This window comes from Mustela nigripes, chromosome 12 (assembly GCF_022355385.1).
Source record: "Mustela nigripes isolate SB6536 chromosome 12, MUSNIG.SB6536, whole genome shotgun sequence".
NCBI lineage: Eukaryota > Metazoa > Chordata > Mammalia > Carnivora > Mustelidae > Mustela > Mustela nigripes.
In genome coordinates this window covers 41,853,100-41,922,391 of record NC_081568.1, presented here as the reverse complement: position 1 = coordinate 41,922,391, position 69,292 = coordinate 41,853,100, and the positions used below count along the sequence as shown (strand labels likewise).

The following is a 69,292-nucleotide window of genomic DNA, read 5'->3' as shown; positions in this document are numbered from 1 at the left end:
TCTAGACCTTGTTTCCTGCAGACTTCCTGGACTCTGGTCTTAGTCCTGCCCAATCTTGCCACATAGCAAGACCCATCACTCCCCAGCTTAAAACCTGCCCCCATCTCCTTAGTAAAGAAACCCCAAAGCTGGCCCTCACTGACCCTCTAACACAGCCCCTCCTTTCTCCAGAACATAACCTCCTCCTCCTGGGCGCAATTCCACACTTTGCACATGCTAGTCCACTGGGCAGGAATGCCCTCCCCATGACCCCCTTTGCCCTCGGGGGCTCTCACTCCTCCTCTGGGGTCCTACTCAAAGTCTCTGAGAAGGTTCCAGGAATCCTATCCCATCCCCAGGGGGCACATCCCCCTGACCATGGCACTTTCTTCCTCTGTCGGCAGCGTGCTGTCAGGAAACGAACACGAACTACTGCTTACGAATCTGCCTTCCTGACTGCCCTCTCTCCTCTAGGTCAGGCCCAGGCATACTCACCACACACTCCCCTGGGCTGGCAGGGTGTCCAGCACACAGTAGGTACTTAGCAAATGTTTAGACATGCATCTCAATGCAAGGGAATCTTTCTGATTATCAGAGTTCTGCATAGGTTAACCAGCCACTAGCAAGCTGCCTGTCGGGGGAGTATAAGCTGGTGTCCATGGCAGGAAGGAAGGGAGGCGTGGATGTGAATTCACTGGTGGCTCGGATGCCGAAAGACACAGACCATGAACAAGTTTCACTGGAATCATCTGGGAGTGTGGTTACTAATAGAAACTCCCCAGCTCAGGAGATTTGAATGCTGCAAGTCTAGGGCAGGCCAGAAATCTGTACGCAAACCATCATCTCCAGGAAATTCTGAAACACACCCCATCTGGGGACTACTAAACTTTGTGGCCGCGGAGGCCATTTGTAATAAGGTTTTGTGTGTGAAGAGCCCCTTCATAAACTGGGAAGTGCCATCCAGAAGTCTTGACTCCAAGATGTTACCCAAACACCAAGACAGGGGAATTGAATTTTCGGGCTGGGGCTACAGCTCCTCGGACTCAGGGAGGCTGCGGACCCAGCCCTGGGCCACTCTGTTGAAGCTGGGTCTGAGGCGAAGGAGTTCCAAGCCACTGATGAGCTCCGGGGCAAAGGGGGTGCCTGCTCTGGGAATAGTCTCCCCCACCAGGGGTCCTCCAAAGGGCACCGGGGTCCTGGGGAGAGAAAAGCAGCAGGGGAAGTAGGCTGTGTGGGAGAGCACTGGAGAGCAGACTGCTGACATGCAGGTCACCATGTGGGGGCCCCTCCCTACCTCCCTCTAGGCCTCAGTTTCCCACCTATATACGGCAAGGCTTTGTATTATCTTTAACAGGTTTCTGCAGCTCTGCCCGTTCCTTAGCCTGTCTCTAGTGGGGATGGCTTGATGCTTGGGAATAGGCATGAAATTTTCAAAGATAGAATTGGCTAGTCCCAGGAAAAACTCTAGTTTCCCCTTAAGTAAGTTCTGGAAGGCAGTAGAGCTGGAATGGGGTTTTTCCTTCCTCCGCTCATCTCCCCTCAGGACAATATACACCCAGGCCAGAGAGGGAAGAGAGGGTTAGAAAGAGCACTAAGAATCCAGAGATGGACATGATAACAGACACACTATTCTTACCTGTAAGACTAGTGAGAAGAAATAATTTGATAATGTGGCAAATTTGGTGAGATGGTGGGCAAAGTTTCACTCAGATACCACTGGTTAGAGGGCAAATTAGTGCTCCTACCTTGGACAACTTGCAGGATCTTTTCAATCTAAAAAATGTGCGAACTCTGTTAACCAGCAATTGTACCTGTAGGCACAGGGCCTAGGGAAGCACGTGCACACACAGCAAAAAGAAACGGGCACGAGCAGCACGTGGCTGAAAACCAGAAACCGCCCGGATGTCCACAGGCAGAACACCAACAAGACAGATGAATGGCGGAATACCATACAGCCGCTTAAAGGGAATGAAAAGATCTGTGCGTGTTGAGTAGGATAGATTTTAAAAGATCAAAAAGGCAAGCAAGTTACAGAATGAGATACAAAGTATTAAAACGCACACATTCACATAAAACAATGCCATTCACTATAGGACTGGAACTGCTGGGAGAAAATGACCTGAAAACAGATGCACCAACCTGACCACAGTGTTACCTTTGGGAATTTGGGGAGGCAACTGGGACTGGAGGATGGTGAACAGAGGACCCTCTCTTTATTTATAGTTGCCTGTGTGTGCGCGTTCGTGTGTGCGCGCGCGCGTGTGTGTGTGTAAGAGAATATAAGGATGTTATTTTTAAACTATTTTGTCATCTTAAAAAAACGTAAAAAGCATTGCTCATGTAGTGTTTTCCTTGAAGCCTGGGAGCAGTGGGAATGGAGGAGTGCTTGCCCCTGGGGTAGAAAGGCAGGCCTCAGGCCAGGGCCTGGGCTCCAGCCAGGAGAGTGGGGCTGCCCAGACCACCCTGGCTGTGGCGGCAACAGCCAGGCCCTTCGAGAACAGGCTGGGCAGTTTCCAAGCTGCACAGGCCTCACGATCCAGCCCTTGTCTGGAAGCCCAGAGCCCTGGATCCTTAACGCAGCTTGGCCACTTACACTGTTGCTTACCCCCGTCTTGGCCTCAGTTGGCTCTTCTGTCTCAAAGGGGGCCTGAGCTGAGGACATTCTAAAGCCCTCTTCCTGCCGATGGGAATGTGTTTCCTCTTGTCCTAGTTGCAGCCTGAGAAGCATGGGGCCAGCCCGGAACCCAGCACCCAGGACTCAATGTCTTTTGAGGGTACATAGCCTCACAGGTAGGGGCTGAGGGCCCCAGGGGGAAAGAGAACACAGTTTGGCCTGGCAGAAACCCCAGAATGCATGCCAATGGCTCGTGGCTCTCATGGTGCCTGTTGGGCACAGTTCTTCCCATGGGGGCCCTCCCTGGCTATCAGCTGTTTGAGGGGATCCCCTCCCTTCTGAGCAGTCTCTTCTCAGGGCTGATCACCCCCGGTATCCGACAGTCTCACATGTGGTCTGAGCAGGTGCCAGAAAAGCTGGACCATGGCCGCCTCCTGTGGGCCCTCCTCTTTCTCATTTAATGCCACCCAGACCAGAGGAACATTTCTCAGAAATAGCATCAGCTCAAGAAAGACAACTGCAGGTGAAATGCATCCCCCAGCCCAAAGCCTTCCTCCAGTGCCAGGCTCCTGTCTTGACTCGTAGGATTTCTTTTTGGGCCTCTGGGGCAGAACACCAAATTTATCCCTTTCTAGTTCTCCCTATTAGCTTTTCTTTTATTTCTTTTTTTTTTTTTTAAGATTTTATTTATTTATTTGACAGAGATCACAAGTAGGCAGAGAGGCAGGCAGAGAGAGAGGGGGAAGCAGGCTCCCTGCTGAGCACAGAGCCTGATGCGGGGCTCGATCCCAGGACCCTGAGATCATCACCTGAGCCAAAGGCAGAGGCTTAACCCACTGAGCCACCCAGGCACCCACTCCCTATTAGCTTTTCCAACCATTATTTCAGCCTGTAACTAATACCAATACTAATACTAATAGCTACTGTTTATTGAGAGCTCATTACTTGGTAGAAACTTTGCCTATGGCTTCTCATGCCATCCTCATGACAGTCTTACAAAGTAGATACTGTAACGGTCTCCTGTTACAGATGGGGAAGTAGAGGCTCAGAGTGGTTAAGTCACTTGCTCAAGGTCACACAGTGAGGCGAGGAGTCCTCACCTGTAAGCATGTAAGCCCACATGAGATAAGCATGTAATGCATGTAAGCCCACATTGAGACCCCCTGCTCTAAATAGTACAGCCGCTCCTCTGCGGCTCTCACATCTGGCGGCCGAAGTTTCACCACTGCCCCCCACTTTGATACACTTCAAAGCCATCTCTAGACCTTTGAGGAAAGTGAGGAGAAGGCTGAGCTGATCGAGGACTGGTGAGATAGGGGCACCACGCAGAGGAACATGCACCAAAGAGAGGGCACACAACAGGGAGGAAATAAGAAACTGGGCTCTGGAGTCAGACAAACACAGACTTGGACCCCGCACCTGCCACCTCCTTGTTTCATGACTTTGGGCAGGTTGCTGTTGGTCCTGAGTGGGTCCCTTCACTGGCAGAATGGGAAAAAAAACTGCAGCATTTCCCTGCCCTGTTGTGTGGAGAAACCAACAAGATGTGTGGCACATTCACCCATTCATGGCCTGTACATTTCTTGAGCACCTACTATGTTCCGAGGTAAGCATTCGATTGAGTTCTAGCAAGTGCTCAATCCATGTGAAAGTGTTCCAATAGAGCTTGGCATGTGAAAGGGCTCAGGAAATGCAGCCCCTGCCATGCTGTGATGGGTACCTGCACAGCCTAGCCATTTATCCCCAAGATGCACCCCTCGCCTTACTTGTTGAAATTTCGATACTGGGCAAGGCTGGGGGTGTGACTTCTGCCATCGCTCTGGTAGTCCCGGTAGCTGATGAACTCCTGCCAAGGACAGCGGTAGCCCTTGGGGATGGCCGTGTGGTTGAACTTCTCTGGCGGGACACCCTTCAGTGGCTCAGCATAGCCTGGAAATGGAGCAGGGCTCATGGGGGAGGGGGCGGCGGGGGGAGGTGGCTGAGTTCTTTTTTCCCCTCATCCCCCACTCCTGTCCACCCCACGGATAGGGTTGGGGGAGGGAAGCCTGGAGCTGGGATGCGGGCAGGGGGAATAAAATACCAAAGTTGCTCCGGCAAAGTGCACCAATCCTTCCCCATCCCTAGAAGCAAGGAGGACTGGAGCAGGGGAATTTCAAGTTGGGGTGTAGACTCTGGCCTGTGTGTGACCTTAGACACATTGCTGCGCCTCTCCGGGCTTGTGTTAGGTCTGCGGAGGGGTGTGGGGGTCCATGCGGGAGGTACTAGATGCTCTTTGGGCACTGGTTCCTGCCCCATGGTGGAGCACTGCCGGGATCAGGATCTGGTCCCACAGCCCCGGTCCCAGGACTGGGGGAGGCCCTCACCTGGTGCCAGGGCGCTGGGACTGCAGGCGCGCTCCGTGGGGAAAGCTGCGGACTGGGTATCCTCGGGGCCCTGGGATGAGGCTGGAGGGATGTGGAGCTCAGAGCGGCAGTTCTGCCCCTCAGGGCCATTGGCAACCTGGGCACAGGGGCGGGTGCTCAGAAGCCAAGGTCTGCTGCATAGAGCTGCCTGGTCCCTTCCCCCAACTTCCCCTCTTATGGGGGCTCCCCTCCCTGTATACTCACCGTCCCCAGCTCCGCTGATCCTGTCACCTTCGACCCCATAATCTTCCCCTTGGCACTTCCGTCCACGATCTGTGGGGGCAAATAGACCGCAGGGAGGCTCAGTGAGGGAAAGGACCACCAAAAAAGGCGGGGGAGGTGCATCATCTCAGTGCCCACATCTCGGGGATGGTGAGGGGATGAATTAATAACATAGGGTGCTAATCCCAGTGCCTGGAACAGAGAAATGCTCTCTGTATGTTAGTTGCTATACTAATATTGACCTTGGGCACATAAACTTCTTGAGTGTCAGTTTCCTTATCTATAAAATGGGATTAGTGTTGATACTATCTAGCTTATAGGGTTGTATGAGCCTTAAATGCGATGATACACACGAATTGCTTGGCTTGCAAGTAGGTGTTTTATTGTCTTTACTGTTCTGCATTCTGCCCCATCGTCCCCTCTCAGGCACCCTCTGTTGAGTCCAAAAACTGAGTGGAGTGTGAATTCATTCCAAGTAACTGAAACTGCCCGCTGACTTTTTGAAGCCAGAGGATAAGCCATTCTTGTCGCTACTGGCAGACGGTTTTCTGGCCTTTTCCTTCTGCTAGGGTCACGAAGAGAAAGAGAGTTGTGTTTTTTCCCTAAGGGCAAGCTTAAGTCTCGTCTAAATCCTGCTCACTGCAAATTCAGCCCAGAGCTCTTTTGATAGGAGCCAGAATCCCTTCCTTCCCACAGCACGCCCTGCCCCTTCCACTTCATGTTTTGTATCTGGGGGGTGATACTGCTTTTCTAGAATCACACAGCAAGTCAGGGGCTCAATCTAATAGGAACATCACAGCCTTTCCAGCTGGAGCTGGAGCTGGAGGGACTCCCCAGGGGCCAGATGTCCTCATCTGGCTCCTTGATTGGCTTTAGGCGAACCACTGGCCCTCTTTGGGCCTCAGTTCCCTTAGAAGCCCAATGGGATGAACTCACCATCCTTGGGCTGGCTGCAAACTCAAAGGTGAATCTCTGTACCCGGCGCTGTCTCTTCTGGAAGAGGAGGGATCCTTTGTTGTTGCGTAGCGAGAGCTCTTCCATCATCAAGTCCTGGGGCACGCTCAGCTTCTTGCCCAGGTCCAGCAGAGGGGCTGCCAGAGAGGCCAGAGTGAGCTCTTACCGCCAATCCCTCAGGGCCCTCGGGGCTGCGCCTCTGAGGGCATCAGCCTCTGAGCGCTTGCTAGAGTGTACGAGAATGCCGGTTCCTCCCCACATTTGCTGACACTGGGAGTCACCGTTCTGGGGACTCTGCCTACCTGGTGGGCAGAAATGACACCTCAGAGCTTCATCTGCATGCGTTTGACACTCAGTGAAACTGAGCTCCATTTCAGATAGACGTTCTTTGGCCATTTGTATTTATTCCATGAATTTCCTCTGCAGTTCTTTGCCCACAGTGATTGGAGTTGTGGGAAATGGTCAGATTTTAGAGACTTTTCTAAAGGTAAGCCAGGGGAGCGAGCTCTGCTGGGGAAGGGGGAGGGGGGTTTCTGGCCTGATCCAGTCTGTCCTCATCCTGGGGGCAGCCACTCCCTGAGATGGGGAGGGCCGGAGGAGGATGAGATGGGGAAAGAGCAGGAGCTCAGGGTTACACATGTGTTCTTTCCATTTTAAAATAGCCTTTTATTATTATAAAAATAGTGTGTGTGTGTGTGTGTGTGTGTGTGTGTGTGTGTGTGTGTGTATATACTGAAGGAAGTTAGAAAATACAGATATAAGGGGAAAAGAGAAAAATACCATTTCTATCTCCCAGAGGTTGCTACTTTTAACACCTTAGTGTATATCCATTCATATCTTTTTCAAAGACTATATATTCATATGTGAGGGGCGCCTGGGTGTCTGGGTGTCTGATGCTTGATTTCAGTTCAGATCATGATCTCAGGGTCCTGGGATAGAGCCCCACCTGAGATCCAGGCCCAGCTGGGAGTCTGCTTAAGGATTCTCTCTCCTTCTATCCCTCCCCCCACACATGCTTTCTCTCTCTCTCGCTCTCAAATAAAATAAATAATTTTTAAATTAAATTAAATTAATTTATTTGAGAGAGAGAGCATGAGAGGGGAGAAGGCCAGAGAGAGAAGCAGACTCCCCACTGAGCAGGGAGCCCGACGCGGGACTCGATCCCAGGACTCCAGAATCATGACCCGAGCTGAAGGCAGTTGCCCAACCGACTGAGCCACCCAGGTGCTCCAAAATAAATAAGTTTTATCAGAAAAAGACTATATAGCCATGTATGAGTTTTCAGCCAAAATGAAGTCATAGTTATACATGCTTTATAACTTGTTTTTTATCAGTTAAAGATATCCACCTGGGCAAGTAGACCCATTTTTTTTTTTGTTTTGTTTTATACAATGCCTAATCCATATTCAAATCCCCTCATCGCCTGCAGAATTGGGCATAGAAGGTTTGAAGAGCCTCGCAGATGCGGAAGCAGAGAAGCAGAGACAGAGGGAGCCTGATATGGGAGCCTCGTGCTCACGGGAGAGACTGACCTGAGGTAAAAACTGGGGCATGGTGAGCTTACAAATGGTATTTGTTGTTGTTGTTTAATGAAGACCATTACATTTCTTTCTTTTCTCAGAGTGAGGACTCATTATGATAACCACATAGAGGGTTTCCAGGATTGATGGCTGTTCTTAGTAGTTTTGGAACCCATCCATATCCTTTGTGTCCGCCCCCCGCTGTCAATATACCCACTTTGACACACTTCCCAACAAGGGGAGGCTCTGGGAGGAAAGGGGTGACAGAGGGTGATGACACCGGTAGGAAAAGGATACGTGTGGACAGCATGGCCAGAGCTGTCCACCTCTAAAATCGGATACACTGAGGTTGGTGTTCCAGCTCTATAAATGGTGTTTAGAGTCGGGAGCCTGGATGAGATCACCGGGGATGTGAGGGAGAAAGAGATCTGAAGCCTGAGCTCCGGGGCTCCGGTGCCCAGACCCAGGAGGTGAGGAACCAGCCATGGAGCCTGGGAAGGGGCGCCCAGTGAGGCAGGAGTAAAGCCAGAGTGTGCTGCCCTGGAAACCAAGTGATAAAAGCATTTCGGGGAAGATGGGGGGCTCACAGAGTCAGAAAACTGACCGTCCTCCGTAGTGTCAGGACCTTATTATGGGTCATCTTCACAAAAGTAGTTTCTATGGAGTATTTGGGTGTGAAAATCTTCTTGGAAAGTGTTGAGAGAAAATGGACAGAAGGACATTCTAACCACACCTCGAGGAAGCAGTGAACCAAATCTAGAATGTGAAGCATTTTGTAGGGTAGCTGGCCTGGGTTCCTTAAAGGAATAAATGACCTGGGAAAAAAAAGAAAAAAAAAGTGGGGGGCGGGCGGGTTGGGGCATGTATGGGACTTACAGATTCAAGGAGATTGAAGAGACCCGGCCACCAGATCAACAGTGGTCCTTCTTGGAGTCTCATTAACACAAACTAGAAAATTGGAGAAAGTTGACTGTGGGACTGGTAATTAGCTGGTATTAAATCGAAATTGCTAATTTTGTTCAGTGTGCTAACATCTTCGAGGTATGTAAGGAAACGTCCTCTTCATTATTTTCGGTGCCTTCTGAAGTGTCGAGGGGATAAAACGACAAGCTCTTTGGGTTTTGCTTTGGGCTCCAGGAGCGAAAGGAGGACCATGGGGATTTGCACTCTCTATTTTTGTGTGTTTGGAAGTGAGCTTAATAAAATGTTAGGGAGAGAGAGGAGGCGAGAAAGCGTAGACAACAGTTTTGAGGAGTTGCGCTCCATGGGACCGAGGCAGCGGGAGAATCAAGAGGTGTTTGTTTTTAAGAGGGAGAAATAAAAGCATGTTTTTTAGTTGATGGGAAATTTTGACAATGCAATAGAGAGAGGGCAGACTCCAGGACTGGAAGACTGTCCTGGAGCGGGACAGAGGCGAAGAAAGGGAAGGGGAGGGTGTGGACCGGGAGAGGTCATCCTCCGCAGGGAAGGGGAAGGAGAACTGAGAAAGCCAGACGGGGAGGAGGGAGCTTGCACTGGACTCTTTTGGTCCCTTCACTCTTCTCAGTGCAATAGGAAACAAGGTCATCTGCTGAGAAGGAGGACGGGGGAGGAGGCATCGGGAGTTTGGGGACAGAGATCGCCACCATCCTCTAAGCAAGTCATATGGGACAAGGAGATGGACGGGGCTGCCAGGCAGCAGTGGAGGGGGTGGGGGTCATGCTAGTCCTGTGGTTCAGTCCAGTCAATGGAATCCAAACAGGCTTTTAAAAAAGGAGGTTGATGATTTTTTTTTTTTTCTTTAAGCAAATAGAGAGGACCTCCTGCATGGTAGGGACAGGAGGAGACCCATTGTAGGTTAAGAGGGGAAAAAAGTTAAGTTTCAGAAGAATCTGTGTTCTAAGATCCCACTCATTTATTTAGAAAAACAAGTACTATATGTTTCTGCATGCTTTGAAAAATCTGCACGGAGATATGCTGAATATCAGTAATGACTATTTATGGGACGTAGGAAGAGGAGGGCTGGAAATTGCACATTTTTTTTTTTAACAATGAAAGATACTGCCTACTAAAAGCATGAAAGACTATATTTAAATACATAATAAAAAGTCCCCTAGCATCATATTGTCAGATACTACCAGATGAATTGAGCTCAAAAAAAAAAAAAAAGTTGTAGATAAAATCTATCTGATAAAACAGTTCTATTTTTAGGCATTTATTCTTAGGGAGAAAAGTCGAAGAAACATGCCTGAAGATAGAGACGGTTATTGATAGCGCTGAGGGTTCAGCTTGTGAAAACCACACCACCGTGTCGTGGGGATGCTGCCCAGATGCCCTTCATCTGCAGCTCAGGGTCCCAAGTGCCCCCTTCTGTGAGCACTGCTCCACTGAGCGGAAGGGCTGAGGGCCCCGTTGCTCAGGATGGGATGAATTCTGCAGAACCACTCAGGCTCTGGAGCCCCTGCGGGATCAGGCCGAACCTGGGCCAACAGCTGAGCCCACATCCTTGCTGAGCCATTTCCCCTGCCCTATCCTGCTTCCATCATTTCCCTCTTCCTGAGGGCGTGACCTCGGTAAGTCACTCGTGTGACAATGCTCAGCTCTGTTCCTCTGGGTCCAACCCGAGACGAGCCTGCGTGACCGCCAGGAGGGGGGGTGTATCAGTATATTTAACAGGATGCATGCTGCGGGGGGCAGGGGTGGGGGAGAGACAGCATGCCAGCATGGGAGGGAGTCCCTACTAGGCTGCTAAGTGAAGGAAAAGGTGAGCTGCAGAGCACGCGTATAGTACTCAGCCCATGTGCACAGGCATTTGTATAAATGCGTTTATATATGATTGGAAGACAGAGTTACACAGATGTACTAACCGTGGTTATCTCCAGATGGTCCCATTATGAGGGACTTTCACTTTCAAAGTCATTCACATCTGTTTTGTCTGAATATCTTATGAAAGGGATGTATTATTTTGCACCACCGTGCAGTCAAGAAGCCACTCTGGAGACAGAGATCTAGAATCCAATCTCAGCTCTAGCAACTGTTAGATATGGGATGGCCTAGCTCCCCTGAACCTTGGCATTCTCGTCACCAAAATAGGGACAACAATAGCTAACGTACAGCGTTGTTGTGAGGGTTATATAACAGGAAGCAAGGAAGCTCTTAGCACAGGATCTGACCCAGAGGAAGTACATACTAAGATGTATGTACTTTCCCTTCACGGTGTCTGTGTTATTATTACCTTACAGAGGCTGTCTTGTCATGGTACTTTAGTTTCAAAATTGTCTTGAGTTAATACCCTAGCAACAGCCAACAATGGATGCATTTCCAGTCTGGCATAGATGATATGTGTCCACACTTGGGGGAATGTAATTAATTAGTTACTTAGCCAAGGGAAAAGAGAACGCATTGCCTGCTTCTTCTAGTTAGAGCATCAATACCTCACAAAATTGGCTTATGTTAGCACCCAAAATCATGAAATTTAAAAAAAGGAAACTTGATGCCCACAAAAGGAGGCAAGAACACGTGAAATAGGTTAGGACCACTCCCATATGGAGTCATACAAGAGGATGAAATACTTAGAAGCTGCATGGGGCAGGACAGCAGTGGTGTCTTTACAGCACAGTCTGTCGGAGCTCGGGGCATGGTCCATGTGCTCCAGAACCCCCCAGGGCACTTGTCTCAAAGGCACATGTCCCGCCCCCCTCCCCAGGTCCACTGAATCGGGATCCTGGGGGTAGATGCTGGGAATCTGCATTTTTAGCCAACAGCAGCGTTCACTATCATTTGCACTGTAGGGTGAGAGCTCTGACCTAGTTGAATTTATTTTTAAAATACTTGAAATCCCCATTTCAAGCCTGTGTGGCTCAGGCAGTAAAGCGTCTGCCTTCCACTCAGGTCAGGTCCCGGGATCGAGCCCCCAGTCAGTCTCCCTGTTCTGCTTTTCCCTCGCCCTCTGTGTGCACACTCACTCTATCACCCTCCCAAATAAATAATTAAAATCTTCTAAACAATTCTTTGAAAATAAGATACTTGCAATGCTCTGAAGTAGGCCAAATCAACGGACTCCAAAATTACGCTGGGGGTTGCAGAGGGGGTCTCATATGGTGATAAACATGTATTTTAACTGATTTCTTCATTGGGTGAGCCAACTTTCAAGTGAAATGGTCTGAGTCACACTGGGGAACCTGCTTTGGCCAGCCTGTCCCCATTCTCCCTCGACAATTATCTCCTGCCACAGGGGCTCCCGGAGACCCACAGTGACAGGAAGCAGGGGCACTTGTGGTGGCGGGGAGCGGGGGAGCTTGGGACCACAGTTAGGGCTGGAACTGGGACCAGAGCCCTCATGCTCAATTTGGGGCTGAGGTAAGGACTTTGTTAGGCCCAGGGCCCAGTGTAAGGCATTCAGTTTCAGCCTCTGGGTATGTGGGCATCAGGCAAGGCCCCTCCCAATACTTTGGGAAGCTTCCCAACCCAAGTGGCAGATTCCACAACACTCTCTCTCGGGGCTGACCTGGAACTCACACCTGTTTGCCCAGGCCTCAGGCCAACAGGCCTGAGTGGCTACACTTTGAGACCAGGAAAGGGTGGGGTCTGAAGAACGCACAAGGGCAGAGTCCGCCTTACCTGGTCCAGCGAGGTCCCCCATGGCAGCCATCACTGGGCCCTTCTGCTCCTTAGGGATCATCCTGTGGAAGAGAGATGCTTGCGAATGGGCGAGCCCTTCTCCACCCCTCCCCAGATGTCCTCCCAGTCCCTAGGACATGCAGCCTCAGCTCTGAACTGCCTTGCCCCCCCCTCCCAGTCTCGAGGAAGGCTGTCTGAGCTGGACAGGGCTTTGGGGGTCTCTGTGTACAGAGGAGGAGGAGACTGAAGTCCAGGGAAGGCAAGAGGAGGTGCCAGAGGCCACACAAATCTGCTTCCCATGTTGCCAGGGAGGCACTCTTTCTTCAGGGGGCAATCTCGGGGGAGATGAGAGGTAGGGGAGAAGGGGGGTCTCAGACAGCTGTCACCCGCTGAGGCAGATGAGCTCTAATCAGAGGCTGAGGTTGAAATCAGGGAGGGAAAGAAAGGATGGGTTGTTAGGCTGGGGCTGTGCTAGGGTCTACAAGACTGGTCCTGTCCTTCTGTCCCCATTACTTGGCTCTGAGGCGTGAGGGCATAGGTTGGTCCAAGAAAGCCAAGAGACCCATCACCCCTTTCCCTACGCCCCATCCCTCAGCTGACCTACAGGGTGCTCTCGCTCACCCCTACTCTGTCTCCTCCTCCATCTCCCCTCCCCCATTTGTACCTCATGACACTTTCTAGAGACCTTGGAGGAGATTTACAAACAGAATGAGGTCCAGAGCCCCAGAGAACTCCTGCAGGTCCCAAATCCAGATTCCCTAACTTGCCCCAAGGAGAGAAGCCAGAGCTCTTGAGTCTCCCGACAGACTATCCCTGTGCTTTGCTTCCAGGTTTTTCTACACTCCTTCCTTTAGAAAGAAACAGTCTGTCTCCATCTGTACCCACACCCACACACGGCCCCAAGGCAGCGGGCACTCAGTTGGGTAACCTGGAGTCTAATCCGTGTCCCCGACCTCCTCTGCGACTGTGAGCAAGCCGCTCCCCAGGTTTGTGCCTCGATTCCTCACGTGTCTCTGTAGCATAAGAAGTTTGGCCTAGATCATGGGATCCACAGATGGGCTTCAGGGCACCCACAATCCCCCACCCCGCAAACCATATCAGAGCTGAGCAGGTCTGCAGGCATCTGGGGTGAGGGCCATGAACTGAACTCCGACTGTGACCACTCAGGAGGCCACAGTGCACGGGTCTGTTTCTTGATAAACACTCCCCTTACAGACATGCGCAGACCCTGGGAAGGGCCCTCATCCCACTGTCAGGGGCCCCGCTTCCCTCTGCAGCCTTAAGACCTTGAAGTCCCACCCAGAGCAATTACCTCTGCCCATCTTGAATCCAAGCCATCTCTTCCCATTTAATCTAGAATGACCTAGAGCTTAAATCCCGCCCCTCCCAAACCAGGCACCGGGCTTCCTGGAGGCCCCAAGCTCCCAGACCCTTGGCAGGGCCCTTCCTCTGCTTGGGGGCTGGGGCTCTGACAGCTGGCTCATCACCTCTACCCACACCCCATAGCTCCTCGAGCTCCCCTAGGATCCTGGTACCTGAGTGGCGGGACCACAGTGTGCAGGAGGGAATGTCAGGCCCTCAAGATTAACACCTCTGTCGGGAAGCTGAGAGCTGAGTGGTCGTGTAGGTGCTGGTGGTCCTTGGTCCAGTCTGAGTGGGGCACGCCTTTGCAGCCAGCTCTGGCCTCAGCAGACGAGAATCAAGAATCAGTCCTGCCTTGTAGTGGCTCACAGCCTTATTTCGGGCTGCAACAGGATCCAGGGACAGATGCTAAAAGCACCAGGCCCTGGGGAAGACAGGTGCCCCGGCAGCAGGCCCTTGCAGACGGAAGGGCTTGCACACACGCACGCACACACACACACGCACACACCAGAGTCACCTGGGAATGGTGAGTCAGCTGCCAGTCACTTGAGCTTGCTAATTGTATCCTTAATACCTAGAATGGGGCCTGATAGGAATTCAACCGCTATTTGTTGAATGAATGAATGGATGGATGCATGAATCAATGAATTTTCCCCTGATAGCCTTGCTTGACTTGTTCATTTCTTCTTTCCTGTTTTCTTTCCTGCCTTTCTTTCTTCCTTCCGCTCCCTCCTTTTCTCTCTCCCTCCACCTTCTTGCACTGAGTCCCGATGGACGGAAGATAAATAAGGCAGGGCTCTGTCCTCAAGGAGCTCCGCCAGGCCCAAGTCAGACCCAAAAATAAGCCTTTGCGATGCATGATGGGAAATGCTCTAGGAGTACCCAGGGGAGGGTGCCACCAGCTCTGCCTTTGGGTGGGTGGGGGATGGGGAAGGTGCTTCCCAGAGGAGATATTTGATCTGGGCCTGGGAGGCTCCTTAGTGGGAGGGAGTTCAGTGGGCAGAGGGGCCCAGGCCTTGCGGGCAGAGGCCGTGTTGTGTGGAATAATGTCAGGGGTCCGCAAGCAGAGCCAGAACTTGCCCCAGAGCTGAGACATGGGTCAGAGCTGAGAGTTGAGGCCGGACAGGTGGGCCAGAATCACAGCAGGCTTTGCCAAAGGCAAGTGTGCTGTAGAAAGGACTGCTGACGAGTTTAAGCAGTGGAATGGAGCGGTCAGGCTGGCATTTTCTGAATATATCTCTGGGCTGCCAGGTGAAAAATGAGTTGGAGGGGGCCAGTCTGGAGGCAGGAAGATGTGACTGTGGTCAGGTGGGAGAAGGGGAGGCTGCAGGGGACAGGGACAGAGGCCATGGAGAAGAGGAGGAGGACCTGAGGGGTAGCTGGGGGATCACCAGGTCCTGCTCCGAGATGAGATGTGGGGAGTGAGGGAAAGGCCAGTCTGGCTTGAGTGACCGAGGAAGGTGAGGGGGCACAGCTTGGGGTGGTGGTGGCTTCTCAGTTCAGTTGGGGATGAACTTGATTTGAGGTGTCAGGGATGGGAATCGCCAGTAGGCAGGGCGGTGTTGTGCTCGGGGAGGGGATGGTTCTGGCTGAAGATAAAGACTGGGTCACTTGCAGGGAAGCGTGGGCTGGCAAGGGTGCGCTCAGTCCCGGACGGGCAGCACCTGTCCCCGTGTGCCAGGACTGACTGTCCAAGGCTGTATTTCTGACATGCCCTTAGGAAGAACCCGGGGCTCTGAGGACTCCAGGAGCTCCACGCTCTGCCCCTTCGGTTCCTGTGCCCCGCCTCTGCTGGGCCTGAGCTTTTAGAGAGGAAGGCGAGGGATGTTCCCAGGGCAGGCTTGGCCTCACAGTGGGGTCACAGTCCCCTTCTCGGGACAAAGGACACCCCCATCAGGTGAGGAGCATTCCAGATAGTCTGGGTTCCGGGCTTACTTTGGTTACCTGGATTCAGGTGGGACCTCTTGTAGGGACTTCTCCTCCTGCATGGAGCCCCAACCTGCCAGAAGGAACCTGCCGCACAGCATTGGGCCCTGACCCAGCTTGGCCCTGCCTGCTCCAGTGACAGTGGCTTGTAGGGAGGACCAGGGCAATACCACCTCACCCAGCTCACCCTGCACAGATAGGGAAGCTGAGGCTGGCTACGCAGCGGGCTTGCTCAGGGTCACCCAATTAGTAGAAGACAGGATCAGGATTTCAACCCTGGGAACCCATCTACAGCCTGGCGCCCATTCGCCCTGTGTCAAACATTCCCATCCCTGCAGAATCCTTCAGACAATCCCGTGGGGAGGAGGAGGGGCTTTAGACGCAGCTGAAAATGACACAAGAGGCGGAAAGATGCAGGAAGCATTTATTGAGGGCCAGAGATGAATTCTACAGGAGGCAAGAGACAGAACACAGGCAGTCTCTAGTGGGCTAGAGGGGAGGATGGGGGTGGGGGGTGGGGGAGGGGGAGGCCATGACAGGGAAACCAGCCAGGCAGAACTGCAGCTTTCCAGGGCTGCCTCCTGCTGGCTCTTTAGGGAAATGCAGGCAGAAGTGGATTTTCTATGCCCCTCTATTAACCAGTGGCCTGATAGGGTCTCTTCTGTTAAAGCGGCCCTTAGTCCCAGTCTCCCGTGCTACTAGGAACCCTGAAGCAGATGGGGACTTCAATATGGTCACTCATCATCAACCAAACGGGAACACTCTCTTATCTTCCCACTGTCAGGGCCTGTGTTCCCAAGCCTTAGGCCCTAGGCACCCTCTGGGATCACTCCTTAATTCTAAAGAACCCCCACCCAACTTTCTCCCACCCTGAAGCCAACTTTCCCTAGTCTTACATAGGAGCTCCAGGTCTAGCATCACCTGATAGGTGGGTAAGTCTACCCCTATACCCAAATCTCACTTGGTCCCTCACTGTTAGCAACATCCTGGTATCCTTTCTCCCACATCTCTTTGATCCTCAGCCAAGTCCAGTGGCCCACCCCCACCCTCCTCTGCACTTAGTACCCTGAAGCTGATATTCTGAACCTCTAGAGGGCACCACCAGCCAACTCTGGAAACTATAGAATTTAGCCGCATTCCTCCCATGTCCCTCCTGGGGACTGGAACGAGAACCACCCAGGTCTAACGGACAGACCAGTCTGCAGCCAGGCTCCTCAGGGTCGCTGGGCCCGAGGCACAAGCTAGGCCAGAGTGTAACAGGAAAGAGATGGGGCAGAACAGTGTCCAGCCATCTGGGCATGGTATGGATACTGGAGCCTAACTTGAGCATGGGGTATTTCCTAAGGAACAAAAAACACAGGTCTAACCCCTAGTCTAACCCCTCACTCACCCACCCATGCCCATCTGCCCCCAAATTCTGCCCAACAAATCCTCCACCACCATCTGCCTCCCTCCCTAACATCATGCAATACATTTCAGGACTGGAAGAACCCTCAGAGGTCATCTGAGCCAATCCATTTCCTACTAGAGTCTCCTCTATGCATCCTGGCTCCTGCTTGAATATCTCCCATAAGAAGGAACTCTTGCCTCCCCGTGAGCAACCTCAAACTCAGGGCCACCGGTTAAAGTCATAGGAGAGCAGATAGCTCCCTATCAACTCTTCTCTCCCCAGCTCAGCGTTGAGCCTGGAACCTGCCATGAAAGGGCCCAGGAGAGATAGGTAGGTTGGAGGCACCTATAGCATTCCTGGAGGCCCAAGTCCTGAGGCCGGGGATGTCAGCCATTACCTTCCTGCTCTCCCCCTCTGGCGGCACATAAGAGGCCCCAACAGTCTGAGCTGGGGGCTGAAAAAGCACGAGAAGGATCTGGGAAGAGGAATCTTTCCACCTCTTATCTCCCAAGGGGCCACCAGGGCACCTTGAGCTGGCCTGGAAGACCTCTCTAAAGGTCATCATGGTAAAAATAGCGCTTGTCTGGGAACGGGTGGAAAACAGCTGCTCCTGCCTGGGACTTGGTGCCAGGCAGGCGGATGGTCAAGCCAGGGCCTGGATAGGGAACTTAGGCTTAGGATCCTGTGAGCACCCCTCATTTGCCAGACTCCAGACAGCAGAGCCAGGAAGGGAGGGAGGAGTATGGAACCCTGAACTGCAGCGAGTCTAGGGGTCCATATATACCACACCCTGACTCTTTAGAGGCAGGTGTGTGTGCGTGTCTGTATGTGTATTGATGGGAGGGGAGGGGGAATTTAGACCTGTGCAGATGGTTTTGGCCAAAGTCCCATTAAACAGATAGGAAAGCTGAGGGTCGGACAGAGGAGAGGTCTTACTCAGGGTCACACAATGCCTGAATGACAGAATAAGGGCTACACCCAAGTTTGGATCACTACCCCAGCCCCAAGCTCGGAGCACTCCTTCCCTGACCCCTCGTCCAAAGCGGCCAGACCTTACCCCTCCATCCTCCCCCTACACCCCCCCCGCCCCGCCAACCCGCCCCTCGCAGGGGATGCTGGAATCTACCAAGGCCCACAACTCTTCTTTTGGCCCAGCCCTCCCGGGGTGCGGATGGAACCAGAGCGGAGGAGGCTTTAGGTGGTGCAGGAGGCCTCGGTGGGGAGGCTGCCACGCTTGAGCCTCAGGCTGCCGTTCCACCCGCGAGGACAGATGTTGTAGCCAAGGATGCCGGGCGACTTAGCCCCGGAGTCCTCGGAGTCGAGGGACAGGTCGGAGTCCGTGGGCGAGCGGCGGTAGGGGAAAGGCCGGGGCGTCGCGGGCAGCGGGCTCCGGGGGCTGGCGCAGGGCGAGGGCCCGGCGGGCAGCGGGCTCCGCGGGATTGGGGAGAACGTGGCCCCGGGGGCGGCGGCGACGGGGGGGCCGGGCCGGGTGGGCTGCGGCGAGCGCAGGCGCGGCGGTGGCGGCGGCGGCGGCCGCGGTGGCTGCGCCTGCGCCCCGGGCGGCGAGAAGGGCCGCAGGGTCTCGGCGCCCGCCGGCCGCGGGGAGGCGCTCTTGCGCCGGGCGGCGTTGATGATGTTTCGCGCCAGGAGGGCCTGCAGCTGGCGGCTGGGAGGCCGCGCCTCTGCCTCGGGTCGCAGCGGGGATACCGAGCGCTCGCTCCACGAGGGCGACATGGGCGGCGGCGGCGGGAGCGGCGGGGGGCTGCTCATGCTGCTCCCCCGGCCGGGTTCCCACGGCCCCGGGCTCACCCAGCCGTCCAGGCTGCTGGGGGGCCGGGAGGCGCCCGGCGTCCAGGGCGGGGAGGTGGGCAGGCTCTCCCGGCGGTCCTGGGGAGAGAGCAGAGGGCGGGGCAGGCGTTAGTGCTGGGCTCCTCCAGACCCGGGATTCGGGAGCGACTGCGTCTACTTTGTTACTGTAGAGTCGGGAGGGCAGCGACCCAAGCCAGGAAAGAAGTGCCTGCAGTAAAACGCGGGGTGCCGCAGCTGTCAGCACCTGCTCCTGCGCTTAACCCGGAGGCAGGGGACGCGTGGTTAAGAACGTTGACTTCCGAGACAGGCCCTTCTGCCTGAACGCGGGCAGGTTGTTACAGCCCCAGAAGCAATTGGAAGCCTCTGGGCTTCAGTTTTCTCCTCTGTGAAATGGGGGTATAATATCAGCACCTACACTTTGGGGGCTGTTGTGAGGATTAAATGGCATAATTCATGTAGAAGAATATGCTATGTCTTGAAAGATTCCATGGAGGAGAGTCAGTGCTCTCAGTAGATGTTAGTTACCGTAAAGACACACTGGACGGCTACACGTGAAACTAACCAGTGGGCCTCTGTTAGGACATGGGGCCAACAGGGCAAGGTATGCAGCCACAGGAGTGGGAATAAAGGTTTCATGTATTACTTTTTATATTAGTTTAGGTTCTTGAAAGCTATGGATGTATTATCTATTCTAAAAAAAAAATTTTTTTTAAAGATTCTATTTATTTATTTGACAGAGAGAGCTCACAGTAGACAGAGAGGCAGGCAGAGAGAGAGAGAGAGAGAATCAGGCTCCCTGCTGAGCAGAGATCCCGATGCGGGACTCGATCCCAGGATCCTGAGATCATGACCTGAGCCGAAGGCAGCGGCCCAACCCACTGAGCCACCCAGGCGCCCTATTCTAAAATTTTTAAACGAGGGGCACCTCGGTGGCTCCCTCCGTTAAGCATCTGTCTTCCGCTCAGGTCATGATCCCGGGGTCCTGGGATCCAGCCCCCATCCCCACCCCTCAGGTCTCCCTGCTCAGCAGGGAACCTACTTCTCCCTGTCCCTCTGCCACTCCCCCTGCTTGTGCTCTCTTTCTCTCAAATACATAAATGAAATCTTTAAAAATAAATAAGAATTTAAAGCGAAAATATTGACCATTATTACTAAGGACTTAGGGAAAGGCCCTCTTTGCCCCAACCCCCTTGCCATGTTGCCATGGTCACCTCCTAATTTTTCCTTGTAGGCCTTGAGCAGAGAGGAAGTTCCCACTGACAGATGGGAACAAAAAAGGAAGTTGGGTCCTCGAGCGCTAGGCTGCAGCACGCTCTCCTGACTGGACTTCTTGCCAGCATGGGGTAGAGAGTGAGGAGTCGGTGAAGCCGAGTTGGTGAACATCTTCGAGGAGATAAAGCACTACTCTGCTATACACGACTGCACCTGTTTCCTACCTCTTTAGGGACTTTCCAGTCTACAAGTTTCCATGTCATCCTTTCTCCCCCATTAGATCCTCCCAGCATGCTGATGTGGTGGCTGGCATTATTACACCCATTTTACAAGGATGAAAATGAAGTTCAGAGGTGTAAATAACTGTCTGGTGTGTTCTGCCCCATGAGGATGTGTGCATGTGTGTGTGTGACTGTGTGACTACCTTCTGCTCAAAGGCCACACCATGCTAAAGCAGTTTGAAGAACTGGTTTGAAAGTGCAGGGCTTGGGAATCATGTCCAGCTTGTTTCTGCTAAACCTTCCAACTCTTAATCCAATCAGATTACAGCAGTAAACCAGTCCACTCAGCCTTCGATCCAATCCAGATTCACCAGCAGTCATTTCTCCGAGTCCAGACCTAGACAGTCCCTTCAATGTCTTCTGCCCAATCAAAATCTAGAACCATTCATGGATCCATGCTTTCATCCAATCAGTAATCAGCCACAGTCAAGCCTGTCAGTCTCTCATCCAATCAGAATCTGATTTCTCTCAATCAAAAGAAAGTAGTGAAGTATGTTTTCTCCCTACAATGCAGCAACTACTAGATGACCTGACTCAGAATGGGGTCTCTTAAACAGCAGTTCCTATAGGAGATTTTTCATGGGATAGTAATGCTGGAGGGACCTTTAGGGACCTCCTGGGGACAACCAAGACCCCAATCATCAATTTGAAAAGGTAAAAAGCTCAGCATAGGATCCACCCCTTTCATTCCCAGGACCAAAGCTGTGTCTGTGTGAGCCAGAGACACTGGGACCTTCTCTGTCTGTGACACATCCCAGGAAGCTTTCAATCAGCCCAGCTATGGGAAATGCGGCCAAGAGTAATTGATCCCAGCCTGTCCACAAGTCTGGGGGTACAAGGACCAGGGCTCTGCAGCTAGAAAAGGGGCAGGCTGGGGCAGGAAGAGTTATACCTGTCTGAAATCTCTAAGTGTTATCTCTGCCTTCGGTGGCCACGAGGGGATGGCTAGGCCAGGCAGTGGAAGGAAGAAGCAGCAGAACTGACTTCCCAAGCCTGGGGTGAACTATTGGACAATGGTAAGCAGTTCCGCATCATTTGGAGGTGGGCCAGAGCCTGACCTCATCGGAACTGCCATGTCTGGGTACTGACTCTGTGTGTGCAGCGCAGGAGGTGGGGTGCACAGTACAGAAAAGCTGTGAGAAATCAGGACTGTTCACTTTCTGACAAAGCCCTCAATGTCTTATATAAGCCAAAACTCCCTGGAAATGCACATGGGTAAAAACTCAGAAACAGCGCCCACTTAACCCAGCACTAGCCCCACTGCAGGACATGTGTGTGGGGCGAAAGCTTAGGCAGAGCAGTCAGACAGGAACTATCAAAGACCAAATGGAACTAGCTCCCAGATTGCCTTCTGCAGCCCCTTTCCTTGGAGGGAAGGGAAACTGAGGCCCAGAGTTGAGAAGGGGTTGTCTAAGGACAACCCCTTGTGTCCCCACCTGACACAAGGAGTCAGGTGGGGACTACAACCCTCTTCTGACTCTTGATGCCAGCTTGTTCCTCTCCACCAGGGGCAGAAACCGTGTTCAGGAGCTTGGAGGTGATGAGTATGGGAAACTGCCAGATTAAGATAACACGGAGAGGGGGGAGGGGGCATGAGGGAACCAGAAAGTATATGCTCTGGCTAAAGGCATTTACATTCCACTTTCAAAGAATTCAAACAAACCTGGGCTGTAAGGGGCTGTGGGCTTTCCCCCATGCTCTATAAGCTTTTTGGCCAAACTCTGGAGGAAGGAGAAAACAAAAGAATTTCCACAGGATTATGGTTCCCTACGTCCTGACCCAGGGAAGAGAGAGGGCAGCCCTGGCTTCCAAGCCACCACACATCCATACCCACAGCAGAACCAGAGTCACAAACAGCCCATGGAGACACGCCACATGCTCACACACAGGAACGGAGTCGTCCAGCTCCCCCTTCCCAGGCCAGAATCAGGGAGGAAGGGGGGAGAGCCCAGACCACCAGCCAGGGAGCGCCGAAAAAAGAAAGAAGCAAGACAGATTTGAGGCTGAGTGTATTGAGAACAGGAGAGAAAACAAAGTTAGGGGAAGAGCTCGGCCAGCCTGGCCGCGGGAGCTGCAGGATGGAGGGTGGGCTCTTCCACTGCTGGCCCTCAGGGGTAGAAAGGATCAGGGGTCTGGGGTAGGGGCTTCACTCTGTCCTGGGAGGGGGCTGGTATGAAGAAGCTGAGCTCACTTACGACTCCCCCACGCATGCCCCCCAGTTCCAGGCAGAATGAACTCACTAGGAAGGCACCCCCCCTGTTCCCATGGAGACGAGCCCAGAGCTCACGAAAACTGCAGGCTCGGCCCAGCACGGGCACCGCCTCCACCACCCTTCGCCCCGCTGGGGAGCCCAGAAATAGGGCCGGGGAAGAGGGAGTGGGTGGTGCTCGGCCCCCAGCCTTGGGAGGCTTCCATCTGAATTCTGCCTCTTTCGTCTGTATTCTCACACCATACCCCCCCCCCGCCCCCCCGCGCCGCCAACAGAGTCTGGTTTCAGGGCTGGCTCACCTCAAACATGTCAGAGGTGGTGAAGATCTCACCCTGCCTGACTCAGTATCCTCACTGTATGGGGAAACTGAGACTCAAGGATACACATGGAATTAATCTGGTAGAATCTATATCTCTTAAATCCCAGCCTTTTCCTCAAAACCTTAAGGTCTCCCCCTCAGTCCCACCACGAGGCTGTGCTCCTGCCCTGGCTTCCTATGCTTCTACTGTCTCCAGGCTGTCCCAGCCTGGGCTTCTGGTTCCCTGGCCTCCTGCAGCGGCTTCCTCCAGCAGTACCCTCCCCAGGACGCCCTCACAGACCTCTCATCTCCAGCCCTTCTACGGCCAACAGCCCATTGCCTCCTCCTCTTTTCCCCAGGGGACTGTCTTATCACTTACAAGCCCTTGCTCCCAAAGCACCAGCCTATTCTCTCAATCCTCACAGACAGTCACAGCTGGAAGGGCACAGACTGGGTAAATAAGAAAACTGAGGCCCAGGAAGGGAAAGTGACTTGGCTGGACTCACACAGCAAAGGGGAGGCTAGGATGGGACCAGACCCTCCCCTCCAGCCTCTCTCCGCGGCGCCCACCACTACGCAGAGATAGTTGCTTTTAGTGGGCCAGATCTCGGTTGAGGTTGAAGCCCGACTAGCCAATGAGTACGCTGCCAGGGGCCGCTCTCACTGCACGCCCACACCTGCACGTCCTTCTCTGGGGGACTCCCTGGGACCTCGCACACCCCAGCACACAGAGGGCCAGCCAGGTGGCACCGGGACCAAGGTCTCATCCCCAGCGCAGAGCCAGTTGTCTGGAGAGGACAGGGAGGCAGGGGAGCAGAGGGTCGGGATGGAAAGCATCAGACAGCAGTGGCAGGCTAAGTCCTCATCCAGCAGAAGAACCCCGAGAGGAGAAAACGTGGCGGCCAGGACAGAGCTCTCTGAAGCAGCGGAGAGGAAACGGCGTCCAGAAGGCAGAGGTGGAGGAGACAGGCCAGTGCAGGTAAGAAGCCAGCGACAGGCAGAAGGATGCCAGGAGCTGGGGCAGCTGAGGAGGCGGACCCATGGCTGGCTGGCTGCACGGAGGCACTGGCCGGCTGTTTGTTCTGGAAGCCCACAGGAGGGTCCCCTTCTAGGCCATTCCCCAGCAAGACGCTGGCATCCCCACAGCTCACAAAGGCCTGAGGGAGCCCCCAGCCTCACTGCGGCCTGCCAGGGGAGCTCCCTCTTCGTTGCCCTCCCCCCGACCCAGTATGGGACGGCGGGTCCCTCAGACATGGAGTCTAATGACCCTTGCGGCAGCTGCAGCCCAGAGAGCAGAGGCGACCTGCCCAGAGTCACAAAGCTAGCTGGTGGCAGCATCAACCTTTGAGCCCCGAGGCCCCATACTCTTGACCCTCAGCTCAGTGCCACTTTCAGCCACATCTGCTCTCCATCCAGCCCTCTGAGAGGGGGTCCTGCCAGGCAGTGGGATTCCTGTGGGGTCCTCTACTTGAAGCAGAAGGAAGGCTTCCACACCTGAGCCTCGATCCCAGCATTCCGGGTGGAGAAGGAGGGCCTGGGGGCCTGCTTGGCGCGGGGAGACCACGCCCTGGAGGGCGACACGGGGGAGATATCACTGCTGTAGGTCGGGCTCACGGCTGTGGGCTGGAGGCCGTCCTGGCCGGGGGAGCTGTAGAGGCCCGGTGAGGAGCGGGAGGCCCGAGGCAGGGCTGGGGACACCGGGAGGGCCCCCTTGGGGAGGCTGGGCACCAGGTCCAGGGAGCTCGGCTTGGCAGGAGAGGCGGCTCTCGGCGAAGCCTTGACAGGCTCCTTGATGGGTGAGAGGACGAAGAGCGAGGGCCGCAGCTGGTAGGCTGGCTGCTTAGTGGGCTCGGGGCGCAGGACCCCATTCTCGGGCAGGTAGCCATGGTAGAGGGAGGCGGGCGGGGTCCGAGCTGGGCTCCGGGATGCCACTCGGAAGCCGCCAGGAGCATTGGTGGAATATTTCCAGGATGAAGGCAGGGACATGGTGGGCGAAGGGCAGCGGGCCAGTTCGGTGTGGCCCGAGGACTCGATGACGTACTTCTCCATCCGGGACTGGCGGCGGGCGTAGAGCTCAGCCCCCTTCCCGGAGGCCTCGGACAGGTTCTGGTTGGGTTTGGGCTTCGGCTTGGCCTGGATGCGCGGGGACTTGAGGCACGAGGCCCACTCCGGGAGGACCTCCTCGGCCGCCGCAGGGCTGGCTCTGTCCCGGGGCGCTGACTCCTGCTGAAAGTTGGAGGCCTCGGCCCCCAGTGCAAAGGGCTCCTCCTCCACGCCTGCCTCCCCCTGGTCCCTCTGCCTCCGCTTCTCATCAGCCGTCTGCACAAGATCCAGCAGGTCCGGGTTCGGGGTCACCTTGGGCTTCTCCACGAAGGTGAACATGGATTTCCGGCTGCCCCTGCGGGCCATTGACTCCTCCAATATGCCTGTCTTGCTGGCAGGAACGGCCTGGCCCTTCAGAGGAGAAGGCTTGGGGTCAGAGCTGGGGTAAAGGGCAGAGTAGGAAGGGGGAGACCTAACCCGGGAAGCTGGGGGGGCTGTGGACAAGGTCTCAGCATAGGTTGGGGGTGGGGTGAAGTTCCCCAAAGGGCGTCTCTCCAAGGCTGGGCTTCGCTGTGACACAGACCTCCTTTCCACCATGGGGCTATGGGACATCATGTGTCTCTGTGGCCGAGGGCTCCTGTCTGCCATGCTGGGGGGCTGGGGAGTCAGGATCTTCTCTCCGAGATGTCGTCTCTCTACCATGGGGCTCCGCTCTATCTGGCTGGTGCTTCCTGAACCCTGGATCCCGAAGGGTCTAGCGGTCCTGTTGACCACTGATGGGGGCTTGGCCAGCGTGAAGTGGACCTCACTGTAGAGCTTGGCGGGAGTGGCCGTGGCTGCCCACACAGACGTCTCTTGTTCTGCTGACGCTGCTGGGGCACTGGGCCGTAAATCGATGAGCAGGGAGCTGGACATGAAATCTGGGGCCGGGGTCCCGGAGCTGGAGAGGGGAGTTGTTTGTCTGGAGAAGGTGTTGGTGGTGGTAGGTGGCACTGACACCTTATCAATCAGGAGCGTGCTAGGTCTCACCTCCACAGCCGGCTCTGGCGGCTGCCCGCCGGAACACAGGGTACCGGGTTTGGAATCGGACACTGTGCCATTGGGAGGGAGCTGAGCCTCCGAGGGCTGTGGGCTGCTTGAGAGCGGTGGGCTCTGTGGGGTGACAGGGCCCGGCGGGTTCTGATTGATGTCTGCAGCCGGCAGGCTGTGGTTGCTGTTCGAGGTCGGCGTGATGAGGGTGCCACTGAGTGAGGACAGGTTCTGGTTGACGTCTGTAGCCGGGCTGTGGACCTCCGCCGTCGGCGGGCTTGCTGGGCTCTGCTGGGCTTCTCGGTTCTGGGACAGGTGCAGCCCATTGGCCGTCAGCAGGGCGGCATTCTCCTTCAAATAAACCACCAGCGGTACCTCCTCCTCCTCGCTGGCCACCTTCTCCAGGTGCCGCAGCAAATTGGCCTTCTCCGAGCATCCCTCCATGCTATGAACAGGGACCCCTACGTCGGGGATCTGGCTGCTAGTGTTCCTTGGAGGGCCTGGTTCAGGCAGTGAGGTGGGACTCAAGCTGAGCCCTGAGGCATAGCCTGCGGGGCTGGCAGGGGGCGCTTGGAGGGACTCCTGGCTGGGCTTCTGTCCCCTCCGGCTGTGGTTCTCCAAGGTGAACTCGTTCACCCTCTGCCGGCGCCTGTTGAAGAGCTGGACGCCGCGGGAGTTGGAGCTGGGAGGGGTGGTGAGCTGGGCTGCGATCTGCTGGCTGCGGGCCTTGGCCTCTTTCAGATCTCTCTCAGTGAGGCTAGTGCTCAGGCCCAATGCTGCAGAGAGAGACAGAGGTCCAGTTAGCAAATGGGAATGCAAGCCACTGGGGTACAGAGACAGACAGATGGCCACCGTGTCCCTCCTACTGATGATCTTTTCCTCTGGAATCTGATCTTTCCTCGCTGTTTTCTGGAATCCCCTCTCCTCATGATGATCCCTGCCCCAATAATCATGGCCCAACTCAAACACTAACACCTGTGTAAAACCTCCCCTGATTACCCCTTCAGCATGACCCGGCCCCTCATTTGGCTTCCCCCTGAAGGCTGTTGATACTGCACTTTATCAGACTCAGCAAGAACACATCACCCTCACAGTAGAGGCCCACTCCATCCCTGACTCATCCCCTACCACCCTTTGCTCATTAGGCTCTTTCAATTCCTTGAAAATGTCAAGTTTGCTCCTGCCCCAGGACCTTTGCACTTGCTCTTTTCTCTGCTTGGAATGATCTTTTCCCAGGTGGCATTCTATGTTGGTTTCTTCTTGCCACACAGGATTTGCTTGAATGTTCCCTCTCTGGCGGATTCTTGCTCTATAATCAGTCCTCTCCCCTCCTATCCCATCTCTTTATTTTCTTCAAGGCATTCACCATCATTTGGAATCACTGTTTCCTTGTTTATCATCAGACACCTTACCTAGAATATAAGCTCTAACAGGGCAATGACCTTGTTTGACCCATTTGGTCCCCTGCCCTTAGAATACTGCCTGGCATAAAGGGGGCCCTTAGTAGGCATTACCAAATGCATGAATGAACCCCCAGAACATTTTCTATGTGTCTGTCTTAGGGTCCTTTTCACTTTCAAACTCATAGTATAATCATTTGCAAACACTAACAGTAATACATTCCCTTTTTAGAGTAGGGAATGCATTCACATTGTCTAAAAATTCAAAAATTTAAAAAACCAAAAAGCCTTCAGTAAAAAATGTCCCTCCACCCCTGAGCACTCCCACCACAAATCAGTAACAACTGTGACCAGTTCCTTCTTACAGAGTTTCTTCTTTTATTTAAATAGTTGTTTTAAAATTCTCATATTTTAATATCATGAGAGTAGGGTATTTGGCTAATTTCAGCAGCAACTATACTAGAACACTGCATTACTTGATTTTGTCCACACAAGAACACTGGAAGACAAACGTTACCTGCCCTTGTTTTACAGAAGCAGAAAATGAGGTCCCAATGCTTTGTAAGTAACTCACCCATGGTCACATGGCAAAGAGCAGCAAGGCTAGGCTCAAAACCAGTTCTTACTGGGTTCACAACCCATGCTTGAGTTGCCCATTTGTCCCAATAGGTCCCTTTGCGATATACAGCAGGCAGAGTCTGTGGTTGGGGACGGACTCAGTCTAGGGCTGCGGAGTCTGGGGCCTGAGGTTGGTGATCAGGCTATCAGGCTGGGGTCAGACCCCTGTTAATCCATAAGCTCACTGCAGGCAACCACTTCTCTCTATATCCCCAGTACCCAGCTGGCACACCATTGGTGCTCAATTTATGCTTATGGAACAATGAATGAACAAAAGGACCAGTGGACAGATGGACGAGATAGCCTGTGGCCATGGTCAACAGCTCCGTCAGTGGCTGGGAAAACTCCTCCCTCTGTCATCCTCCCTCTCCCCCTCCTGACTGTGGGAAGCTAATTAGTTCTTGAGGAATCTGACCCTGCCCTCCCTCCTACCATGCCCTCATTAGCACTGGCCGTGACATGCTGAATGGGTCTCCAGGGACAGTCTTTCTAGGCATCCTGCCAGCGAGGCTCAGAATTCATGGGCTCCCAGAGCTGGAAGGGCCCTTACAGAGGAGCTATTTGACCACTACCCCCATTACATAGATGAGAAAACTGAGGCCCAGAGCGTCACACTAGGGTCACAGGGAGGCCCACACAGAAGAGAGGCTCTCTGGTCCCTACCTCCTTCTCCCCTCCTCCCATCAGGATCTGGCTCCCCACCCACACATACCTGTGCCCACCTGTCCAGAAAAGCCTACCCTGTGCACGCCGACACCTGCTCCCTCCTGGTAGGACTCCTCTCCTGCCTGGGTTGCCCCATCTCTAAAAGATGAAGGATTTGTGGGTTTGGCCAGGCTGTCGCCCGGGGGTGGGGTCTTGAGTGGGGGCACACAGGCCACACAGGAGGGCCCTGAGCGGTTGCTGGGTTCAAGCAGTGTTCACCTCCTCTGCTCTGCTGAGAAACCAGGACTCCTGGCCCGAATCCGGGCTCCGCCGTTTGCTACTTGTGCGACCTTGGCAAGTCCCCACACCTCTCAGAGCCAGTTTCCTTAACTGAGGAGCAGTGATAAAAGCTCTGACGTTAGGGTTGCAAGGCTGCAATGAGTTCATGAATGCCAGCAGTACTCATTGTCATCAAGCCCCGGGGGACAGGGCAGAGGGTGCATGCTACCCCCGGAGAAGCTGCTCTGTGGTGACCATACTCTACTCCCTGGAAGGGGTCAGAAATTTTTCTGGCAAAGGAGGTTCTTCCCTAAGATCAGGATCCTGAGAAGGGATGTGACTCTCTTAAGGTCATACCTGCAGGGGATTTCAGCATTATGGAGAGGCAGGGATTACTGCCCCAAACTACGGAGCCTCAGGGTCTTGGGAATGGCCACCACTGGGTCTAACTACCCTCATAATTCCTGTGTCCCTAAGACCACACCCCTGAGTTATAAGCCTCTGTTTACACACTCCACTGACGGGGAGCTCACTACCCTAAAGAGCTGCCTTCTACTAATGCGTACACCTTTGCTATAAAGTCACTCTTTATGTGAACTCCCAACCTCTACTGCCACATAGATGAAAAGCTTTTTCTTTCCAACCTGAGAGCCCTGTAGAGATTCACAGACACAATTCCCCTCCCCATGGGGCATGGTCAGGATACACATCCGTCGTCATCCCACTAGTGTTTCCTATGACACAACTACTAACATTGATTATACATATTATCTTATTTAATTCACACAACAATGCTATGAAGCATTAACTATTATTATCCACTTTGTAGTAATGAGAAAACCAAGGCTTGGAGAGGTAAAGTGAGTTGCCTGAGGTCACAGAGCCAGAAAGTAGCGGAGCTGGCTCATCTCGGCTCTGTGTGACTCCGGAGAGCACCAAGCCTTCTGGCTAACTCGTTCCCACAGCCTGAGGCTCCTAGAAAGTGCTTCAGGGTTTGAATAATCCAGACCTCCCAATATCCCCGCACTTGCCTGTTTTTCTCCTTGCTTCTCTGCTTCCATCCTGTCCCCAGATTTGTTCTAAAGGCCATGGGTTTCGAAAATGCTCAAAATGTCAGAGCATGAAGGGCCCTTGGGGGCTAAGCAGGCCTGGGAGGCTGAGAGAGGGAAAGGGTGGCAGAGTAGGCCTTGGGCCAGGACCCTGTCTGCTGACCCCCAGCTGGGCTTGGAACTCCGCCCAGTCCCCCTGCTGCTGTTCTGGGACAAGAGGAGGGCAGCAGAAAAGGCCAAGGGGTGAGAGAGCCCTGCCTCCAAGAGAGCTCCCCCCCCCCCCCCCCCCCCGCCCCAGCCTGCAGTGACTCCACGGAAAAGGAATCCGGCAGGAGGCTTGGGCAAGACCCTGCCAGCGATCCAGCCGATTTCTGCCACCCTGCACAAAGCTGAGAGAAGTGGGGCTGGGCTAGCCACAGGCACCCCAGAGTCCCACATTTCAGGGCACCAGGGGAGGGGGGCCCCTAAGTCCCCCAGAGCAGGAACTGGTGCCCCTGGCCGTACCCCAGCCAGCCAGGACCTAGATGGGGCTCCCCAAAGCCGGAGAAGCAGGAGGCGGCCAAGGACCATGGGGGGATATGTATCTCGACTGAGCCCCCCATTTGCACAGCTGCGGCCTGTGCCTGTGTCAGCCACGACGCCCCCCTCTTCTCAGGATGGGGTGCTGGCCCTTGAAAGACCCATTCTGGACAGTGGATCAGGAGTTCTGAAGACAGGCCTTCGGGAGAGGAAGGGGTGAGGGCAGACACAAGGAAGAGCTGCCCAGGGTAAGGACACCTGGGTAACTGCCTAAGTACACAGGGTAAGGACACTTAGGTAACTCCCTAAGTGTAGGGGAGACAAGAAGCCCCAAGGACAGTTGTCAGAATGAGGACCACAATGGCCATCATGCAGCCCCTGCCACTGACCAGGGGCCGCGCTGCATACTTTACACCCATCCTCCTTCTCAATTCTTGCCCCACACTCGAGAGGCCAGCCCTCTCATTCTCCCGAGTTGGCAGATGAACCTGCAGCTCAGAAAGACCTATCCAAGTCCATACAACTTGCAAGTAGCTGAGCTGACTTTCAAAATTCTAAGTCTGGTTGCTGAGTCTCATTCCTTAACCGTTCTGCCTTCTAGACCCAGACTTTGGAGGGAAGGACACCAAGAGAGGCTCCAGAGCACTTGGACAAGGCTCTGCAGGACGGCCTGTTTCTCCGCCTCACGGTCCCTGTCCCCAGCAGTGCCCTCTCCCCTCTCAGCTGCCTAGAACAAGCCATGCTCTCTCCCTTTTTTCTCGCAGGAGAAGAGCTGATAGAACTCATTCTTACTAAGGTAGAAATGACTGCTAGGAAATGAGAGACCAGTAGAATGGAGAGAGCATAGTATCAGGAAGCAGGAGACCTGAGTTCCAGTTGTGCTTAGGCAGAGATAAGCCCTTTCTCCGAGCCTGATCACCCCTGTAGGCAGTTGCCTGGTCTGCTGACCATCAGGCCTGTCTGGACGGAGGATCTGAAGGAAAGAGGTGGGGCAGGGGAAGGGAGGCCAGAGCAGAAGGTCAGGACAGGGAGAGAATTCAAGGAAATGCTTCTTCACACGGCTACAGTCAATGGGAGTACCCAGGCCCCAAAGAGGGTGGCGTGGGACAGGGAGCCAGAGGAGGGAATGGAGACTGGCTGGAGGCAGCCCATTGTGGTCGCCTGGGAGTCTTGGCAATGGGACAGGTGAGCAGGCTGGGTAAACCGCCCCCCTGCCGGGGTCAGGAAGGAACCAATGGCTGGCCGCTACACAACCTCTGGCTCAGCTAGGGGCAGGAAGATGAACTGGGCCTGAGTAATGGCCTGGCCGCCTTGCCAGCCCCTACCCCATCTTCTCCCGGCCGCAGGAGGAAATGACACAGCCTCTGTTCCCTAGGGAGTGCTCCAACCATGCCAAAGTCCCAGGGAGTGCAACCTGACTGAATCTCAGCAGGCTGCCAGCCGTCCTCTCAGGAGGAGAGTAATTCACACTAAGGTGAGGAGGACTGCCAGGCATGGGAGATGCATAAGAACAGAAACAGGGAGCCCCAGACCTAGCTCCAGCCTTGCCACTAACAGGCTGGCAGAAGTCATCCATACCTCTTTTCTTGATGCCCAGAGGGGAGCTGAGACCAGAGAGGGAGGCCAGAGGCCCTAAGTCACACACCCCAAACCACAAAGGCACTGCCGTGTGCTCCTCTTACTCACTCCAGCTGGGTCCTCCCTGCAGCCCAGCTTCCCCCTGGATGCTGAGCCGGCCTCGGTTCTCAAAGCCTCCGGGAAAGGCAGCCAATTGCCCTGCTGACAAAGAGAGGAAAATCCCACTTCGAAGGCAGTGCAGGAGCTGGATGTGACTTCTCTCCTCCACAGATGACTCAGCCCAGCTCTTTATCAGGAAAACCGATTTTGCAACAGCTTTTTAAATGGCCTCTCCGCCCCCCCAGTCTCTCCTCCGCCAATCTACCCGCCCCGTGATGCCAGATTCATCTTCCTCTGCCTGGCTTCGCTCATTTCTCTCTCCTGCCTCCCCAGGATGTGGAGGATCAAACAGCAAGTCCTCATCACGGCATTCAGGGCCCCTGCCGCCAGAGCCTGCCTGAGGGCTTACTAACCTGCTCTCTGTGCCCTCCCAGCGGCCACAGAGAACCCAAGGGCTCCCATGCGCCCCCTGGCAGTTCCCGCCTCCCCTGTGTGGTCTGCACCTGATCAGGGGTCCCAAGGTCTTCCCTTCTGTATTCTCCCCTGTCCCCCACATCTTCCACGTGTGCTCGCAGAATAACAATAAAGTCAATGAAGACAACAATAGCCATCATGCGAGGAGCACCAGCCGCTGCTAAGCAAAGGGGTGAGCTTGTATTTTCTCAATGAAACCTCACACCAACTCATAGGGGAGGCTTCCCGACCTGTGTTGTGGAAAAAGAGACCCACAGAATTAGAGAGCTCACCCCGGGTCCCACAGCCAGCAAGGGGGCAGGCAGAGCAGAGTTGGAGCTGGGAGTCTGGTGCCAACCAAGCCTGGGCTGGTGCCAACCAAGCCTTGTTCTGAAGAGCTCATTTTCCCCATCCCCCATCCAGGCTCAGCCCAGCAGCTGCTGCTTCCAGGAAGCCCTCATGGATCCATCCAGACTCCTGAGATCAGTGCTCCACCCCTAGCTCAAGCCGGCCCCAGGGCCTCAGAGCAGGCTGAGAAAGTTTAGGAGCCAAGGCCTGAGGGGAAGCAGGCCTAGCCCAACTCCTGGCATCTGTAGCTGGAAGTGGGTTGGGATCAGGCAGGAAGAATGGGTGGGTTGGGGGGAAACTAAGAAGAAGGTTGTCAGGTGGGTGTGGGCCTTAGCTGGCAGCAATCCCTTTAGGCCACAGGCATTGCTCATTGCTGGGCCTCTGCTGTAGGGTCCTTTTCTGCCAAGGACCAGGAGCCACCACCCCTCTCCTATCTGCTCTACTGGCCTAAACACCAATCTACAATTACATTTTCAGGGACTTGAACATGGTGACCTAGAGAGAGGCAGGCTTAGCCCCAGGTGCACAGCAAACTGGAAAGGACTGGTTCACAAAGATCCAAGCTCAGACTCGGGGCCCCCAGTTCCTACTTGAGCCCAGGTAAGCCAGGCCTGCCCAGCCAAGTCCTCTCCTGTTGCACCAGCCTCCATCACCCCAGCCCTGGGAGCCTCCAGAATATGCAAAGAACTGCCACACCCTGCCCTTCCAGACAGAATGTTTCATCCAGGAGACAAAAGGCAGTGAGCCAGTCTGGGGAGAGATGACTTCCCCCAAACTGCCTCTGCCAGGGGTGTGGTGGGCCTAGTCCATCTCTGGGTCTCCAGCACCCAGCCCAGGGCCTGGCACATTGGGCCCTCCACAAAGATGCAGCCCTTTCTCTTGGCCTGTAGCATCCTGGGGCCAGAGTAGGTCTTCATCCTTTCTCAATGCCCCCACACTCAGCAGAGGCTGGCACTCATTCAGGTGTGGAGGAAATTAATGAATGAAGGATGAGCCCTCCCCAAATCCAAATCCACCTTCACAGTTTGCCCCACCATTGGGAGCCAATTTCTAGAAACCTCTAGATCTCAGATTCATCTAGATTCTAGATCAGACCTCTAGAGGGTACTTCCTGGAAGAAATGGGGAGAAGGAAGGAGAGAGGGAGCAACATGTCTATGGGAGGAGAGGGAGACGAAACTTCAAATCACAGGGTTTGACCTAAGAGGCAGAATATTCCATTAAGCACTGCGAGAATTAATTAGGAAGAAGGAATCCCAGAAGGCTTCCTGGAGGAGGAGGCATATGTATATGCTCTAGGTCTTGAAAGATGGCGCTGTGGAGGCTTTCCAAGCAATAGTGCCAGCCCAGCGGAAGCTGGAAGGCTCAAGGCAATCCCCACCCCACTCCCCTCCACCACCCCTACCCCAAATCAAGACCAGCTGGAAAGGAAGGCACCTTTGAGAGGAACACAGCCCAACGCTGGGCTTGCCCGCCGTAGTCTGAGAGTGAATGGGGTATTCCAGGGGGAGTTCCACCGAAGCTGTGTATACATTACATGGCACATTCCCCCAGGGGACCAGCGGCACCGTGGTACCTGGGCCTCCAGGTGGGTTACACAACAGCCCACCGTCCAGGCCGCAGATTCAGCCTGACCCTGCTCTGCATCCGCCTCGGCCTCCTCAGCCATCTGTCTGGGCCGCTTCCCTCTTCCAGAAGAGGCTGCTGCAGCGAAAGTGAAGGCCAGCACCCTGTGGTAAATTCCCCACATTCCTTCCTCACAGAAAAATAAATAGCCTGGGAGAAAGAACGCAGGAGGAATGATAATGACGGCCTGGCCCGGGCTTAGAGGAGTCCTGGCAGCAGGGTAACGAGCGCAGGGAGCCTGAGCGCCTGGAGGAGCCCAGGGCCACAGTGGACCCGGTGCCTGTCCCCTGGAAGCTGCCGGGCCCCGGGCTCCTGGAGGCTCCCTAGGCCATGCCAAATCTCTGAGGTCTCAAGCTTGCTCACATCTGCCTAAGAAGGCTCTGGGAATCCCTTGGTCAGGGCAGGTGACTGCGGAGGGCAAACTTGTCGGGGCGGGACACACTTGACTTTTATCACTCAAGCTGCTATTTGCTGGGAATTTCTTAAGTTCCAGACATTCGGTTTAAGTAGTATCATTAGGTTATTATGTTGTTTCATTTTCTCTTTGCAAGCTATGGCCTGGGGATGCCATTATACCCATTTGACAGAGGAGAAAACAGGCTCAGAAAGGTTTTTGGGCTTTGCCAAGGTTATCTGGCCGGTTAGTGGTATGCGGTCTCCACTCCCGCCTCTCACTCCCACGTCCGTTCAGCCTGCCTGCCCTTTCCAGAAAGCCTTCCTCGACCAAGTCCAGCCGAAGGCGCAGCCTGTTCTCCTCCTATGCCCTGTTCAAGCAGGCGTCCTGTAACACTCGCAGACTGCCTTCCGTAGATCACCTCACCTCTCTGGGTCTCGACTCCCTCAACAGTGAAACAGAGATCATAATATCTGCTTTGCAGAGTCGCTGCTGCGTAAATGAGATGCAGAAATGCTTCCTGTGGTATGAAATTTTGTACTCGCCTGAGGGGGACCGAACTCAGCTGTTTGCACAAAGCCCCCTCTGCATAACTCTGCAAGGCCCAGGCTCTGTCTGTCTGTCTCTTTTCCTCCCTTCTCGGGCCCTCTCTGGGTCTGGTCTTGCTCTTCTGCTCACAGTCAGGCACAGCCCAACTGCCCCGCACTCTCAAATTCCTCCCTCCCCCAGCATCCTCTCGAGCCAACATGTTGTAGCAGAGAGAACCAGGTTTGAATCCCAGGTATGCCCCTTGCTAGACGTGAGTGCCCAGGCCCTTTAGGAGTGCCCCAGCTACAAGAGTCCCAGGAGGGAACGCGCGGCCATGGCTGGCTTCCACCTCCCTACAGCCTGGAGGGCACCGTGGCCCAGGGCATGCGGGAGGCTGCCGACCCTGCCATGCGCTCATGCCATCCCCCAGTGACCAGGCCTGTCTGGCTCACCTCCAGCAGGAGGAGTCTGCTGCCAGAGGACAGGCTGGACCACCCAGCCCTTGCCTGCTCCTTGTCCCTCAAACTGCAAAAAAAACAGAAGACTAGAGGCCAAGAGATTTGGCCCCAGGATCTGTCCTGTCACAGTTTGGGTGAGACACTGGACTATTTCCTGACCATCTTTGGGCTTCTGTTTGTCCATGTGTCCAAAGAGAGGATCAGATTGGAACAATGATTCCTAGAGTATGGTGTCCCACGCCTCTAGCGGAAGCCAAAGGATCTAAGTGGGACCCCGAGACCTGAAATCATACTAGGTAGGTAGGTTTCACGTGGGTAGTGACAGAGGAGTGTAACGAACACGTCAAACCTGTGAAGGGCATATTCCTGCTTGGGGAAAAGTAGGTATTTCGGTAATGAAAGTTAGACACTTTAAAGGAAAAAAGGAAGTAGAGGTGGTGATGGACTCGTTTCCTCCCCCAATATTTACTGTACCCCAGCCAAGGGCATGGCACTGTTCACAGCCATGAAGAGTGACGGACAAAGGTCCCTGCTTGCATTTTGGTAGGGGAGCAAGATGACACCTACACGAGTTAACGAGATAAAGCAGGGACGAGACATATACTGACTGCATGGGGGAGGGGGAGGGTCTGCAAAGAGAAATACAGTAGCTGAAGCCCCTGAGAAGTCACACCTGCGTGAAGAAGTAAGCAGGTGAGGGAGTGAGGCCTGCGTGTGTGTAGGAAAAGAGAGAGATCAGGCGGAGGGAACAGGGAGTGTTAAGGTCCTGAGGCAGGCTCGCACCTGGCAGGTCTAAGGATGGGGCCTGTAAGGTGGATGTGGGGATGGATGCGGGGACGGGGTGCCTGGGTGGCTCAGAGGGTTAAGCCTCTGCCTTCAGCCAGGGTCATGATCTCGAGGTACTGGGATTGAGCTCTGCATTGGGCTCTCTGCTCGGCGGAGAGCCTGCTTCCCCCGCTCTCTCTCTGCCTGCCTCTCTGCCTACTTGTGATCTCTTTCTCTCTCTGTCAAATAAATAACTAAAATTTTAAAAAAAGAAAAAAGAGAAGAAAAGAAACCAAGTTCTCTAATGGTTCATCAGGATCTGAGGGATCCCCCTGCTTGGCAGTCATTTGTGCATGCACGCGTGCACGTACACGCACGCGTGCGGGCACACACGCATGCATGCACACACCCTGCAACATGCATTCTCGGTAGCTTCTCAGTGCTGGCGACAGCCTACCCTGCAGCAGCACCTCCGCCTCTGTGCTCTCGCCAACATGCACAGGCGCTGCCTGTTTCACGCCTGCAGTACACGGAGGCCTGCCGGCACCCCCTCAGAGGGGGCAGAACCTATACGCGAGTGTGTATGCACTGAGCACCTGCACGTGTGCCAGCAAGACACATGGCTCCCCGGGTGGCCAACTGGCCCAGATGCACCTGCCGCAGGCGGAGGGCCCATGAAGCCCTCTCCCACCAGCTTGCCCAGTCCACCCATGGGGAGCTGAGCTGCCACACGGCCCCTGCCTGGAGGGCACACGCTACTGTAAAAGGTTAAGTGCACGGCGAGTGTGACTTCAAATTCTCCTCTCCAGCCTCTCTGCCCTTCGGTCCTGGTCTCCACTTTCCAGCAATATGTAAGAATCTACCCCCGATACTCAAATGTGCCAGTGGGTTTTATCCTTGCGGAAAGTGTCCCCTTTTCTACCCATGCTGCAATTAAACAGAAAAGCCATGTAAAATGCCTCGCAGGGCACTGTAAATGTTACCAGCTGCCACCAGCATTACCACATGTCACCATCCCCGTCCCTGGCTTTGTGCCTTCAGGTTGCGGGCTTGGGGGCTGCGGGTATACAGAGCAGCTGATGAGCAGAGAGGCCGTTCCCTCTCTGGCCCAGAGCAGAAACCTGCAGGTGCTCAAGGATCCCTCAGGAAGTATGTCCCAAAGGCACATTCCTGGGATCCACCCCAGCCCTGGATCACAGATTGTCCACCTTAACAGTCCCCCTGAGGGGTTCTGAAACACTGCCAAGTTGGGGATCCACTGGGCTTTACAACGCATGCTTTTATTAACGTGTTTATAAGTGAATTAACATACGAGGAAATGGCTGGAACATAGTTTGATACATAGGGAGACCCCATAATGTTAACGAAAAATACACTTAAGAAGATACATGCATTTACGTAATATGCCATCCCTTGGCTGTGCGCCCTTTTCTCGTTTTACCAGCCCCTTCGCATCTGTCAGAGACAGAAGCCGAGCAGGGATTGTTACACTATTTTCTAGACCAAACGACTGAGGCAGAGAGCGACCAAGGGGCCTGGCCAGAATCTCCCAGAATGCAGCTCTCCCTCCGCTCAACATCATGAGGCCCCAGGGCCTTATCGCCTCATCCCCAATCGCTCTGACTTTTGGCCCACAGTGTACCTGTCCTTTCCCTACGGGCTTGCGAAGCCTCCAGACACACATGACTTCTCCAGTAACTCCAGGTTCACCAAGAACAGGACAACCACAAACAGGTCAGTTCCTTCTAGCCATAATGTCCCTCTCACCGGGCAGTGCAGGGGCTCCCCCAATTCCCTCAATGGTACCTTACATGCTACCATTTGATCCCAAGTGGTCCTTCTGTTCCCAGCACCCCCAGTTCAAATGCCAGCTGAGCAGATCACTACCTTGAGCGCGTCCTATAAATGCTACGCCCAGCTTTCCCCCTTGTAAAGGTCTCCCCTCATCCCTACCCCGCAGCGTGGTTGTGCGGACTAGATCTCAGATGTGCCAAGCACCTAGCATCAGGCCTAGCACGGGTGCTCCTGGGAGGACACAGCGCCGTGGACTCACAGGCTCAAGTGGAAGCTTCTGGAAGGCAGGGATTCTGTTTCATTCACCTGTGTACCCACACCTACCGAGTATAATGTGTGCTCAATAAACATGTGTTGAATGAACACAGAAATGAAATGATATCTCCAAAACAACTCTGTCCTAGTCCCTGCTTCCCCTTCTATTTCATGACCCATTTCCCAGCTTAGGGGCTGGAGGCTCCGAGCAGGAATGGTCAGGGCCAAGAAGGGATGGGTGACGGGTTCATGGGAAGTGCCAATGACGGCCATCCGGGGAGGGTGGTGTTCTTCGAGCTCTGAATGTAATCCTGTTGACTCAGAGGCATAAATAATGCACTAGCATGTTCTCTCCTCACTGTCCTGTCATGCTAAGAATAGCACCGGCTACCCTTTCAGGAATTCCACAGGGAAGAGAACAGGACACCAAGATGGAGACAGGCAGGGAACAAGGTCTTGCCAGGCTGTGGATGGCCAAGCGCCCTCCCTCCAAGCCCAGCTTTCCAAGCCCGTGAAGACAAAGGACCCTGCACATCAGAACTCAAAGGGCTCTTCCAGGCACCTGGTCAGGGGCTCTCCAGGGGAAAAGAAGAAGCCAGAGAAGATGGGACACCACCCCACCCTCTTCCTGTTATCCTCTCCTCCTCCCTTCCGATGCCCCTCCTAATACGCCCAGGCCTCAACCACCCCACCACACTCCTCCCCGTCCCTGTTCGTGCGATGCATAAATACAGAGTGGGTGGTTCCCCTCTTATGTGTCTCATATGTAAAACTTCAGAGAGACAGGAAGATTCTGTAGCTTTCAATTTTTAAAAAAATGTTTAAGTTTAAAAGTGACCCACCTAGAACAGGGCCTCTCAAACTCCAATGTACACTCAATGTAATTGTTCAGGGATGTTGTTAAGACGCAGATTCGGACTCAGGAGGCGGAGGGTGAGGCCTGAGAGTCTCTTTCTAAGAAGTTCCAGGTGATGCTGATCGTGTATCCATAGGCCATATACTGAACACAGGAAACAGTATTTGCCTACGATACAGATGGAGAGGGCACCTGGGTGGCTCAGTAGGTTAAGTCTCTGCCTTAGGTCATGAGCCTCAGGCTCAGATCATGATCTCAGGGTCCTGGATCTAGACGGCATCGGGCTCTCTGCTCAGCAGGGAGCCTGCTTCCCCCGGCTCTCTACATGCCTCTCTGCTTACTTGTGATCTCTCTCTCCCTGTCAAATAAATAAATAAAGTCTTAAAAAACACACAAACAATACAGATGGAGAGGCTTAGGCCCAGAGAGCAGAAGGGAGGTACCCAAGAGCACACAGCAGACCTAGGCTCAGAACACAGTCCCCCAACTCCTCCTAGGATTTGCCGGGACAGACTCTGGAGTTGAATAGTGCTGCTTGGAGTGGGGCAGGGGACAGGAGGCAGTGACAGGCAGTGGCCAGAGATCCAGGGGCAGGCCTTCATTCAGCCACACCAAACCTCCTTGTGGCCACAGGCTCTCACAGGAATAAAAGAAAGTAAGAATTCTCCTGAACAGAGGCACTCAGCCGAGTAGGTAGCTAAGAACATGCCCTCACCAGCCTGCGTTTGAGGCCTGATAGACCACCAGAACCTCCTGGAAGGCAGGTGCATCTGATGGCCATTAGGCTGCAAAGAAGATCCGGACATTGGGTAAGGAGCCTAGGGGAGTGTGGAAGGACCCTGGGACAGCTCTCTCAGGGTGCAGCTCCAAGGGAAAGGAGAGAGAAGGCAGGACCAGCCTCCCACACCAGCGCTGGCAGTCACTCCTCCTTCCCAGGATGGGCCTCAAACCCCTTCCCAGGCTCTAGGCCCTGCATAACCAGCCCCGCTGCCCGTGAGCCCCCTGTTGCAGCCTCCTCCCAAAAGGAGCGTATCTTCCTGTCATACTGCCCCTCCTTCAAGCGCTCAGAGAGGGCCCAAGCACCTCCTCACCCCAGAGCCTTGGCATCAGCTGCTACTTAGAAAGCCTAGAATGCTTTCTTCCTTACCCCCTGGGTTGTCCCTTTCTGACCACACTTCTCACCCTTCAGGTCTGTTTCTGGGTCTCAGGGAGGGCTGCCTGCCCTCAGAGGTCACATTCCTCTGCCTCTCCTCCAAACTCTCATTAGATCTGTAATTCCATCATATTTTTCTGAGCGTCAGTCTGCCCTGACTGACGACAGTTAGCAGCCCTGGAGGGCAGGGGCCTTGGCTGTCCTTCCTCTGCTCTGCCCCTGCATTGCTGGGACTCCGTAAACTTTTGTCAACTGAGGGAAGGAAACGATGGATAAAAACATGGCTCACATCACTACTGCAAAAACCTCCGTGGTTTCTGGCCCTGCTCACCCTGAAGAAGTTGTACAAGACTGGGGTTCGCAAGATTCCCTCGGTCCAGTCCTCTGCTCTGCTGGTCTCCAGCCCAGTGGGCTTCACAGGGCACCTCGTTCCCTGAGATGGGTCTCTAGCATGGTCTGCTGGGTTGAAATGAGAGATGGAGTCTGGCAAAGACTTGGGAAGCTGTCAAGAGCTTTCACTGCTAGCACCACTCTGGTGTGTCTGAGGCCCAGAGAGGGAAAGAGCCCCAGTCAAGGCCACACAGCCAGCAGGTGCTGACAAGAGATCCCAGGCGGACAGCTTAAGCCTACGGCTGAGCTTCAGGCCCACCCAGGCTCAGTGAGAGCGCCATCTGCCTGGAGGCTGGGCAGGGGTAGGGAAGGGAGAACATTCAGCCTCAGGCCCAGAGCCAGGGTGGGGTGGGCGGAGCCCCCAGCGGGAGCCCTGAGTGGGGCCTGGCAGCTGGGCCTGGGGGAGCCAACTGGCGCCCGCTGGGTGATGGCATGCTGACTCCCCATGCGCGTGACAGTCTATTTTTTAATCAGCGCCCTCCCCCCAACTCCATGTACCCTCCCAAAGGGCCCAGTATCAGGAATCATGTCCTGGCTGAGACCAGAGCCACCTTGGAGACTAGGGGGAGGATCCCCAAGTCCCATCGCTTCAGGGAGCCCACGAGTACTAAACATCAGGGCAGGACAGTTGGCAAGGAAGAGCACCTCCCACCTGTGTGACCTTGGGTGGGTCCCTGGACCCTCTGACCTCAGTTTCCCCATCCGTATAGTGAGGGAAGGCATGCCAGACTCCACAGGAGGTCACTTCAACTCAAATTCTTGGGATCATGACACTAATGACACCCACTGGCCAGGCCCTGGCAGAGCTTCTGGGCCCACAGCCCTCCCAGGGTACACTTGATCCTCTCTGACCTACTCTCAGGGGACAAGGGGGTTGGGGAGAAAAGAGGCTGAGCTGCCTCAAGGGCCAACCCCAGAACCCCAGATCCCAGACCTCAGGTTCCTCTTTCCAGGACCTGAGGGACAGAGATGAGGAGGATCAAAAGGAATGCTGTGTGTTCTTAAGCAGGTGGCCTGGCCTCTCTGAGCCTCTGGCACACCATCTAGTAGAAGAGTTTGTACAGAAGCTATCTTCTGTACAGAAGCAAAACTGCCTGGGTTAGAATCTGGCTGCTTACCAGCTATGTGACCTTGGGAAGTTCACTTAACCTCTCTGTGCTTCAGTTTCCCATCTGTAAAACACTGATAATAACAGCACTTACTTCATGAAGTTGATGACATGTAAAGACCTTAGGATGCCCTTGGCACACAGTTAAGTAACCATAAACATTAACTTTTTTTTTTTAAAGAACTTTGGTTTTTATCTATCGAACACTCTTAAGTCTCCAAGAAATTTTATTCCAGAAGATTAGATGTGTGAGTCTCCGGTCAGCCTCCTCTCTGTCTGTGGGACTCATTCAGCCCGCCCCTTCCTAGCCTCTCCTGCTGGCTCCATGTTCTTAATGTCCGCCGAGCTCTTTCTCGCCCATGATCCCCTCACATCTTTTCTACCCCATTTCATCACAGCTCAGAACCAGAGCCTGAGCCCCAGAGGAAACGAATGATTTGCCCAAAACCACCAACCAGTTAGCTAAAACCAGAGGTTCAAGTATTTGTTCCCGAAGTGCAGTCCAGGCCCTTTTCCACTGCACTGTACCCATCCTCTGGCCATCAAAACCTGTTTCTGGCTAAACATCAAAAAGCCACTTATCCCAGGGGCGCATGGGTGGCTCAGTGGGTTAAAGCCTCTGCCTTCGGCTCAGGTCATGATCTGGGGGTCCTAGGATGGAGCCCTGCATTAGGCTCTCTGCTCAGCAGGGAGCCTGCTTCCCTTCCTCTCTCTCTCTCTGCCTACCTATGATCTCTGTCTGTCAAATAAATAAAATCTTAAAAAAAAAAAAAAGCCACTTATCCTGATATGAATCTTGAGCTAGTGTCCATCTCCTCAAAGGCTTGCTATTTTCACAGAGATCAAAACATGACAATACTATCTAAGAAGGAATAGTTATCTTTTTTAGCATTTATCATCATTTAATTTCAAGACAACAATAAAGATAGGGTTTATTATTATTTCTATTTATAGATGAGGAAATGCAAGCCCAGAAAGGTTATAGAATGTGCCTCCGATCTCCCAGCTAGCCAGGAGGAGAACCCAGGGGTCCAGCCACCGAATCTGCATGTTAGCCATACAGGAAACTGGTCACACAGGAGTAGGCTGAATTTTGCTTCACTTGCAGTGGCCCTGGGAGGCTGGGCAGGGGAGGAGAGGGTTGCTACAGCTCTACACTATACTGCCTCAACGAGTGGAAAAGATGAAGCCAGGATGGTGGAATTTCAGGCAGTGGCCAGTTGGTAAAGATTTCATTCTGGAGAGAGAGGGCTTTTGTAAGCCTCTGGAATTACAGGGCCTGGAGGCTGTCCCCACATTGATTCCTCTGGCCACACTGGGTAGCGACTGAGCCCCAGGGTCCGGGGACAGTTCACAAAGAACTATGAGCTCACACATACACAGGCCTAACTCAAAAGAGCCCAGCCACCCCCTCTGACCAGATCACAGGCCAGGGGCTCCTTTGGGTCTGCAGCCTGAAGCCATGAGGGATGAAGGCATTTTCATAATCTGCAGCCAATGGTCGCCCCCACCCGTACCCCAACCCCAGCTTCTGGTTTAAACCATTTATTGTCCTTTGAAATGCCCTTCCTCCCAACCAAATCCCTCCCCTTCTTCTAGATCCAGGTCCTGGACATGTCTCCTCCATGAAGCCAGCCATGACCACTCCTCCAGAAAATAATCAGGTCTCCACTCCAGTGGAATGAGAGAGGCCTTCCCTAACCACCAACACAAAGTAGCCCCTTCAAACTGTCCTCCATCTCAGTAGCATGGCTTTTGTGTATATATATATATATATATCTTTTTATCAGATAGATAAATTATATACATATATAATTGGTAGATAAATTATATACATATATAATTTATCTATCTGAAAATGTCTTATTTCTTTGCCATCCATTTTCTGGTCTATCTCTCTGATCAAAATGTGAGCTCCTTGAGGACAGGGACCCATCTATCTGTCTTGTTCACCACTGTAACCCTAGTGCCTAAGGACCCACCTCATCCTGTAGCTAGCCAGGGACACTGAAGTCCATAAAAAGAAAGGGATTCATCCAAGGTCACACAGCAAGCAAGCACAGATATCGGCTTAATACCCAGCTCCCTGATCTGCAGCCCAGGGCACTTGGCCATCCACCCCCCCGCCCCCCCATGACCCTCTGCTGGCCTATCTAGTCCCTGCCTCCACACAACAGTGGGGGCCAGAGCCTACAAACCCTCCACAATGGAGGCACCCAACCCAAGCTGGGCAGCCCTGCCTGCTTCCCCCCTCGGTCCCGCCCTTCCTGGCATCAACAGCTCTGATGAGCTCATGTCTGGAAGGCTGGGAGCTGCCCTGAAGGAAAGGTGCCTCTCAGGCCAGGCCCCTAGACCTGCAGGTGTGTAGAGCCCATGCAACGTCAGCACCGGCAGGTGGAAGGAGTGTGCTGACCCATGCCCCGTCTACCTTCTAGGCTCAGGGTGACATGTGGCAACCATGGCGAGAGGGCACGACCAGGGGGAAAAGAACATTCAGAGAAGTTTCCTCCTGTGCTTCTCCCATCTCTATAGATCTTCCTGTGTCACTTGCCCCCCTCCCTTATCAAGGAGCTGCTGTCCTAAGGAAAGTGGCTCTGCTGCCTTCTACTCATCCCATCCCCAGACTCAGTCTCCCCAACTCTAGAATGGGGAGCTTAGATAAAATGCTGACCGAAGAGGCTGAGGATTCTCTATGAAGTGGGCACCTGAATACTACAGGCTTTTGTCCTTTTGCTCACCTTAGGGGAAGGGCAACAGCCAACAAGAGAGGGAAGGGGGTAAAGGTTTTATTTTAACCATAAATGATGATTCCAACCACAGCTTAATTTGGATGCTAGTTTGGGATGTGGGGGGAGCTAGTCCACAACCTGCAAAGTGGGGGCCACCCTGAAAAAAGTGGGAGCTGAGGGCAGCACGGCAGCAAAAAACTTGTCTTTCAGAAGTTCTCTGAATATCAAACTATAGTGATTCTGGGGCATTCCCCTTGTACAGATGGGGAAACTGAAGACCAGAGAGAAGAGCCAAACCAAGGTTTCATATAGAGACAGAGGCCGGGGACCCCACTCCAAATGGCATTTTCAACTCCCTGGAGGAGCCCCATCCCACTGCCTGAGGTAATACAGAGGTTGGTCTGTGGCTCTGTCCCCCAGCACAGGACGGGGTCAGGCGTGGGGATGGTGACGGGCTGGTGGGCACCACGACTTCCAGTCCCTCCCAGCATACCCTAGTCCCTCTGATCAGCATCTGATCTCATCCCACCCTTGCAACATGACAGGGGTGGGGCACCCTGGAACTGCCTTTTCACCCATCTGGTCCCTGCTGTCTCCAAGGCAGTTGTCCCCTCAGGGGTCACTCTACTCACTCTCTCATGGGGAGCCAGAGAGGACAGGGCTTGTCTCCAGATCGCACAGCAAGTTGGTTTATTCCAGAGCCACTTGTCACTCAGGATAAAGTGGGAGTGGGGTGTCTGGCTCTTCCCTGCTCACTCTGGCTCCTTGTAGACAACCCAGACCGGGAATACAGGGGGTCCCTGTCCCAATCCAGAGTAAGCCCATAACTGGGGGTGGGGGGAGGGAGAAAGGGAGACCCTTTCCCCAGAGCCCTCAGAGAAGCCTTCTCAGGGGCTCTTTGGAGCCCCTGATTCCGCAATGTAGGGGCTCGGTAGGAGTCCCACCCTCCCCTCACTTCACTTCCATGGCCCCTCACCTCGGAGTAGTGGTCCGGCAGTTGTGCGAATCTGAGATAGAGCCCTTAAGACAGTTCCTTCTCTGCCCCCCTAGGCGCTCAGGAAGGGCCTCGATTTCCCCAGAGCGCTCGGCCGGTGGTCCCCGCGGTCGCAAGGTCCCGCGTCCTGCAAGCCTCGCCCTCGCCGCCGGAGCCCGGCGCCGCCGCCCCGCCCGCGGGAAGGGGGACGCGAGGCCAGCACACGCCGTTCTGCTACCCCACGGGCGCCCATGTTGGTCAACCCGGCGCGAGCCCGGCCCGCCTTTCCCGGAGCCGGCTAGGGGCCGCAGACCCCTCCGACCGGTGCCCACCCGTCAGCCCTGGCTGTCCCGGTCCCCGAGGTGCTTGCGGGTTGGGACTCGAAGGCCGGAGCCCCCGCGCAGCCCCGAGAAGTAGCTTCCCCGCGTCGGGGCGTCTTTCCGCTCCGGGGCTGCTCCAGAGATTCCCGATTTTTCAGACTACCCCCACCCCCGCCCCGGCCCCCCGCCACGGTACAGATGGGAAAACTGAGGTCCACAGTGTAGCAGCGACTCGGCCAAGGTCACCCTGCGCGCGGGCACTGGAGCCCAGATGTGCCACCTCCACCTGCGCGGCGCGGGGAACAGCACAGGTGGGAAGGGGCGAGGCTCGCCGGGCGCCGGCACCCCTGCCCCGCCAGCTCCCCTCACTCACCTCCTGCCGCCGCGCGCTGTCCCGGGGCTCACCGGCGCCGCCGCCGCCACCGCGTACCTGGCCGCGTCCGTCAGTGCGCCCCGCCCCCGAGACCCCCGCAGTCTCCGCTCCGCCCCGGGCGCCCCCTCCGCGTCGTTGCCGCCGCCGCCGCCACCACCTAGCGGGCTGCTCCGGGACCCGGAGCCGGGAGCCGGGAGGGCTGGGCGGGCGGGCGAGACGCGCTCCTGCCTCTCGCTCCCCGGGGCCCTAGCGCCGCCCCCCCCCCCCCCCCCCCCCCCCCCCCCCCCCCCCCCCCCCCCCCCCCCCCCCCCCCCCCCCCCCCCCCCCCCCCCCCGAGGGGCGACTCCCTCAACCCCACCCCGCGGGCTCGGCCCGGGGATCCCGGCGGTGCTCCTTTCCTCCCGCTTTCCTCCCTTGTGCCACACTCGAATGTCTCTCCGTTGCCTCCTCCTTTTTTGTTTCTCCAGGTCGGTCCCTAAATCTTCTGCTTTCATTTCGCCCAGTTCTTCCTGTCTCCCCATCTTTTCTCAATCCCACCAACCACCCCCTCTTAAATGGGTCTTTGTGATTCTTTCCCCATAACTGAACCACCCCCACCTCCCCAGACCCTTTCCTTTCATACCCAGATGCTGTACCCCTCAGGGCCATCTTCCCTCCCCCTTCTCAGCCCTGGTGCCTAGAATAACTGTCTACCTCGGTAGGACTCAGGCAAATGGGGACTGAGGAAGGTTGCCACCTCCCCTCTGGCCTGGGGCCATTCCAGGGCTTAACGGGTAGGTCAGCAACAGTAGGGGGTAGGGAGGCTGTGTGGCTCCTGCGTTTCAGTTCCCCATCTTTTCGTTGAACTAAACACCACTCAGATTGAGCTCAGCAGAGCCCCAGGACAGTGGTCAGTGTGCATCAGAATCAAGGGGATGCTGTTACAAGTCAAGACGCCCACCTTCTAGCACACCCTCCCAGTGGTGAGGAGGCCGTGGGCTCGGAACAGTTCTGATAACAAGCACCCTTTACACTCCCACCAATTTTGAAACAAAACTATGCTTGGAAAAATGTTGATCTGGGTTTTCACCAGAGTTTCCCTAGGTCCCAAGTACCCCACCCCTCCAAACCAGGGTGGTTCCACTTTCATTTGTCTTTCATATCAAGGTTCTGTGTTTAGATTTCTGCTAGAGGAAGTTAGAAGTGTGCTGACAGGAGCCCACCCTACCAGAGGTCCTGTGAAACCCAGAGCTGCAGGGGGCCTGGGTTTGGGGGACATCCCCTCTCCCCAGTGGGGACAGCATGCAGGAGGTCCCCTGCAGGAGTTTGGGGTGGTTCAGGTGACAGAGGGGCAAACCCTCCCTGGCTGCTCCCATCCCTCCGGTGGGCCTCAGGATCTGCAGAAAATTCTTCTGGTCCCATGGTAGCCTTAGCGCTGGGGCTGTCCCAAGTGGAGGTGGGAAGCATGGAGGGGGTCCTGGGGATTGGCACTGGGTAAGCTACTTCCTGCCTGATGAGTACATGTGCAAGAAAAGTGGCTATAGCCCAGCCTGTGGGAAACCAGGAAACAAACTGTGTGGGTGAGAGAGAGAGAGAGGGAGAGGGGAGAAGCTAGAATTACTGTGTGGGTGGGTATGAAAGAGACAGGGATGGGGAAGAGGAAGGAGGACAGAAAGTGGTTCAGTCTGTACGTAGGTGTGTGACAGTGGGTGTGCAAGAGTGGATATGCCTGTAGGAGAGAATGTGTGCATTCAGGAGAGATTTTAAAGTATAGGTATGTGAGCAAAAGAAAATGGAGAGAAGAACGTTCTTTTAACCTGTATGTAAGGAAGGGAATATATGTGCTTGGATATTTCCAGGTGGGACTGTAGTTCTGCGTACAAATCTGTGTATTCTGTGTGCACATGTATCCACATGTGAAAGGTAGGCATGCCTGAGTGAGGGATGTGTGTGTGTGTGTGTGTACTAGTGTATGCCTCATGCATGGGTATGTAGGTGTCTGAGGGCATGCACATGTGTACACGTGTGTGCAGATGTGTAATTATATGTGTGTGCCTATTGGCATAAGAACTGCATAGATGCACCTGTTGGGCGGGGGTGTGAGCGTGTGAGCAAGGTACATGTGAGCCTGTGCGCCTTGCTCCCACACCATTGCCCTTCTCTTTTGGTCACTGTGGAATGTGGAAGTGAGAGGGGGCATGGATGGTATCCTGACCGGTCTCTGCTCCGTCCTCTCTCCCACAGACCTAAAGAGCGGGGGCCTTGTCTTTGGCCCAATGATCAAGGTCGGCTCTTATCATGCCCAGGGGCTCTTCTGCCCCAACAGTATAGACACGGCCAGGGGCAGGGTGTATCTGACAAGCCAGATCCACACCCTCATCCCCACCTTAGAGGCTCAGAGCAGTGTCCGGTAAGAGTTGGAAAGGCCACCGAGTCCTTAGATAGATACCCTGGGTCCCCAATAATGAACGGCCTAGAAAAGAGGGAAGGTGGCTCTCCCCAAGCCATAGATACAGGAGGGCTGCATCAGCAGTGGGTCCCAGGTTTCCCTAAGTGTATTCGGTGTGTGTGTGGGGGGTGAGGGTGAACCATGGCTTGGCAGAATCCTCCACCATCCTCCAGAGCTTGAACAACCTTTTTCCAGCCCTAGGTGGGTGGAAGAACACAGCCTCCTGCCTCGTTTCCATGGAGACAAGGCAGCACAGAAGGTGGTTGAAAGCAGGGGCCCAGACCTCCTGGGGTTCAAATCTCTGCTCCTCCACCCACAGGCCTGAGACTGGGACAAGTCACTTAAATTCACTGTGCCTTAGTTTCCTCATCTGTGTAGCAGGGATAAGAAAAATATGAACTTCATCCAACTTGTTTAGAGGATGAAATGAAGTAACCTATACAAAGCATTTAGGATGGCGTGTGGCAACAGAACTGGGGCGGGGGGGGGGGGGGATGGCAAAAGCCCTGGGTTCTAGCTTTAGCTTGGCACCAACGTACTGTATGACCTTGGACAGGCTGCTTGCCATCTCTGGGCTTCAGGGTCGCCACAAGATTATTTCCAGAATGATGTCAACCAGCCCTGCCCAGTAATGAGCAGCTGAGATGTTGCAGTGAGGGCAGCAGCTCTGGGCTCTCTTAATGAGCTGTGGACCAGCGACTGCTGGCGGAGGCCCAGCCGTGAGCCCTACCCAACACATTCCTGCCCCTATATATTCTCTCCTGATGGCAGGAAACTTAAGCTGCGGGCTGCTACCCACCTCATCTCACTGAACCCTTTGCCCCTTGAGCCTTCAAGGACCCAGCTCTGCCCCACTCAGCTAGTACTCAGGCTCTAGAGAAATGGCACCAGTACCCACCCACCCCAGGTGGTGGGTGCCCAAGGCAGAAGATGCCATGACCCATCCTGCAAACTGCCAGTGGGCACTCAAGAGAGGCAGGTATAATTGCGGCAGGACGGTGTAATTGTCTGAAGATGCTTATAATCCCTTGGCGGTACTGGGAGGAAGCTTTAAAAGGAAGCCCTAATCCGCTAATAACCTGGCAGCCGCACAGGCCTCTTCCCTCCGGATCTCCAGGCAGAGAGAAGGGACTCTGGCCGCTCCCTTTCCCGAGGGAGCAGAAAGGCCAGAGTGGGCTATGACCCAAGACCACCCGGATTTCTATTCTCCCGTAAGACCTAGCTTCCTTCCAGTCTCCGCCTCCAAGAAGACTTCCCTGAGACACATCGTCCTAAGGTCACTCCTGTCCCCTCCACCCCTAGAATTTTTCAGGACAGAACTGGAGGCCATCTGGCTGGACATTAAAGGAAGAAATGAACCAGACTTCGAGGAAGAAGAACATGATCATAGTCTCAGCGCCCACACTATGTGACTTGGGCAAGGGACTTAGGTATCTGAGCCTCAGCCGTGTCTCCTGTAAAATGGGGAGATTTTGCTTTAGAAGGCTGCCTTAGAAGACTGTATAGTGAGAGGGTTGAGAATGGGATACTACAAAATGACCAAGCTCTGTGTAAGGTTCCAATAGGAACATGAAAGGTGGCCCCTCTCCACCCTTCATCCATGGTCTTTTCCACTCCAGGAGGTCACAGACAACACTCTCCCCCTGTAACTCCGGGATATGGTGGTGGCTAAGAACAAAGTCCCGTACTCAAAAAGCCATGGTTGAATCATGGCATAGCAGTTTACTAGTCAGGAGTCTTAGACAAGTCACTTATGTTCTTTGAGCCTCAGTCTTCTCATCCATGTAATGGACATAATCATAGTATGTCCCTCATGGAGATTGCTCTGAGGTTCAGTGAAATGATATATGTAAAGCACAGTGGGCTTGGCACATAAGGGCTTACTTAACGAATAATAGCTTTCGTACTGTTGAGTCGGTGATGATCATTTTAATTATTATTAATGTCCATCATGTGATCACTCTAAAATTTCCAAAACACTACCCCAATCTAAGATCACTGCAACCTCACAATGGCTCTGTGAGGTAGAGGGGACTCATATTTAATTTTGTTTTCACGAATGAGGAAACCAAGGGAAACTCACCAGAGGAATGCAATTTGCTGGGGTTTGGCCAGTTGGTATCAGGTCTAGAACCAGCACCCATGGCTCCCCACACTCGGCCAGGGTCTATGAGGGGAAAGGGAGCAGGTACTGGGGCTTGCAGGCTCTTGGGGACTTGAGTTTGGGCTGACTCTGGTATGAGGGCCCATCTCCAAGTTCAAGGCCGCAGGGCCCTCCTGGGTCCTCCTTCTTCTTGCCCTTGATGCATCGAAGGCATCTGCTGGATCCTGACCAGCCTCCTGTGTGATCCAAGCATAGGGGAGTGGGGAGATGGGTGGGGGCGATGGTGGCCATGGGTGGTGGTCAGAGCCTGGCAGGAATTATTTCAGAAAAGAGAGTGGGCGGGATGGTCGATGGGCTGTCAGCCAGGGGATCAGCCATGCCTGCAGAGAAACGACGTGTTCCTCCAGTTTTCTGACACATTAACCCTCCCAGGCCTGGGTCCCTCACATGCCCTGTGCCCCCAGCATCTGCTGGCTGTGGCTCCTGCCTCAGCAAGCATGGCTGGGCTCATGTCCTCTCCATCTGGGTCCACGTCAGGGTTTCCAGGGACCCAAGCAATGAAGGTGATTCAGTGTGGGTTTCCCTGTCCGGCCCTGCTCTGCTGTCTCCTTAGCCTGCGGGGGGTAGGGGGGCAGTGAGGGGAGTGGGGGGGAAATGCTCTCCCTTCCTCCTGTCCTCCCTCCTTCCTTTCCTCCATTTCCCCCTCCCTCCCTGACTCCCTTCCTTCCAGCAGTGCACTGTGAGCTCTTCCCTATACACTGTCTTTGGGTCTTCGCCCAGGCGATACGGATGGATCGGACCATGCCTCTGTCCTCTCTAACAGATGGGAAACTGGGGTGGGGAGAATGTGGTCCAGCTCAGCCACCAATAGGCCACCCAGAGCAGTGTCTTCCTCACTCCGGGGCCCGTTTTTCCACCTGTAAAATCAGGAGGTCCAATCGGATCAGAGATTTTAACCTCGACCTCGAAAACTGCACGAGGGCAAGAGCCTCATGGGCTTTGCCCAGTGCTGCGTCCCCAGCACCCTCGGGCAGCCGGCACACGATGTGTTCAGTGAGGCGGTCCTGCCCTGTCATGGCCTGGAATCCAAGGCCATTTGTTGCCATGGATGATTAAGGGGGGGGACGAGAGTGAGGGATGGACTTCTGTTGGCCAAGCCCGATCACAGGGCTTTCTCTCGTGGACTTCTCACGTGCCCTCTTTGACAGAGGAAAGAGTGGGCATAGATGGGGCCCAGCTGGATCTGCACAGAACTCCCAGCCCCCCATCTCCTCACAGCTATTAATTGGGGTGTGTCCAGGGGACTGTGAGGGACCCCGGTGGGCTCTGGCAGCCTAGGAGAAAAGGTCATGAGCTTACCTGGTCCCGCGCTGGGGCGGGGGGTGGCTATCACCACCTGCTGAGCCTTCACCGTGTCCCAGTCCTTGCTGGCACTGTTATCATGCTGGGGACATCCTTGGGCTTCCCTGGAGCAGCTGGGTGGCTGGATGCCCAGGGCATTGGGCAGGTCTGGTGCCCCTTGGGTGGCTCTGCAGGTCAAGTTGTCCCCATTCCTGCTGGCCACCCTGTCCTCCTCTAAGTTCATGAGCCCTGCCTCTCCCTGCAGGCCCTCCTCGCCACCGCTGTTCTCCTCAGCCTCCAAGGCCAGACACCTGTAGCTGCCATCAGGGATCCGGAAGGTGGAGGGGGTAGAGCTGTCTTCGCCGAGTCCGTGGGGTGGAGGTGGGAGGTGGGGACCCAGCATGGTGCGGCTTCTCCTCAGGGAGGCGGAGAAGCCGGGGCCAGGCTGGCCGCCTGGGTGAGCACCGGTCCTTTCTCCTCTTGGTGTCTCCTCTCTGGCTCGCTGAAGCTTTGTCTTCCTCAGCCAAGTCCCAGAGCTGGGGCAAGGTCCAACTGTGGGGCCCTCCTGGGCTGGGTGGGGTGGTAGGCCCTCAAGCCTTCCTCTCAGCCTGTGTCTGGGCTGTGAGGCCCTCCTTCAAGGTGATTTACCTGCCCAGAGAGAAAAGAAGCAGCACATGAGACAGTCTGCTGGGTGTTTTGGGTTGAGTTTCTGAGACCTGTCCATCTTAACGGGGCCGTGAGAATGGGCTGGGGTTTGGGGTACAGGTCTCACACACCCATGGGAAAAATCCCAAGCTTCAGCCACTCAGCATCCCGAATTTTCACCATTTCCTTATGCCACATGACCCCTTGTTTGCTTACTATTTTGCCATAAATCAACTTTAAATAACTTACTTCTATTACTTCAGACTTATCTTAAGTACGAATGGCAGGAAAACCACAAGTATGTTGTGCTAAGTCGTTTCCCCCCTAATACACGTTAAATAAATATCTAGTTATTTAAAGATACTTAACTGGGCACCGCCTAGAAAGAATTCTCTCACATGCCAGCAAAGGTACATACACCACAGGAATCCTGGGAACAATGGGGCGGAGGACATAAGGCGGGGCCCAGGGACTCCTTGAGGAGGCTGTGCACCAGGCTGGGGACAGTAGCAGTGATGTGTTTTTGTGCCAGGCTTTGAGCTAGACCCCCAGCCCTGCCACCTGTGGAGCTGGCAGCAAGTCCCATGGCCTCTCTGCACCTCAGCTTCCCCATCTGTAAAATAGGAACGTTAATATCTCCAATGTGGTGTTGCGTGGAGGATTAAGTGAGAAAAGGCATGCAGAGGACTCCGTTTGGGTTCTGAGATGTAATCGAATACACGTTGGCTGTTCTTTTATTGCACAAAAATGTCTTGAGCTTTTATTGCATGGCAGACTCCGCACAAGCCAGAGTACAATGGTGGAAAAAGAAGATATGGTACTCTAGCTTCACGAAGCCTTAAAATCTGGTCGGGGGAGCTGTGAATGATCACAAGAACCATAATAATAACAGTGTGATTATTTATAAATGTTAACAATGAAGATGATCTCAGAGAGAGGGGACAAGGCTTCCCATAGGGTGTATGGGATGCGGGGAGGGATGCGTGGGAGAGGAGCTTGGGCGGAAGAGCCGGCTGGGCTGGGCGGCAGATGGAGAGTGGGTGTAGAGGAAGAGGGAGGAGCCCAGGCTGCAGGCAGGTTTGTCGCTCTGGTGACAGGGAGACTTTGTTCATAGAGATCAGGAGTACATGGGAAGGAGCAGGTGTCCAGAGGAGTCGGGAGATGAGTTTGATTTGGCTTCCGCAGGAGGGGAGTGTGTGTCAGCTCCATGCAGGGGGCTGGAGAGCGGAGGAGAGCTCCAGGCTGGAGAGAAAGGCTTGAAAATCATTTGTGGAGGCACAGGGAGGGGGTAGACAAGATGCCTCGGACGGGCAAATAGAGCTTAAGACAGGGCCAGTGGCCATGGACACTGGCCGGAAACCCTGGCATTTACAGATCTTGGCTAGCAGAGTCCATCACTGCTTAGCTGTGTAATGCAGGCAAGTGTGCACCCTCTGAATCTCATCCTATTGGGAAATGGAGAGAGAAGAACCACCCCCCCACACACACAAACACACACACACACACACACACACACACACACAGGCTGGCCATGAATTGTGAGAATCCTGAGATGTGACGCAAGTCTGGGGACACTGGCGACCTCAGGGCTTACGCTGACCTCATCTGCTGTGGTACTTGAACTGGAGGTCACTCCTCCGCACAGCCCCCGCCCCCACCAGGTGGGGTCAGGCCTCCCCACCCCCAACCCCAGCAAGCTGGCCCAAGGCCTCAGCCTCCGGTTGGCACTGGGCCAGTGTTTTGTGGTAGGCAAGAGGAAAGATAAGGGCATTACCAGGCCCTGGGGCAAATCAGTGCCAACCAGGGAAAGGCAAACAAGCGTCAGGATCAGAAAGATAACAGGCACCTGTTACAGCAGCCTCTGCGGCAGTGAAATGAGCACAAAGGAGCCAACCTTCTCCCGGAGAAGAACTGAACACCTGTTCCACGCCGGGTTATTCATGGAGGGTGTTGAAATAAATCACCAAGAAACGCTTCGAGAGAAGTACTGCTGTTAGACCATTTCAGAAGTGAGGAAACTGAGGCTCAGACAGGTAAAGTGACTTGGGCCTACATCACACAGCTAGTAAGCGGCAGGGCGCCATCTGGACACAGCTCTGGCACCTTGACCGTGAGGATGGGGTGGATACACAGAGACATGGGAGGGATGGCTCCTGAACCTCTCTCCTCTCTGGACTTTTTCTCACTCCCCAGCTGCTGCCAGATTTCCACACTAGAGTGTCACACAGAATCTTAGACTCTCATGAAGAGCCAGTAGAATTCTGGAAAAACCTAACTGGCCATGCGACCTTGGGCAGTTGCCTTCTGTACTCCTAGTCCGTTTGCCCCAAGGCATGATGGCGGGGTTGAGCCAGATGGGGGCAGGTCTCATTGCAGGATGCCATGATTCTAAGCCCTTGGAGCACCGCTCCTCGCCCTCAGCCACTGCCACGGCCACCCACGCCATGACAGAGCCAGATGGCAAGAGGCAGAAGTGGGCGTGGGGGGGCAGGGCTCCCTCTGATACCCCACGGGAGCCTCGCCTCGCTCTATCTCTGCTTCTGTTTTGCTGTATTTGACGGTGGCCACGGTTTCCAGGAAAGAAGAGAGAGGCGGAAGAGTTAACTTTCCGCCACCCACACAAATATTTTTGGCTGGCTTTGTCTTTGGGCTGCCAAGCCAGGAGGGAGGGGTTGGCAGGAGCACTCCAATGCAAGTCTGCCTCCCAAAGAGGGAGGACTCTCAAGCCAGCTGGGGGGCCTGGGCAGGCCCCTCGAGGCCCGAGTTCTGGAACACCCACTGAGCTCGGGAGCCCCGTGCAGGGACAGGTGGTCAGGACCCACAACAGGAATGACAGCTGCCCCTTACTGAGCATCCCCTAGTGCGTGGCCACACCTTGCACCCAACACTCCTGGATGGCAGGTGTGCAGGTGCTGTCTACAGATGAGGAAACTGAGGCAAGCAGAGATAAATTCCAAATCCAGAAGCACACCATGGCTGAGTGGTAGAGCGGGACATGTGTCCAGATGCTGGGCTCTGTGCTCTTATCCTCTGCTCTCAGTGACTGCAGACTAACTCCAGGACCCCCCACAGAGGGCCTGCCTGTGTGGGAACATCTCCAAGGTGGACAGGAGAGAGCCTGCTCCAGTCTCAGCAGAAACGGGTGGGGAGGGGTCTTCTAATTTTGGCTCCCTCAGACCCACATCCCTTGTCATGACCACAGGCTCCAAGGGCATGGAGCCTCAGCAGGCAGGGGTGACACAGAAGGCACAAATCTGCTGTCCTCTTATCAGGGAGGTCAACTCTCAGCCCAGAGCCACGGAGATCTCCCCCAGGTTGTCCAGCAAGTCAGATGCCAGGCCGGCACTAGGACCCAGGCGCCCAGGCACCTGCCTCCAGCTAAGCCCAGCTCCACACTGAGGGAGCTTTCCCTGCTCCCTCCCCTGACCTCAGGGAGCCCAAACAGGGTACCCGGCTGAGCTGATGGTCAGATGCTCTACAGTCCCTGTCCAGGAAGTCTGAGGGCCTGCCCAGATCTCCCGAGGGTAGGCCCAGGGAAGATGGCCTTGGCAGCCTCATGCTCTTTCTGCTGTTCACTTTGTGATGGGAGGGAAAGGGCACTGGCTTTGGAATCAGATCTGGGTTCCAATTCTGACTCTACTATTCAGTGGCTGCCTGACTTCATGTATTCAAGCTTCAGCTTCCCCAGCTGCAAAATGGGTTAAAGTAGGGCTGACTTCAAAGGGTTGATGCAGGGATTTATTGAAAAAACACAGGCTCATTCCTTTCCTCCACAGGAAATGAGGGAGCACCGTCGTGTGCAGCTCAGCAGCTGGGCGCTGGGGGAGAATGTTAGCACAGTCTGGCCTCCCCAGGTTCCCCATCCACAGTGCCCACAGCCTGCTGCAGGGGAAGGTGGAGGGAGTGAGGAATGGTGAGGGTTGGGCTTAAGTGGGTACATTGCAGGGTCAGGACACGGGGTCCCAGTTTTGAGTCTCCCACTGACTTGGTGAGTCATGTCGGGGGAAAATCACAGGCTCTGATTGCACAGTGCAGAGAGGAAACTAGGTAGGAGGGGGGAAGCAGTCCAGAAAGACGAGACCCTCTTTCCTCTGAAGGCCCTTTTGCCCCGGAAGTCTTCGTACCTAGCCTCCCCACCTGCAGTCTTCCTGTCTCCACCCTCTCCTGGGTCTACTCCATTCTTCTAAAGTGCAGCCTTGAAATGTGCTCACTTGCTCAAGGACACTCCATGGCTCCTTGTTTCCCACAGAATAAAAGAAAACAAACAAAACAAAACCAAAAAACCCCAGTTGCCAACAAAGGGAAATGCAGATTCAAAGGCAGATCTCATGATTCTTGGCTGAAGGCAAGGAAGGGGGGCTTTCTGGGGGTGACGTTTCAGTTGGATTTGAAGGACCTTGACAGGAAGTGCTCAGCATTCTGATGGATGGAAGGTACTCCATCCACCAAGGCCCAGTGCAGGCAAAAAGGCAGGACCGTTTGGGGAGGAATCTGGAGAAATGTGATGGCCTGGATAGGCTGAGGCTAGGTCATGTGTGGCAGGGCTGCAGGAGGTAAGGCTGGAAGACAAAATCCCCAGGCTTCCGCTGCCTGGACGCTCGTTCCTGCTGGCTCGAGAGGTGATGCAGGGGCAGCCCGATGGGATGTGGGGAGCCGCTGCAAGACCCAGTTCTTGGGGGGTTGGGCTGGGAGGAAAAGGTGGGAGCCTGAAACCAGGGCTGGCGCAGGGATTCCTGCCAGAGGAACGCCTCAACGCCTGGCTCAGCGCCAGGCACATAATAACAAAAACAATGATAATAGCTGATGTTTATGAAGTGTTTACTATGTCAGGTGCTGTTCCAGACACTCAGTGTGCAGTAACCCATCCTATCTTCATCACAACCCTATAAGGAAGGTACTATTATTATCCCATTTTGCAGATGAGGAAGTTGTCACTCAACTAGTAAGTGGCTGAGTCAGGGTTCATATCCTGATGGTCTAGCTCCAAATAGCACTCTTATCCATAAGACTATACTGCCTCAGTAGTATGATTGTTACTGAATGAATGAATGGGAAAGAAGGATAGGAGGAAGGAAAGTTGGAAGGGAGAGAGGGAGGAGATTATTTCCAACACGTGGTACATTGCCTGGCACATAGTAATCACTCAATAAATATTTATCAAGTAGAGTAATGAGGGCAGGGTGACTGAGGCATTAACTGTGTGCATAGCCTAGGGGCAAAAATGGAGTTCCCATGGGGAAAGGAGTCGGTCAGAACTCATCCAGATGGCTAAGGGTACCTCTGCTCACCCCACCCTTGCCTGACAGCCCCTCAGCATCAGGAGTGGGTGGGGGGGATAGTGTCCAGCCTGTCTGGAGCCGAGTTCCTCCTGTCACTGAAAAGAGAGCTTCTATTGTCCTCAAGAATCTGAGCTGAGAGTACGTTCCTGCCTTAGCATTTCTCTCCCAATGAAGTGATGGGAACCAAGGTCGGGGGGTCCAGAGGGGAAATCCCAAGCACCCCAAACCTCTGGAATAGGTGAGCATGAGAAAGCCCAGCATTCACGATTACCCTGCTGTATGTTCTCAGAAGAGTCACTTCCTTACAGTGGGCCTCAGTTTCCCCAGCTGAAAAAGGCCTTGGGCAGAATGGTTGGTGGGGGTAGGAGCTGCCAAGATCGAAACTATCCCCGAATCCTCCCTGTACTGGCCCTGTGCCTGCATTTTCTGGTGAGTGAAGTCAGTTCTAGAAGGATATGCAAGCGTGACCACACATTACTGACCCTTCCCTTCAGTGCTGCAGGACAGATGGACCAGTCCTGCCTGCCTTTCTTCCTTCCTCAGCCTCCAGCCATCACTGCCCTCGCTGCACAGCCTGCTCTGACCTCTCCTCCTGCCTCCCTACTTCTCTCCATTCCTCCGTTCCCGTCTACCTCCTGGGACGGAAGGAGCCAGTGGCGATGGGGAGGGGGTATCATGTGAAGGTGGGGAGCTCTGGAGGCATCAGGAAACCATCCCTTGGTGAGAAGGAAGAAGGGGCTGGGAAGAGCCCCCCAAGCTGGGCACGCTGGGTGGTCCCAGGAGGGATGAGTGTCAGCCAGACCTCAGTTCAGCCTTCCTATAGCTGGGTAACAGCACCAGTCACATCATCTCACCGGATTTCAGTTGTTTTTTTTTTGCTAGAATGGCGACTCAGTCATTCATTTGTTCCTTCATTCATTCAACACGTACTCACGAATGCCAGCTATGTACCACTGGCTATTTTAAGCACTGGTGATACACAGTGAACAGAAAAGAGAAAAGCTCTGCCCACGGGACGCTCACATGTTAGTTGGGGTGGATGGGTAACAAGTAAATAAGAAAGCATGTCAGATGGTGATAAGTACAATGGAAAAATAATTAAGCAGGAAAGGGAAGCAGGGACTGCTCTGTATTAGGAGGGCAGAGAAAACAGTGATATTAATATGAAAACCCTTGACAGATGCCATTCTGTGTTTTTATGGCATATGTATTTCAAGTTCACAATTATGTTAAATTCTCATATGCAATTATAAATACATAAAATCAACATTAGGTGGCAAACTCGGGAACAGAAGCCTTGCAAACCTCTGGGAGATCTATTTCTTATGCTAATATTTTGATTATGCAATTGTTCATTTCATCTTCCACTACGAACAAACCTACCGTTTAGGATTGAGTATTTTTATAATCCTGGATATAAAAATATGACTTCGCGTATTAGCATTATCTCTTTGAAAACATTCTTTTCCAAGTTCATTAAGTTGAGAGTGTCTCCTCCATGTAAAACACGAACTTGAGGATAACAATATTGATGTCACAGTGTTGTGAGGATTTAATCAGGTAATGTGTGTAAGTACTTGATAAGATGCAACTATTGGAATCATTATTATTTCTGTTCGGGGGTGACTGCGGACATAATCAGAACAAAAGCTACCATTTATTGCGTATTGACTATGTACTGGGCACTGAATTCATACATTATATCAATTATGATCTTATTTATTCCCCCCAATAACTTTATGAGGCAGGTACCTACTATTATCCCCATTTAACAGAGAAGGGTAATGGAGGCCAGGAAGATGAGTCTGCCCGTGGTCCCAGAGCAGAAAATCCACTAGCCAGGACTTGAGGCTGCCTGGGACCTGAGCTGGCCACTGGGGGGCTCTCTGAGGGTCAGTGAAAAGAACCCCTCATTCTGCCTCCTGCCACGCCCTGTGTGACCTGGGCCACATCCCTCCACTCCGGGGCCTCGGTGACCCCCTCCAACCACACAGTTGCAGGGCTGAGCTTGGGGGCTCCAAGTGGCTCTCCTGCTGCAGATTGCCCATGGGTCCCAGCACCCAGGATGCTGGAGGACTCAAACCCGTTCCAAATGGATGCCTCAAATCCAGCCTGCTCACAAAATCAGCCAAATCCCATGCACGTCACATCTATTTCTGCCCTGCTGGGTTTATAAATATGTGGGCCAGGGAACCAGCTTGGGCAGAACCAGAGGGACTGAAGTCATGGCTATAAATACAGGGCCAAGGCTGGCTGGGGTCAGGAGGGGGATGCCGCAGGGTCAAGGCCGGCCTGGAAAACCACACCCTGGGGCGTCCTGTGTGCAGTCCAGTGTCCTGGAAATGCAAGAGAACAGAGGCCCCAGGGATAGGGACTTGCCCAAGGCCACATGGACAGTGAGGGTCTGAGGTGGGTGGGCTTGGAGTACAAGGCTCCAGGCTCTGAGTAGAGCGCCACCTACTGTCCTCACTCGTAAATACCCCTCACCCCGCCCGGCAACTCTCCCTGGTTCAACAAACCCATTATATTAAGATTTAAGCTTTGGCTTAAAATAAGCAGAAAATAAAATAAAATAAGCTTCTGCTAATAACATACTTCTTTTTATGTATGTATTGGGGTTCTCAAAAATTTCAGTTGAGAAAGAGTTCTGTGACTAAAACCTCAGGAAATGACTAACCGTAGCTACCTCCCTTTCCATCCGACTCTTCCCACGCAGCGTGGCCTAGTCCTGCACTGAAGCAGGCCATACCGACCCAACAGCCGACCTGTAATTTCCTCCCTAGTCTGCACTTGGCGACATAACTTTGATAATTCGAAAATGGCTGCGGGGCGAGTTGTCACACCATAGAGACAGGCAGATGCTACAGATCAGGCTTTTTTTTTTCCCCCTGGAGAGCCAGTTGTCAACATTTATCAGTCCACCACTGCTTACAACCATGACTAGTGAATCCCTGCTCTGCCTGTTTCCTGGCTGGCTGACCTCGGGCCAGTTCTCCATCGGAACTCTGCCAGCCTCCATTTTTTCCATCTGCAAAGTGGGAACAATAACCACACCGACAGCATTGCGACTGTCAGGCTAAATAAGCTTGTACCCCTAAGGGTCAGCACAGCGGTTTCCAAACCTGTCTGCATGTTCGAATCCCCGGAGGACTTTTTACACACACCAAAGCCTCGGCCATCCCCCGAGCCAACTCAGTTACAGCCTAGGGAGGTATTTGGAAATTTCCTGGGTGATTCCAACATGCAGACAAGGTTGGGAACTGCTGGCTCACATTGCCTGCCTCTTGGCAAGCACTCAGCAGCTGTCCAGGAACTAGGAAAGAGAAGGGGGCAGTAGTGGGGAGTCTTGCTTGTTTGTTCTATTTCAAGGCCCAGTCTGCCTAAAATGTGTAGGAGATGCTGCCTCCAGGGACCACGAAAGGAGGGTCTTGGCCCTCTCCTTTCCAGATGTGCTCTTGGACACCCCTCCACGCTCCAGAGCAGATGGGCACAAGCCTATAGGCCCCAAGGAGGCCTCACTTCATGTGTTACTCAGCTGGCCAGCTGGGAGATGAACAGGCCTCAGCCAGGCCTCTCCCTCCCCTCCTAGAGAGGATGAGCCCAGCTCTTCTCAACCCACAAGCCAAGGATCCATGAAGTTTGGCTTATCCTGGGAGACAGCGAGCTGCCGATTTGGAAGACTCAGATTAAGAATAGAGATATTCGGCTTATGCCAAGGGCTTGGGGCCTCAGCCCAGCTTTGCCCTGGACCACTGAAAATGAAAGCAGTAGTAAAATGAAAATCAGTAGTAAAAATATCCTGGTCAGTATGTACTGGATTCGTCCTATGCACTAGGACGTACCGCATCAGGCCCTTGACAGACAGTCTGGTATGGAGCTATGCTCTCCGATCCCGTGGCCATGCGCCGCCTGCGTTACCGAGCCCTTGGGATGTGGTGAGTTTACCCTGAGTTGTACTGTCAAGGAAGGATACCGCAAAGGTTTTGTGTACCCAAGGAAGAATGTAAAATGTCTCACTGATAACTTTCTAAGGATTTATTACATGATGAAATGATGCTATCGTGGACTTCAATAAATGTGTATTATTAAAATAAATCCCCTGAGTTCTTTTTTCCCCACCTGTTGCTTTTTACTTGGGTAGCGTGGCTGCTAGAAAATTTACAGTTACATAAGTACTTGCATTATTTCAATAAACAGTGCTGGCATAGAGGTCAGGAGGACATACTCTCCAATGCCATGGTCCTGGGCTTTGAGTCCTATCCTGTACTCTGACACTTACCAGCTGGGAGGCCTTGAGCAAGGTATATAACTGTGCCTCGGTTTCCTTATCTGTCAAATGAGGATAATAATCGTAATTACCTCTTGTGACTTTGGTGTGGATTTAGCGTCCTGGCGCGGACAAGGAATCCATTAAAAATCAGCAATCAGGGGACCATCTGGCACTTGGCTAAGTGACTTCCTTGGATTATCATGCCTCATTAGATGCCGAACTCCCTGTCACTGGCAGTGACCAAGCAGAAGCTGGGAAACTCCTTGGCAGGCTGCTCTAGAAATGGCCAGAAAATTGAATGTGGGTGGGGGAGGCACTGTGAGATGATCTTTGAAGATGACTCCCGACTCTGACGCTGCCTCGCTCCATCATATCCTTCCCTTTCCCAAATTTTCATTCAACCCCACTAAATATAATAGACTTACAGGTGCCTCTGGGGGCCAGAGTCTTGCAGGACACTATGGGGGAAAATGAAGGTAAAACAGACATGGTTTTGCCTACAAGCAGTCCAGTGTCGACAGATGGCCTGAGGCAGCCGGGCTATCACAAGGGCTTCCACAAAAGTTGTCAGTTTTGCTCACCGTTTGTTCATTCATTCATTCACTCGCTCATTCATTCAGCAAGCCAGCAATTTTGGAGCACGTGCTGGAAGCCAGGGCTGCTCTGTGAGTGGTGAGCACAGCCAAGACAAGTCACTCCCCTGGACGTGGAAATGTTGAGAGCCAGGAGGATAGGGAAGACAAATGATACACGAGGAGACAATTAAATAAGCCAGGTAATCACAGATTGTGAGGGGCGCTCTGTAAACGATAGAAGAAAGAGCACCGCTTCTGCTCTAATGTTGCAGCTATCGTCCCCAGGGCCACAGGCCTGGCACCCAGTAGGGGCTCCCGCAATGCCTGCTGTGCAGATCTCAAACAAGAGACACTGTGGGGTGTGGAAAAGGGATGGATTGGTTCCACCTGGAAATTTTCTCTGACACGGGGAATCAGACTGTCAGTCCATCAGTGGCCTGGCAAGGCAGGGAAGCAGGTACCTGGGTCTGGAGACCCGCGTACAAGCCAGAGTTATGATCTGCCATCTTCTAGGAGCCACCGACCTCAGGCAAGCTCTTTCTCCTCTCTTGCCTCGGTTTACCCCTCCCCAGAGTGAGGAGGCTGGAAGAGATGCTTGCCAAGAGTTCCTTCAACTCTGGTAAGTCTGTGGGTCTTCCTTATCCAAGATTCTGTGCCTTGATCCCAGAGGGCAGTGGGTCGGGGAGGTTGGGGGCTGTGTGGCATGGACACAGCTGGATGCGGGAATATACCTAACCCCCTCTGGGGACCCCTCAGCTTCAGTATCCCCTGTGGGAGGAGCCAAAGTCACGAGACACTGGTGCACAGTGGCCAAATATTGGGACTGGAAAGAGCTAAAGCCCCCATCTGATTCTTGGATTCCCTTTCCTTCAGGGCCCTCAGCCTCAGCTTGTTCACCTCCAGGGTCAGGGGCCTTGCTTTCCCTAGGGGAAGTTCATTCATTCCATCCCGAGCGCCCCTTTTCTGTTGAGGTGAAATCTCTCTTCCGGCAGCCCCTTTCACCCCACCCCACGGATCATAATCCCATCGTCTGAGCATGATGGAACAACTTCAGCCCTCTTTTCTAACCTTCCTTCAAGCTAAACCTCAGTCCCGTCAAACACTCCACCAGGAACGAGTTTTCTGAGCCCTTCCCATCCCGTTCACCTTCCTCTACCGTCAGCCCAGTCTATCAGATTCTCAGAAGTGAACTGACCCAGTATTCCAGGAAAACCAAACCAGTACAGACCATCACCACCTTCACTTCGGGCATTCCATCATCACCAACGCGGCCAAACACATTAGCCTTTTTTCCCTTTCTTTCCATAGCCGTATCTCTACTGCGTCACATTGTCCCTATGGATCACAAAGACCTCACTCTACAACTGCTACTTTCATGCCACATCGCCCGTAGCGTGGACCTGCGCTGGGCCATGGCGAGCCCAGTGGCGGATTCTGATCTGTATTTTGGCAAGTTTGACCATCCGTGGAAAGGTTTCTCTGTGAGTGGTGGAGTCAAGTTAAAAGAAAATAATAATCACCACCAACAACCCACCCCACCCCCCAGCCGCCAGCACATACATGCACATACAGGATAAAATAAAACAATGGAAGGGAAACATGTTTTGTCAACAGTTATCCAAAACTGTTATTAAGGAAACTCAGAACACACTTATCGAGGTAATGGCTGGCTGGCTGAACAAGCGGGAGGTGTGGGGGCCCCGAACGTATAGATCTAGGGCAATAGGGCGACAGTCTCAGGGGTCGGGGCAGGTGGCAGAAAGGGAGCTGTGACAGACGATGCGGAAGGAGGAGGCCGGAGGTGCTGAGTCTGACTTCTGCAGATGCAGTGTCCTGCCCTCCCTGAACCCCCGCTTCTCCTGGCCCCTGAAGCCTCTGCTCAGCTCACACCAAGTCATCCAGCCCCACACCTTCCACTCTCTGTGACCAAGGGCAGGGCCCTTCCCTTCCCTGGGCCTGAGAAAACGGGCCACCTCTGCTTGCTGCTTCACATGGCGAGGGCAGAGGGGGCAAAAGTATTGAACACGGTGCCTGGCCCAGAGCCACAGCCTAGCACCTCCCAGAGACAGTGGGGGGAGCACTCAGCCAACGGGCCCCATGTGCTGGGGGTCTGCTTTGTGGGGGTCGGTGGAAAAACTGCGCGACGTTGTCTGAATTAGTTTGCCTCTAGCATCTGTTTTCCCATAGGCAAACCAGGACTAATTACAGTGCCCCCACCTCAATGGGCTGCTGTGAGGATTGAAACCAGTTCATATAAGTAAAGGGCTTCGAGCTCACCAGTAAGTACACGGTATGTGTTATTGCGGCTGCCACGAAGGGCTGAGCCAGGGGTTCCAGAAACTCTCTATCTCAGCACCTGCCCTCCAGCTCAGAGCTGCTGCACCACGTGTGTGCGTGTGTACGTGGATCTGTCTCGTGTGCATGTGTGCATGTCTCTCCAAGTGACTGTATGCAGGGGTGAGTCTCCGTGTGTCTCTCTGTGCACGCCTGGTCTGTACGCCTGTGTGCAGCTGTGTGTGTGTCTGTCTCTGCGTATGTGTGTGCACGTGTGTGGGGCGGCTGGGGAGACCGTGTGCAATGCTGCTGGGAGTGGCCTAGGAGGTGGCTCCGCCAGACCAAACAACCCCAGTGCTCCAAGCTCCAGCTTTCTCTCTCTCCTTTCCGGTTCCCTTTAGCCGGTTCCTGCTTCCAGGGAGCAGAGCTGGAGGGAGGCCCTGGCAGGGTAGGTACAGGGCACTCCCCTCTCCCTCCTCACAAGGTTTTCTAGCCCCTGCTTTGCTGCTACAACCCCACACAGGCCCCTTCCCTCTCTGAAGGGGTTCTCAGTCTTCCTGTTCCCTCCTGGAGGAGGGCACCCCACGATCCTGCTGGCCATGCTACGGAAGAGCACGGCTAGCCCTGCCACTGCCCCGGATGGGGCACAGCGTTTCCCCAGGAGGGGTTTTTGGTAGTGTCTGTGGCTAGATCCAAGGCCAGTCCCCAAGCAGAAGCCATCCTCGGGCCTCCCCAAGCTTCCGGCCACCCACTATACTACCTGTAAAGGCTGTGGCCCCGGCCCGGGACCAGAGGGACTGTTTGGGGGCATTCTGAGGGGCAAGGGCCCCTGAGACCAGCCAGGACCCAGCCCCAGGGCTCCAGGTCGGACTCAGCCAGGGCGGTGGTCGCTGAGCCCTTACTACCTGCTGGGTTGGCTCACTGAACCCCCACAGACATCTGGCCAGGCAGGTGCTATCACTGCCCCAATTTTACAGATGAGGAAACTGAGACTCAGAGAGGTCAGGAGGCTGCTTGAAGTTACAGAGTGGGTACAGACAGAGCTGGGTCTGGAGTCCGAGGCTCCGAAAGAGTGAGTACTCTCCTCTCCCCCCAGGGGAATCGCTCGCAGTCCGTTCTTCCCTTCGTGAGGTGGTGGTGACGCCCTCTTGCGTCAGCGGAGTCACTGATGGGCCCGACCCTTCTGCATCATCAGCTCAGGTTCCTGACAACCCATTTCACAGATCAGGAAAGCAGAGCTGAGAAAGGAGCAGCGACCCGCCAGGTCCCTCGGCCGCAGCAGGAGCAGAGCGCAGGCCCCCCTGACCGCTTTTCTTCCTTCTCTTTTCTCCTAACCGCACAGCAAATGCACGCTTTTCCCTCTGCCTGAAGTTGTGTCATCACCGGTTGACCTGGGTGCGACTCTGCCGGGAAGGAGCCTTGCTGTCACACAAACTCTGCCCCCAGAAATCAAGGTGAAGTCTAAGGAAATGGAGTGCTCAGGGCCTCCCTGTGGCTTGGCAAGGGTTACGTGTCTGAGTGGACGCTGGTCGCATGAACAGTTTCGTCTTCTAAATGGCAATGTTACTTTAGGAAGTGTTGTTGAAAGCCCATTGCTCCCAACGCAGCAGGCCCCACCTCCCGCTCCCTAGCCAGGCAGATCTCTCTATAACGATGCACAGAAAGCTGCCCAGTGCCTCATAAAGTAGGCTTCTGTTTGTCCTTGGCCTTGGGTGTAGCTGTTGGTAGTTCTGCAGGACCCACAAGGCCACTGAAGGCTGCCTGGGAAATGTGATAAGTTCTGAAAGCAAGGTCTGTGCCCCTGACCCTGGCCGGCTGCTTGTCCAGGATTTGAAACAGCTGGTCCAGGCCCCAAGCGAACCTGGTACAAAGGAATGCGGACAACTCCATGTGGCCCACCCCTGCTCCAGGGAGCCCAGCCCTAAACCCCCCAACCTTCCAGAGAAACAAGAACCCCCTAGAAGTAGATGGAGGTCGCCCCATCCTCAGGCAGAGCTAGGGAACGACTGCAGCCTTGCTGGGAGCAACGTCTCCGGAGGCTGGTGTGGATACTGGGGCCCTGGGAGTGCAAGGAACTTGCCCTGGGCTCCTTCCTCTGCACCTGCTGTCTCCCCAAGAAGGGCTCCTGAATCCATCCCCACCCACAGATGCTGTCCACATCCTGGAGCCGATCTGTGGGGCCCTCTGCCTGTTGCAGGAGAGACCAGAAAGGACAGTCTCAGAAGCTGTGCCTCCTGCAGCCAGGCAGGGTCGTGCTTGCCTAGAGTTACTGCTGAGACCCATCACCGATGAAGCTCCATGGACAGATAGTCTTTGCCATGAGTAACAGTGAGAGCATCAGCCAGCCACATAGAAAGGAGGGGATATGCAGGGGCACATCCTTACTGGCACTAGCTCTAAGCACCCCAGCCTGGAGAAGTGATCAGGGGCTCCACCCACAGGCTCCCCATGTGCCCTGCATCCTCCCAGGGCACCTCCCCCCTCCCAGGGCAGTCCTGGATTGGCACATAAAACACAGCTAAGTAGCCAGGGTGTCAAGGCTGAATAGCAGGAAGGCTAAAGCCAGGGTGGCCCCTCGCCTACCCGCCCAACCCTATGATTCAAAGCAAGGCTGAGGCCAGATAAAGCCCTTGAAAATGTCAGTCAGGGAACAATCTCTTTCCCAAACTCTCCGCCCTTGACCTTGGGCACCCAGCCCTGACCTTGGGATGGGCTGATCTTTTTCCCAGGTCTGGCGTTCCATCCCCTGTCCCTTCACACACACACACACACACACACACACACACACACACACACACAGAGTATGTGACAATTGGGCTTTTCACTCTTATCACAGAATTATAAAACTGCTAGTTTGTGGGGGCCAAAGAATCGTTTATAAACAGATCACACTGGGTCCTAGACACCCTGACCAAACATTCTTCTGGGGATTTAAAATGAGAGAAGCACCAAGAGAGCTGTTGCCAAAATGAACAGGACCCCAGGAACCTTCCCCTGTCTTCGTTCACCTGAGTAGTTCATACTTTCATCTAATATGTTTTTATGTATTTTTCCCTTGTGTAGGTGCGAAATAACACACAAGCCTTGTGAAAACCAAAATTAGCGGTCCACGTGGCACTATCCACATTCCACACTTGGGGAAATACTGTCTTGGCACAAATCCGCCATTGTAAGGACAGGGAAACTGAGGCCCAAGGAAGGGAGGAGACCTGTCTAGCCTCCACAGCAAGGTTGTGCGGGGCCACCACCAGAATCTGGAGCCCTGCTTCCAGCAAGCCTCACTCTTTAGGGAGAGAGGATCCAGGACTCAGGTCCCTGGTGCCCCCAGTGCCCTTGTTTGCACAGCATCTGAGGGCAGCCCCCAGCCTTCCCCGAGGCCTGGCCCTTGTCCTGGTTTTTTTCCTCTGACCCCTTCTGGAGCTGCCAGCCTCCACTACTCTCTCCCTGATGCTGCTGGAAAGCTGTCCCCTCTCTTGGACTGGCTTTCCTCACCTTCCTTGGCTACAGGGAGGATGCCACGTGGCTGGAACGGAGCCCTCTGGAAAAGAGGACCACAGACGTGGGCGAAGAGGCCGTTATCAGCCCCTTGCTCTGTGCCTCAGTCTTTGTCTCTGGCAAACAGGCAGAGGTTTGCAGGTGTGAGGAAGGCCAAACTGGGTAGGAGGAAAAGAAAAGAAGGAAGATGGCAGTCACGGGGTGTCCCCCCCCAGAAGGACCAGCACCAACTCAGCTGGAGGGTCTCCTCACCCCAGGGGACCCCTCCAGGGGGCAGCGAGCAGGCTCCCCGGTGCTGGGAGATAGGTAGGAGTCTGCCCAGG

General features: G+C 54.2%; 2 protein-coding genes and 1 long non-coding RNA gene across 6 annotated transcripts in view; 1 reads left to right on the top strand and 2 right to left on the bottom strand.

The window, feature by feature from the left end:
- Positions 1-1,006: 1,006 nt before the first annotated feature.
- MYOZ3 (myozenin 3) lies at positions 1,007-12,351 on the bottom strand. Its single transcript, XM_059416527.1, has 6 exons — positions 12,291-12,351; positions 6,154-6,308; positions 5,200-5,268; positions 4,957-5,092; positions 4,360-4,522; positions 1,007-1,175 (listed from the first exon to the last, which is right to left on the bottom strand). Exons 1-6 carry the CDS (start codon positions 12,349-12,351, stop codon positions 1,007-1,009), a joined length of 753 nt encoding a protein of 250 aa, XP_059272510.1.
- Positions 12,352-15,984: 3,633 nt separating this feature from the next.
- Positions 15,985-52,956, bottom strand: SYNPO (synaptopodin). 2 transcript variants are annotated; one of them, XM_059417176.1, is made up of 3 exons: positions 52,450-52,956; positions 24,272-26,625; positions 15,985-18,855 (listed from the first exon to the last, which is right to left on the bottom strand). In XM_059417176.1, exons 1-3 carry the CDS (start codon positions 52,832-52,834, stop codon positions 18,163-18,165), a joined length of 3,432 nt encoding a protein of 1,143 aa, XP_059273159.1. In that variant the 5' UTR covers positions 52,835-52,956; the 3' UTR covers positions 15,985-18,162. The 2 variants fall into 2 exon arrangements, with proteins under 2 accessions (XP_059273159.1, XP_059273160.1); XM_059417177.1 differs by lacking the exon at positions 52,450-52,956 and adding an exon at positions 32,046-32,200.
- A 1,931-nt stretch (positions 52,957-54,887) lies between these two features.
- LOC132028331 (uncharacterized) overlaps positions 54,888-69,292 on the top strand; it is a 16,572-nt gene continuing 2,167 nt past the window's right edge. Inside the window, exons 1-5 of one of the 3 annotated variants that reach the window (XR_009407405.1) lie at positions 54,888-55,109; positions 63,714-63,819; positions 64,509-64,681; positions 65,388-65,490; positions 66,817-66,928. This is a non-coding gene — a long non-coding RNA (uncharacterized LOC132028331). Of the gene's footprint in view, positions 55,110-63,713; positions 63,820-64,508; positions 64,682-65,387; positions 65,491-66,816 lie in introns of all 3 variants that reach the window. The other 2 variants (XR_009407404.1, XR_009407403.1) reach the window with 2 other exon arrangements.

Bases quoted from the DNA above. Each gene is read 5' to 3' on its own strand.
- SYNPO (XM_059417176.1), bottom strand. From the start codon at position 52,834: ATGCTGGGTCCCCACCTCCCACCTCCACCCCACGGACTCGGCGAAGAC. The intron at 26,626-52,449 runs GTAAGCTCATGA...CTCTCTCTGCAG, and splicing joins CCGCCCCAGCGCGGGACCAG to CATTGGGCCTGAGCACTAGC. The intron at 18,856-24,271 runs GTGTGGAAGCCT...CTCTCTCCCCAG, and splicing joins ATGCTGGGATCGAGGCTCAG to GACCGCCGGGAGAGCCTGCC.
- MYOZ3 (XM_059416527.1), bottom strand. From the start codon at position 12,351: ATGATCCCTAAGGAGCAGAAGGGCCCAGTGATGGCTGCCATGGGGGAC. The intron at 5,269-6,153 runs GTGAGTTCATCC...TTGCCCCCACAG, and splicing joins TTGCAGCCAGCCCAAGGATG to ATCGTGGACGGAAGTGCCAA. The intron at 5,093-5,199 runs GTGAGTATACAG...CCCTGTGCCCAG, and splicing joins GATCAGCGGAGCTGGGGACG to GTTGCCAATGGCCCTGAGGG.